The 72,089-nt window shown below is 35.4% G+C and overlaps 1 long non-coding RNA gene across 1 annotated transcript; it reads left to right on the forward strand.

Annotated features, from left to right (window-relative positions):
- Positions 1 to 31,519: 31,519 nt before the first annotated feature.
- Positions 31,520 to 46,991, forward strand: LOC145547141 (uncharacterized). The gene is made up of 3 exons (XR_014083572.1): positions 31,520 to 31,683; positions 46,381 to 46,638; positions 46,865 to 46,991. It is a non-coding gene; the product is annotated as an uncharacterized LOC145547141 (long non-coding RNA).
- Positions 46,992 to 72,089: the final 25,098 nt, after the last annotated feature.

Below are 72,089 nucleotides of genomic sequence, written 5' to 3' on the forward strand. Positions count from 1 at the left end.
ATTAAATTTATTATCATCATTATTAAGGCAAAGTCTATCTGACCTAATTAGAGTACTAGGACTTTGCAGTGAATTTTTGGACAATGATATCAGGAAACATACTGATTTTCAATGTTTCAATAAAGTGTTATAAATCAAAATTTTCACAACACCAAGGAAAAGCTTGTATATAACTTGTCCTGGAAATATTCTTTCACATATTGTTCAAAATCACTGCACAATCAATTTGTAGCTTGGGGATATGGTCAGCACAAAGACTTAGTTTGAGTAAGTCTTTGTGCTGACCATGAGTTCATGAGACTTGTGAACAGCATTATGCTTTGCAAGCAACTGAAGCAAAAAACATTCATTTATTGGATCAGTATAGTAAGTAACGAAATAACTGATTTGTAAAATAGTTTGGAGAAAAAGCAATCAAAAAGTTATCTCTAAATCATAACAGGCTACTAAATAAGCACAATTAGTTCTATAACTCAAAATTCAGAGTGTTATAGTCTTGGGACTTCATGTTTGAAAAGCAAACAAACAAAAATCTATCTCATTTATAAAAATTTGTCACTCAGAGAAAGCCTCCATTGCAATACCAATATTTCTACATAAGTCACAATGCCCGCTTTCATTTTGTTGTACCCTAAACTTTTACCTTAAAATGTATCTAAAGGCCTATGTCTCAAAGCAATGATATAGCAATTTATTATTACTTATTGAAATAGAAATAAAATATACCTAGAGTAAAATTAAATATAAATATAACAATGCATTATTATGCATTAAATTCAAATTTTGAATGAATGATTCTAAATGTTGGTGACTTTGTATTCAACAATATGTTTATTATTTTTATGCTTATACATTACTTAGTATGAGAAATATTTTAAACAAAAAGATATTAAAAAATACACAGGATTGCCTGTGGAATCCATCAATTACTCCATCATCGTGAGTTCATCAAGCAAAAATATTATAGCCATATATGAACATGCTTTAAGTACTATATCATAAGATAAGGATATGGAAAAGAATAAAATTGAGTTACAAGCCCCCATTATCCATACTTCCTAATAGAATAGACCAAGATAGAAACAAGAAATTATAATGACTGGTATAGGTTCAATGACACAAGACTATACAGTGATACAGGGTAATACCAGAGCCCCTCATAGAAATAGGTCAAACAAGACAGGGTCTTGGGAGAGAAAATCAGAGTATATATATATATATATTTGTATATATATATTCCAATATCGTTAATACAGAACTGGTTACTGAAGTTGTTGGAACTGGTATTCTATGCCAAAGAAAATGGGCAAGGAGAAAAGAGATCAGAAGACAATATTCATGAGAACACAGCCACCCGAAGGATGGGGAATGAGTAAGAAGTCCACAAAAGAGACTGAGGGAAAAAGACTGGAAATCAAACATGAGAGGATTTAAAGAGAGTGGTCAGCAGATCAGCAGTGTCAAATGCAGAAAGTGAAAGGAAGTTACGTATGAAAATGTTTTCATTCTTTTTAGTAACAAAGAAGTCACTGTAGTGAGTAAATAGGAGCACAGATTTCAGAAGTCTAGCAGTGTGAGGGGGAAAAATGTGAAAACCACATATTTTAGGTAACTTAGTCACGAAGAGGAAGAGTGAGATAGGAAGCAACATCAGATGGAAGGAGGTTATTTGGTGATGGGATATGTTCATGACTATTAAAGGCTGAATGGAAACAATAGACAAGAAAATATAGATAATATGTAGAAGTAAGGATATACTTAGTAGACACAGAAACAGGAGTGACATCCAAGGCATAGATGGAGCTGATGGCCTTGAACTTGAAAAAAGAAATCTATTCATCATGACAAAATGTTAGGAAAGAAGGACAGAGGGGCCATAATTTGAGGAAAAGTTTACTGAGGGCACTCATTCCACTTAGAAGGTGAAATCTTCTGCTGAGTATGAGAGGAAAGACGTTGTTAACAGACTGGATCAAAGAAGTTGAAAACATTTTGGGGTGAAAAAGAGCTCATTAAAAAAGTAAAATAATTTCACAGCTGAAACTTATAAATAGAAACAATACATCAAGGATAGAGACAGGTAGAAAAAGGTAGAGATAGCATCAATCTGGGTGAACACATAAGTCCCTTCAAGACAACATGTAAATGTAGGAGAGAAAATAGTTGATCTTATTAGCCACCTTCACCACAAGAAGAAAAGAAAGGCAAAGACAGGAGGGTGAGAAAATGTAAGTTATCAGCAGGAGCACAGTTAAACATTGGGCTCCAAACTGCATAACAAATGACTTAAGTAGGTGAGAAGAAGGTGATGAACCTGAAGAATGAAAGATATCAAGGGAGTCAACTTTCAATCAAGCTGACTGGACAGAACCTGAGATATTACACAGTATGACAGCAATTTTTTTTTTCAGCCTAAAATTTAGCCAGCATTATTCAACAAGATATAACTGTGGGGTTGGGGATAGGGGCAATAATTTGATGGGGTAATTATGGGTTATTACCATCCCATAACTTGACTCCTGCAGACTGTGAGACTTTTCTTTACCTCAATGTCAGAATTGTTGGTTTTGTGGTATGCCTATTATGCTATGAAAGTAAAACTGAAAGTGTTAGTCACTCTGTCGTGTCCAACTTTTTGCAACCCTATGGACTATAGCCTGCCAGGCTCCTCTGTCCATGGGGTTCTCCAGGTAAGAATACTGGTGTGGTTAGCCATTCCCTTCTATAGGGGATCTTCCAGATCCAGGGATCGAACCCAGATCTCTTGCATGGCAGGCAGATTCTTTACTGTCTGAGCCACCAGGGAAGCCCAATTATGCTATACCTTACTTGAGACTAATAAGTAGCTGAAAATAACTGTAACTCTTTTTAGCATTATATACGCTTTCTTAATCAAGCTAATTCCTAGGATCTAAAGTGCTGAAAACAACCCAAAATTGTTTAGGCATTGTCAAACTCATAGAAAAATATTTTGTATACTGGTATTTCCACTTTGGCATTGTTCCCGATCTGTATATCTGCTTTTACTCTAGCAAAGTCTGTTTCCAACTGGGAGTCTCAGAGTTCTGACACACAATGCCCTTGCTATGTCAGGGAAAATGAAAAAGAATTGCCTTATTTAGAAAAGAAAAATGCTATCTTGGTTATCGATATAAGAAAAGCACACATCATTTATAATATGAATCACAGATTTGAATTAGTTGATGCTCTTTAGTCCCCGTATTGTACTCAGCCTAAATGAACCTTGGAAAGAAAGAGGGAAAAGAAGGAAATTTAGTATAGAAATAAAATACTTTATCTTAAAAAATAAAAAGGCACATGAATTCTCTTTCTAAACCAGTGACCATTAGGAGGTGGCCAAGATGGCAGTATAGGAAGATTCAGAGCTCACCTCCTCCCATAGGCACAACAAAATTACAACTATACATAGAGTAACTATTAATGAGAAAGACCTGAAGCCTAGCAGAAAAGATCTTCAATATCAAGCATCATTTTCTGCCACAAAATTATGATAATATGCATGAGGAAAAACCTGCAAAAAATATAAACACACGGAATCTAGCCAATATGCTACTAAACAGCCAATGGTTACAGAAAAAAAATCAAAGAAGAATTTTTTTCAAATACTGGAGACATTAAAAACAAACGCATGATGATCCAACATAGCAAAACACTTCTGCGAGGGAAGTTTACACCAATACAAGGCAAAATCTTAAATGAACAACCTATCCTCGCACCTAAATGAACTAGAAAAAGAGCAAACAAATCCCAGATTTAATAGAAAGAAGTAAATAATAAAGATCAGAGATAAAATAAATAGAAACTTTAAAAATAAAGATAATATCAATGAAATTAAAATCTGATTTGTTGAAAAGATAAGCAAAATTGATAATCCATTAGCCAGATCCAAAAAAAAAAGAAATAGAGCACCCAAAACAATAAGAAATATAAAAGAAGATATTACAAAAACACAACAGAAATGCAAAAGATCGTAAAATGTTATTATAAGTAATTATATGCCAGTGAAATGGACAACCTAGAAAAAATGGACAAATTCTTGGAAAGGTACAATCTCTCCTAAGATTGAAACAAGAAGAAATAAAACTATAAATATAACAGACCAACTACAGTAATGAAATTTTATCAGCAATAAAGAAAAAAAAACCACCCAACAGAACAAGTCTGCAACCTGATGGCTTTATAGGTGAATCCTACCAACATTTAGAGAAGAGTTAACACCCATCCTTCTCAAACTAGTCCAAAATTTACAGAAGAAGAAACATTCCCAAACTCATTCTACAATGCCAGTACCACGTTAAGACCATAGGTCAGACAATGGCATGTCGCATACACAAAAAGAAAATTACAGGCAAATATCACTGATGAATATAGATAGAAATTTCTTCAACAAAATACTAGTAAACTGAATTCAATAATGCGTTAAAAGAATTATATACTATAATCAAGTGATATCTATTCCAGGGATGGAAGAATGGCTCAATATCCTCAAATCAGTCAATGTTATAAAACAAATTGAAAAATAAAAATTATATGATCATCTCAATAGATGCAGAAAACATTTTGACAAAATTCAACATCTATATATAATAAAAACTCTTAGAAAAGTAGGTATAGAGGGAATGTTTCCACACCATAACAGCATATATGACAAGCTCACAGCTACATCATACTCAGTAGTGAAAAGCTGAAATCATTTTTTTTAAGATAAGGAACAATTATATAAGTCCAAAATAATTCTATTTTTCTAAGTGTTTCACAGATTTTGACTATTTGTGGTCCTAAAAATAGCCTAATTATTTAAAAAATATATATATTTTCTGTAACTCTTTAACAGCAGTCAAACTTCAATCATTTTACATGAGATAGAAACACAGACAACTCTGAAAAATTAAAAAAGACCAAATGAACAACAACAACAAAAAGCTAATATGAATGGACAAAAGATTTGATAAGACACTTCATCAAAGAAGATAGATGGGTGGCAAATTAGCATATGAAAATATACTAAATACCATTCATAGTCATTAATCTTATACTACTCTGTGAAATAATATGGTTAGATTATCTAGAACATCATTAAACAGAACCAATTCAGTGGAAAGAGAAGCTTAGAATCATCAGTGACTGAAAATATCCAGAAATCATGAGAAGGACTTTGAATTTTCAGAGCGTAAAGAAAGAGGGGACTTGAACCAATCCTACCTAATCTTTCTGATGTCATGAAGTCAGGGAAATCCATCTTTGAATTAGATTATATGTATATAGGCACAGGGAAAAAAATGTGTAAAAATGATTAGCTGTAATACGATCTATGGGGTATGATTATGGTTGCTTTGTACTACCTTTACGACCCCATGAATCACAGCACCCCAGGCCTCCCTGTCCATCACTAACTTCCTAAGTCCACCCAAACCCATGTCCATCGAGTCAGTGATGCCATCCAGGTATCTCTTCTGTCGTCCCCTTCTCCTCCGGCCCTCAATCTTTCCCAGCATCAGGATCTTTTCAAATGAATCAGGTCTTCACATCAGGTGGCCAAAGTATTGGAGTTTCAGCTTCAACATCAGTCCTTCCAATGAACAACCAGGACTCATCTCCCTTAGGAAGGACTGGTAGGATCTCCTTGCAGTCCAAGGGACTCTCAAGAGTCTTCTCCAACACCACAGTTCAAAAGCATCAATTCTTCGGCACTCAGCTTTCTTCACCGTCCAACTCTCACATCCATACATGACCACTGGAAAAACCATAGCCCCGACTAGACGGACCTTTGTTGGCAAAGTAATGTCTCTGCTTTTAAATATGCTATCTAGGCTGGTCATAACCTTCCTCCCAAGGAGCAAGCGTCTTTTAATTTCATGGCTGCAATCACCATCAGCAGTGATTTTGGAGTCCAAAAAAATAAAGTCTGACACTGTTTCCACTGTTTCCCCATCTATTTGCCATGAAGTGATGGGACCAGATGCTATGGTCTTAGTTTTCTGAATGTTGAGCTTTAAGCCAACTTTTTCACTCTCCTCTCTCACTTTCATCAAGAGGCTCTTTAGTTCTTCTTCACTTTATGCCATAATGGTGGTGTCATCTGCATATCTGAGGTTATTGATATTTCTCCCGGCAATCTTCATTCCAGCTTGCGCTTCACCCAGACCCACCAACTATATAAACTCTCCCTACTCCCATTTGCCTATCAAAGTAATAAAGTCACTCTTTTCTTCTCCTCTGTAACTCTGTCTCCATATTTCTGGTTGGCATTGGTGCACAGAGTGATAAGATTTTGGTAACAAATTTGGAGTTCATCTGGGATTTGAGGAACTTCTCCCAAAAAGTTTCAAAATAAAAAGATAAGGAGATAAAAAAGGGAAAAGACAGATCTTGTACAGGTAACACATGTAGGTAGGGTTGGTGAATTGTTCCTTTTTTATTTCTTCACCTTTGCCTCTGTCAAGCTGAAGCTGAGGGCATCTCAAGTGACTGAGAAGTAATTTTGAGAAGAAATTGATATACTACTCCCCCCGACCCCGAGTTTGAGAAAATACATGAACTATTTGATGCAGTTTTCTCTTCTAGGAAAAAAAAAATGAATAGAGGAAGTTCCTTTAACACTCAGGTACATACTGAGACAGGAAGTGGGCAGATCATAACATTTAAAAGAATGACACAGCCTCATGGCAACCCACTCCAGTGTTCTTGCCCGGAGAATCCCAGGGATGGCGGAACCTGGCGGGCTGCCGTCTATGGGGTTGCACAGAGTCGGACACGACTGAAGTGACTTAGCAGCAGCAGCAGCAGGACACAACATAAAATGATTAGAACCAACTAGGTCCAAGATTTTGAACTGTGGTCCTGGAGAAGGCTCTTGAGAGTCCTTTTACAGTAAGGAGATCAAACTAGTCAAACCTAAAGGAAATCAATCCTGAATATTCACTGGAAGGACTGATGCTGAAGCTTAATTGTCAATATTTTTGGCCACCTGATGTGAAAAGCCAACTCATTGGAAAAGACTCTGATGCTGGGAAAGATTGAGGGCAAGAGGAGAAGAGTATGACAGAAGATGAGATGGTTGGATGGCATTACTGATTCAATGGACATGAGTTTGAGGAAACTCTGGGAGATGGTGATGGACCAGGAAGCCTGACATGCTGCAGTTTATGGGTTGCAAAGAGTTGGACACCACTTAGCAACTAAACAACAACAGATCCAAGATGGCAGACAAGTTGACTTCCACTAGACCTTGAGCATCAGTATATGCTCACTGTAATACATCAGCATGGTAAATGACATATCCACAGGCACCATGACAGTCATAAGGCCAGCGCTGATGTTCAAAAACAGCAGTGGCCCAATTTCTGGAAATTTCCAATCCTTCCTTAAACTGGTGAGAATAATCCTCCCATTCATTAGAGTATTAAATTACCTATCTCTATAAAAGCTGACAACTCATAGCCTGGTGCCTCTGTTGCCTTCCAAGATGTCCCACATTCTATGGAGAATGTTTCTCTCTAAATAAATCTACTTCTTACCTATCACTGTGTCTCTCATTGAATTTTTTTTTTTTTTTGGTGGCATGATGTTAAGAACCTGATTTTCATTAAATCCTGAGACCAGACGTGTGATCTCAGTTAAAAGATAGTGGGTTCAAGTCCCATTCTCAGTGCATGGTTTCAATAACAGCAAATGTGAATCCCTGAAAAATGTTTCAGGCATCAGAGGGAGATTTTAGGGAAAGAAAAGGACAGTGTATTCAATGAGCTTACTAGAAATGGCAGCCTCAAATTTTCTGAACTGGCAAATTTAGTGCAAAATTTAGGCCTACAGGAGCCCAGTCTGCTGCTTTCTGACCCTTCCTAAATCAGCTGGGACATGAGCCAGCCCAAGAACCTTGAAAGCATTCCTAGAGACAGAGAAGACTGACGATGGCTGTGCGACTCAATATCTACCAAATCTTACCCTGTTAAGGAGTGAGAACAGGGAGAGGATTATGAGAACAATTTAGCCTAGAGAGCATCCTCTGGGTCAGAAGGGAAAACTGACTTTGAAAATCTGGGGTAAGAGTAGCTACTATCTTTGCACATAAACAGTTCCAAACATGCACTGGTATCAGCCCCTCACACCAAGAATTTTAAGAAGGTATGTATAATTATTAAACTAGATCCTAAAAAGAAGGTTCAAGTATGGATAATTTTTCCAGGAACATATTTAAATTCTTTTTACATTTTGTGGGTTAAATTTTGTCCCTTCAAAATTATATGATGAAGTCCTATCTCCTGGTCCCTATGAAGATAACCTTGTTTGGAAATAGGGCCTTGTAGATGTGATCAACTTAAAATGAGGTCAAACTGAATTAGGGTGGGTTTCTAATGAATGACAGATGGTTATTCTGATTAGAATTAGGTTCCTACCCTCTCACAGGAACTGGAAGATAAAGGTGCTAACTTTCTTGATCAGTACATTTTGAAGGGGTAGTCCTTGAGAAAGATATTACTGGGTTGTAAAACTGACAATAAGCTTTTTTAAAAATTTGTTTATCAAAGAGGTAAAGAAAGAATTCATCAGTTCTTAAAAATGAATGCTCTAAGACAAAGGAAAAGTGAAAGTGAAAGTCACTCAAGTAGTGTCCAAATCTTTGTTACCCCATGGACTGTAGTCCATGGAATTCTCCAAGCCAGAATAGTGGAATGGGTAGCCTTTCCCTTCTCCAGGGGATCTTCCCAACCCAGTGATTGAACCCAGGTCTCCTGCACCACAGGTGGATTCTTTACCAGCTGAGCCACAGGGGAAGCCCAGGAATACTGGAGTGGGTAGCCTAGCCCTTCTCCAGCAAATCTTCCTGACTCAGGAATAGAACCAGGATCTCTTGAATTGCAGGCAGATTCTTTACCAACTGAGCTATCAAGAAAAAGGAAGCTATGGGCCAAAAGTGTTACTTACTCAGTCGTTTTCAACTCTTTGTGACCCCATGGACTGTAGCCTGCCAGGCTTCTCCGTCCATGGGATTTCCCAGGCAACAATACTGGAGTGGGTTGCCATTTCCTCTTCCAGGGGATCTTCCTGACCCAGGGACTGAACCCAGGTCTTCTGCATTGCAGGCAAACTCTTTACTCTCTGAGCCACCAGGGAAGCTCTTAGGGGCCAAAAGGTAGGAAGATAATCTCTTGGTTAGCTTCCAAAAGGAACTTCCCTGCCACACCTTGTTATCAGATTTCTAGCCTCCCAAACTCTAAGAGAACACATCCCTGTTGTTTTAAGATACCTAGTTTATGGTAATCTGTTACCGCAGCCCTAGTCATTTAATAAAGTAAATGTACCCTGCAAATGAAGAAACCTCCAGGATGGTGATGGTGGTCACCGTAAGTTCCAAGAAGAAACACAAAATCTGAGGAATAAGAACATCCTTCCAAGAAAAAGCAGAGTTACAAAGGGATAAAATGAGACATTATTTCGGGGATTAAAATCATCTCTAAGTTTAAACATGCTGAATAGTTAGTTATGTATGAATTCTGTTACAATTTTAAGCATCCCTCTTCCTTATAATATTTATGTGTCAATTCTTCTCTACAAGGCATGAGGAAATTAAATTTTATGTAACTCTTTCCCAAGATATTACTTAACAAATATTTAGTGAACAAATTAATGTGAAAATTAAGCTAGTCAGTCACCAGAGCCCAAGGCTAGCCTCTCTTCATCTTCCAAAACTCAAACATCTAATCAGTAACTCAGGTTTGCTGTTTTTTCTATGTATCTGGTAAATTCCAATCTGCCTTCTCCATCTGCTCAGTTCAGTCACTCAGTCATGTCTGACTCTTTGGGACCCCATGGACTGCAGCATGCCAGGCCTCCCTGTACATCACCAACTCCCAGAGTTTACTCAAACTCATGTTCGTTGAGTCAGTGATGCCATCCAACCATCTCATCCTCTGTTGTCCCCTTTTCCTCCGGCCTTCAATCTTTCCCAGGATCAGGGTCATTTCCAATGAGTTGCTTCTTCACATCAGGTGGCCAAAGTATTGGAGTTTCAGCTTCAGCATCAGTCCTTACAATGAATATTCAGGACTGATTTCCTTTAAGATGGACTAGTTGGATCTCCTTGCAGTCCAAGGGACTCTCAAGAGTCTTCTCCAACACCACAGTTCAAAAGTATCAATTCTTTAGCGCTCAACTTTCTTTATAGTTCAACTCTCACACCCACACATGACTACTGTAAAAATCATAGCTTTGACTAGACAGACCTTTGCTGGCAAAGTAATGTCTCTGCTTTTTAATACGCTGTCTCCATTTGCTAGACCATCTCATCCTGCTTCCGTACTGTTTGTACAGTGTTCTTGCTTCTAGTTTTTATTTCTTCAATTCATCATTAGAGTGCTTCCAGTTATTCATCTAAATAAAAGTATGATTATTTTATTCTCTTAATAATTCCTTTCATCCCTTCTTCCTATCGTCTAGAGTACAGGTCCAGAAGGTCATCTCTTACATGCCATATATACTCCATAATGCTGGGAAGTCTCAGTGCATTCACATTCCATTCTCTTTACCTGGATTGCCCAACTTCACTTTCTCTACCAAATGAACGTATATTTATTATCTGAAAGTCTAAGTTTAAACATGTGCTGGGAAGCTTGCCTGACATCACCTCACTAATATGTCTTAGGCATCTATCATATTCTAATCTTGCCGCGTTTTAATTATTTTGTCAAAAGAATGTCTCCCCTTCTTGGGTGATGTTTCCTTATCTCTATAAAACTCCCAACTCCTCAGGCCCTGGCCTGAAGTAGTCATTTAAATGCGTGCTGACATAATAATTAACAAGTTAATTTACTTAATTTATTAAAAATGCAGATAGATCTACTAAGGCTAATAATAGCTAATACAATATTAAATATGAAGAATTATAAGTCTATGACAAAGTGACTGTAGAACATGGAGTTCTATGAAAGTTTTAAACAAATCTGATGTGCATTTACCAGGCTATGCAAGATCTTAGTGTTGTAAGTATAGAGAAGGATATAGCATGGTTTTAAACAATAAATCATCCAGAGAGATACTGAAACAGGAGGGAAGGGGACAGGGCACAACTTTTGAAAGAATGACATAGTCCAGTCCAAGGACACAACATAAACTGATTTGAATCGGATGGGTACAAGATGGCAGACAAGTCAACTTCTACTAGACCTTGATCCTCAATAAGCAAGCTAAATGACACACTCAGAGGCACCATGACAATTCCAAGGTCTACTGTCAAAGGACCATTTCCTGGAAATCTCCACCCTTTCCCAAAATACTTGGAATAATCCTCCCACCCATTAGCCTATGAAATTACCTAGTCTAATGTGAAGAACTGATTCATTGGAAAAGACCCTGATGCTGAGAAAGATTGAGGGCAGGAGGAGAAGGGGATGACAGAGGATGAGATGGTTGGATGGCATCACCGACTCAATGGACATGAGTTTGAGCAAGCTCGGGGAGTAGGTGATGGACAGGAAAGCCTGGCATGCTGCAGTCCATGGGGTCACAAAGAGTCTGACACAACTGAGTGACTGAATTGAACTGATAAAAGCTAATAACACCTCATTTCAAGTCCACTGCAATGACCCACACTCTGTCTGTGGAGTGTGTTTCTCTCTAAATAAATCCACTTCTTACTTATCATTCTCTCACTGAATTCTTTCTGTGATGAAAAACCAATAACCTAAGCTTCATTAGGTCCTGAAACTAATTACTGTGAGTTTTGGCTGGGTTCGAGTCTCAACCACATGGGTTAGAGTCCCAAACTGGGTTTTGACCAGATTTGAGATCCAGCCACATGGGTTCAAGTCCCAATCTGAGGTAAACATTTTCAATATCATATAGTACTCAAAAGCCAATTCTCATCAACTTTTAGACTTTAGACTCTTTCTCTCTTATTTTCAGTTACCTAGAAGTCAATGCATTCTTTGCATTCTTAAATATTCAGCTACATTTTATATTGTTTAAGAAGTCTCAAATGTTTCTAATGATAAATAAATTAATATTTTTTAAAAATTTCCAGTTTAAGTTAAATATATACAGAAAAAATAAAGATAAAATTTAAAAAATAAAGTTGGATATATTGATTTTGTGACATGTTGACAATACAAAATCCCTGGAGAATGAAAGTTTAGTAAGAATTATTATTTTTTTTTTAAAATCACTACTTGAGAATTCATACACTACCCAGATGACTATGGCCACTTAGGGCTTCTCAAACAATGCAAAGTTTTTTAGCTGCAAATGTAAAATATCACTAATGTATATGTAATGTAATACATTACATTGTAAATGTAAAATTCACTAAGTTATAAGTCAAAAGTTAAACTTTGAAACACTTCACTTGAAAAAGCCCAAAGTGTAAAATAATTGTGCTAGTGTGATTTGACAGTTATAAAATACTTAGGACAATAATTTAAATAACTTTGATAGCTACCATTCACTAACTACAACTAATTAGCTTAGTGATTGTAAATTATTTTCATCCATACATTAAAGTTAGTCTTCTGCATAAGAATCACATTCATTGATCATTTTTTGGATGTAGACTTCATTTCCTTACCCCTCCTGGAGTATAATAGAGTGTTGACTACAGCATCAGACAAAACAGGATGTGACTCCTTTCTGCATCATGTAAAATCAGTGTACCTTGAGACCATGGTGCTTATATTTTCTGAGGTTCATAGATTTTCCAATATGTCCTATCAAAAGAACATTTGAATCTGATTAAATAAAATGCCATTATTTAATATGTAAACTCCATCCCCTCAAAAATAATACTAAATGTTGATTGTTTACAGAACTACCATTTGTGCACTAAAATTACATATGTGGACACATAAAATTAAACACATTAATTTTAGTGATTAATATTGTGCACCATAAATGGGATATGTGAGACCACATTTAAGTGAATGTGGGTGTATAAGAATGTGCATGCATGTGTGTATGTGTACTAAAATCCAGAGTGAGAAAATGTACTTAGCATCAAAAATTGTAACATTCCTTTAGTTTAAAAAATATTTTAGTGTTGCTTAAATTTATCATCACCTAAATGATGCTCTCCTAATGGATGATGTTTTTGTTTAATTGATTTCAACTAAATCTTGTCTTATGCCATGGTAGTGGAGAACAACTCTATTTCTTCTGTCCCTCTTGCACAGAGAAGGCCCTTTTTCCAGACATTCTAAGATATAGGGGGTCAATATATAGAACCAAGGCCTAGATGGCTTTGCTATGCATTTGACTGAGATACAATGCAAAGCAATTAAAATTATTGCCTGTGCAGCACAATAACCTGCTTTCTATGTTTTGAAATTAAATCAGCTTCTAAACTACCATTCAAATAGTGACATGTCTGCTTTCTGAGTTATTTCTGAGATTAAAGAGGAAAAATATTGGCTTCAGGATGTGCAATGTCCTTGTGAATAGCTGGCCTTTCTTTTATGGATGACTGAGACATACTGAGGTCATATACTGTGTCTCTAATATTGGACATTATGCTTTGGGGAAATGTTTTGTGAGCATAAATTAATCATCCCATAATAGAGAAGAGAAAATAGAAGGATAATTGTTCAATAAACATGGTTGACATGAGCTTGCATCATTGAATGCTTATTAAAATATATGCAACTTTACTAAAAGGATAGCAGCGAAAAACTGCTTTATCCTTTCATGAATGCCACACTTCAAAAAAAAAGAATTTTAGATGCTAATTTCTCTTAGAGACTTTCTCAGGTCAAGTTAGTCCCTATTTTCTTTTTGTGATCCCATCCCATTTTGCATAGCACCTTCTTCCATTCTAGCCCTAACCTTCTCCCTGCATGCCTCCAATATTCACTCTTCAAAGACAAGGATTAAATACAATTTGTTTTAGTATATTTGGCACCTCATAAAAAACCAGACATTAAATTCTCAGCAAAAAAACCCAAAGTGTAATGAATAAATGAACGAAGCACTACATAAGCCCACAAAGTGTGTGTGGTCAAAGAGTGAGAAAGGGTCATAGCTAAAAGTGACAGAAACATATTTCAAGTTAGCCTAAACAGAAAGATATATGTTAGTTCATATAACCAGGGTGTGCAAGGACAAAGCAGAATTTACTTAAATCATAGCAAGTAGATGAGAAATTACTTTCTTAGCTCTGAATGAAAAATCCTGATCAGAACTCCAATAATCAGCTTAATCTTCCTCTGATTAACCTCCATAGGATATTTATCTACTTCTGTAGCCACCCAGAGACAGTACTTTGCTGACAAAAGGGTTCATATAGTCAAAGCTATGGTTTTTCCAGTAGTCAGGCACTGATGTGAAAATTGGACTATAAATAAGGCTGAGTGCCAAAGAATTGATGCTTTTGAACTGTGGTGTTGGAGAAGACTCTTGAGAGTCTCTTGCACAGCAAGGAGATCAAACCAGTCAATCTTAAAGGAAATCAATCCTGAATATTGGAAGGATTGGTGCTGGAGCTGAAACTCCAATACTTTGGCTACCTGATACGAAGAGCTGACTCATTGGAAAAGACCTTGATGCTGAGAAAGATTGAGGGCAGGAGGAGAAGGGGGTGACAGAGGATGAGATAGTTAGATGGCATCACTGACTTGATGGACATGAGTTTGAGCAAACTCCGGGAGACAGTGAAGGACATGAGGTCGCAATGAGTCAGACACGACTTAGCCACTGAACAACAACAAATAGCCACCTGGTGTTGGGGTAGATTAAACCTCATTTAAAATGTATGTAATGGGTTTCTCATAGGAGAAAAACTGTCTCTAAATACAGAAGGAAGTAGTTGCTCAACAAGGCAAAACATCAGATATACATTTAAGGGAAAATCATCAAGAAGAGTGAATTATTAGAAGCATTTGGATAAGCAAGAAATACCCAAACAAGAAGTTATCTAAACCATCTCTACTTTGACTCCAAAACATGAATATCTCTAAGCTATCTGCTGCTGCTGCTAAGTCGCTTCAGTCATGTCCAACTCTGTGTGACCACATAGACGGCAGCCCACCAGGCTCCCCCTTCCCTGGGGTTCTCCAGGCAAGAACACTGGAGTGGGTTGCCATTCCCTTCTCCAATGCATGAAAATGAAAAGTGAAAGTGAAGTCGTTCAGTCGTGTCCAACTCTTAGCGACTCCATGGACTACAGCCTAACAGGCTCCTCCATCCATGGGATTTTCCAGGCAAGAGTACTGGAGTGGGGTGCTATTGCCTTCTCTGCTCTAAGCTATCAAGGACACTCATTTACCCACTTATGCTTTTTTATTCACTTATTTATGAACAATATATTGAGACTGCACTATGTATCATATACTGTGCCCAGGTACTAGCCTAGTTAGGGTGGGGTTCAGGGGTAGGGGATACAAATAAATAATGATTACAAGGAGATCATAAGTTCCATTTAATTTTATGGAATATCCGATTAAACAGTTAGCCTAAATTAATTGCATGATGAAGTAATGACTAATTCATTTAAATGACACATTATACTTTATGCCAATACTGATTTTTTATAATTAGACTTAATGTCTAATCATATTAAGACAGAGTAAATTGAGCACAAACCAATATGTTTGCTTGATTTTCCCTATGAAAATTCTAGAAATCAATTTTTTAATATTTGGAGGATATCTTTGTGATATTTCTGTTTCTTCTTTAGTTATTGTAATGGTGGAAGGAAATCTTTATTTATTTGCCTTAAAAATACTTTTAAGTTTAAAATTTAATAATTTTAGACTCGTCCTTAACATGAGGAGTTTTATCTAACTTAAAATGGGCACTGAAAGTAGATTTCTTATCATAAGTTATTCTGTTTTTCACTTTATTCTCTAAATTGGAATTCAGTATTAGATAATTGTACAGTAACTCACTTTTGGTATTCAATTGAAATTACACTGTGAATGGTTTAAGAAAATAAAACTGAAAACTTACATATATTTAAAGGAGAAGAACATTTTCACATTGTATGAGGCAATATAGCAAACAAACAAAAGTGAAAAGAAAATCAGCTGCATACAAAAGAATCTAAGTTTTCAAAGAGTATAAGAAATACAACTCTCTATTTTTCTATACAAGGGATTATTTTTTAACAATTGAAGAGTATGTATTTATTTCATAAAATAATTTTACAGCTTTTCCTCCCACTCAATATTATTTCATCAAAGTTAATTGGTCTCATAAGATAAGCCAGTGCAGCTGGTGACTGGTCTATCTGTATTTTCATTTCCTTCGTTTTTACTGTCCATGGACCAGCTCTGATATATGATTCTAATTTGTTTCTCATAACTGAAGGGTCACAAGGACTTTACATACCTCAAACACATGTAGATTTTCTCTCCCTCAACAATTTGTTTACTTTCCTGTATGTTATCATTAGTGCTATTGTGGAAGCCTGTTTGTTTATATAAATTATTTTTTCCCAATTAAGGAAAACATTCATGAAAAACATACACACACATTAAAATTGGAATGAGAAAGAGAATGCTAAATTTTTATGTTTAACAATGCTTTTGTTCCTTAAAATCTGGCACTCCACAGATACTCTAAAAGCAATGTCCAAGGTAGATCTACAGTGAAAATAATTGCAAAGAATCATAATTTAAAATTTCGAGATTGTCCAAAGATCTAAGGATTATTAGGATCACAAAAGCACCTTAAATTTGTTGAAGAAAAAATTGCTGACTACCTGAACTACATATTAAAGCAATAAAAAGGTTATTGCTGTCCAATGAAATATAAGTCCATATTTATTAATAATTAATTTTCTAGTAGCTATATTGTAAATTTAAAATTAACAGACAATTAAATGTATAAAACATTTTTTTTAAATAAATTTATTTATTTTAGTTGGGGGCTAATTACTTTACAATATTGTAATAGTTTTTGCCATACATTGACATGAATCAGCCATGGGTCTACATGTGTTCCCCTTCCTGGACCCCCCACCCACCTCCCTCTCCATCCCATCCCTCTGGGCCATCCCATTGCCCCGGCCCTGAGCCCTTGTCTCATGCATCGAACATGGAATGGTGTTCTGTTTCACATATGATAATATACATGTTTCAATGCTATTCTCCCAGAACGTCCCACCCTCACCTTCCCCCTCAGAGTCCATAAAATTGTTCCATGCATCTGTGTCTCTTATTCTGTCTCGCATATAGGGTTATCGTTACCATCTTTCAAATTCCATATATATGCATTAGTATACTGTATTGGTGTTTTTCTTTCTGGCTTACTTCACTCTGTATAATGGGCTCCAGTTTCATCCATCTCAGTAGAACCAATTCAAATGTATTTTTTTTTTACTGGCTGAGTAATATTCCATTGTGTATATGTACCACAGCTTCCTTATCCATTCGTCTGCTGATGGACATCTAGGTTGCTTCCATGTCCTGGCTATTGTAAACAGTGCTGCGATGAACAGTGGGGTACACGCGTCTCTTTCAATTCTGGTTTCCTCGGTGTGTATGCCCAGCAGTGGGATTGCTGGGTCATATGGCAGTTCTATTCCCAGTTTTTTAAGGAATCTCCACACTGTTCTCCATAGTGGCTGTACTAGTTTGCATTCCCACCAACAGTGTAACAGGGTTCCCTTTTCTCCACACCCTCTCCAGCATTTATTGCTTGTAGACTTTTGGATAGCAGCCATTCTGACTGGTGTGAAATGATACCTCATTGTGGTTTTGATTTGCATTTCTCTAATAATGAGTGATGTTGAGCATCTTTTCATGTGTTTGTTAGCCATCTGTATGTCTTCTTTGGAGAAATGTCTGTTTAGTTCTTTGGCCCATTTTTTGATTGGGTCGTTTATTTTTCTGGAATTCAGCTGCAGGAGTTGCTTGTATATTTTTGAGATTAATTGTTTGTCTGTTGCTTCGTTTGCTATTATTTTCTCCCATTCTGAAGGCTGTCTTTTCACCTTGCTTATAGTTTCCTTTGTTGTCCAAAAGCTTTTAATTTTAATTAGGTCCCATTTGTTTATTTTTGCTTTTATTTCCAATATTCTGGGAGGTGGGTCATGGAGGATCCTGCTGTGATTTATGTCGGAGAGTGTTTTGCCTATGTTTTCCTCTAGGAGTTTTATAGTTTCTGGTCTTACATTTAGATCTTTAATCCATTTTGAGTTTATTTTTGTGTATGGTGTTAGGAAGTGTTCTAGTTTCATTCTTTTACAAGTGGTTGACCAGTTTTCCCAGCACCACTTGTTAAAGAGATTGTCTTTTCTCCATTGTATATTCTTGCCTCCTTTGTCGAAGATAAGGTGTCCATATGTGCGTGGGTTTATCTCTGGGCTTTCTATTTTGTTCCATTGATCTATATTTCTATCTTTGTGCCAGTACCATACTGTCTTGATGACTGTGGCTTTGTAGTAGAGCCTGAAGTCAGGCAGGTTGATTCCTCCAGTTCCATTCTTCTTCCTCAAGATTGCTTTGGCTATTCGAGGTTTCTTATATTTCCATACAAATTGTGAGATGATTTGTTCTAGTTCTGTGAAAAATACCATTGGTAGCTTGATAGGGATTGCATTGAATCTATAGATTGCTTTGGGTAGTATACTCATTTTCACTATATTAATTCTTCCAATCCATGAACACGGTATATTTCTCCATCTGTTTGTGTCCTCTTTGATTTCTTTCATCAGTGTTTTATAGTTTTCTATATATAAGTCTTTTGTTTCTTTAGGTAGATATATTCCTAAGTATTTTATTCTTTTTGATGCAATGGTGAATGGTATTGTTTCCTTAATTTCTCTTTCTGTTTTCTCATTATTGGAGTATAGGAATGCAAGGGATTTCTGTGTGTTAATTTTATATCCTGCAACTTTATAAAACATTTTTTTATCCAAGATATCCCAAACGGTATTTGACCACTTAATCCATGTTAAAAATACTTACATTTTACTTTTTAAAAAACTGTCATTAAAATACAATATACATATCTATTTACCGATAAAGCACATCTCTATTTGGATCAATTACATTTCAAATGCCCAATACCTACCATATTGGACAGCACAGCTCTAGAACATTATGTAACATGAGAGAAACACAAAATCTCAAGTAAAAAAACACAAGTAAAAATGAAAAATCCAGAAAATATAATTTCCTAGCAAATAGATCTATTAATAGTTTAAATGCATTTTATAAACCATTAGGCATGTGTCTGAGCTTCCCTGGTGGCTCAAATGGTAAAGAATCTGCCTACAATGCAGGAGACCTTGGTTCAGTCCTTGGGTTGGGAAATATCCCCTGGAAGAGGGCATGACAACCCACTCCAATATTTTTGCCCAGAGAATCCTATGGACAGAGGAGTCTGGTCAGCTACAGTCAGTGGGGTCACAAAGAGTTGGACATGACTGAACAACTAACACATTCACATGCACAGGCGCATGATCACTGATTTATGTGTTTTCAAAATTAATGGCAAATTTCAGGAACACAATTAGCTGACGGAATACAAAAGTATATCTTAGACACATACTATATGTACTAGTCAGGCTGTATTTGAGGATCATTTGTATCAGAATCACTAGGATATATTGAATTCTTGGCTAAAACCTGATTTTTTTTTTTTTTTCAGAATTTCTGGACATGGAGTCTAAGAACTTACATATAAAACTGTTTTTAATATAATCTCTATGAATGTGAATATTTAAAATTTGAAATATGTGACCATATGTTGTATGCGATAGAGCTTAATAATATCCTCAAATACAGTAAGCAAGATTGCTTTACTTAGCTAAAAAAATCATAACTCATACGTGACACAGTTACATAAAGTGTTGTTATGTAGCAGATCATTTTGATTTTCATAGTCATGTAGGAATTTGGGATTTTATTCTCTATGGGATAAAAAGCATGCACAAATTTTAGCATGGGAAAGGGTCATAATTTATGTTGTTAAAAACCACTCTGACTGCTATGAAAGGGCAAAGTAGAAGCAAAGATATCAGTTAGAAGAACAGGTGTTCAGGTAACATATTCTAAGACTTCAACTAGGTGAGAGGGAGGCCATAGGCAAGGAGGGTTATAAAAAGTGGCTTATTTTGGTTATACTTCGAGAATTCATAAGTCTAGTTGATCAAATCACACATAGATTGTGAGAGAGAAAAGCAAGTCTGACACCAAGACTGTTGGCCTAGGTTTTGGAGAAGTGGATGTTTGGTTTTTCTACTAAGTACGATTAGGAGCTTAAGACAAGACCAGTTCCCCGGTGGCTCAGACAGTAAAGAATCTGCCTGCATTGCAGGAGATCTGGGTTCAATCTCTGGATCAGGAAGATCCACTGGAGAAGGGCATGGCTACCCACTCTTGTATTCTTGCCTGAGGAACCCGGCAGGGGTTGCAAAGAGTCAGACACAATAGAGCTGCTAACAAACACACATACTTACTGACCTTATCTTGATTATACATAAAAAGATCCTATTTCCAAATAAAGTCACATTCATAGGTACACACATTAGGGCTTGAAAATACCTTTGTGTGGAACACAGTCCAACCCATATGAAACACCAAACCAACATGTACCTCTTTTCAAAAATCAGCACCAAAGGTAAACCATATGCACAGTGTTGAACATACCTTCAAGTATGCTGAATGTAATGGCAGGGAATGTGTCTATTTTGTTTCCCAGATCATTTCATTAGACAAGAGTAATAAGTGTTTCTTTGTTCAGTTTTGGTTTGATTTGCTATGATTCATGATAAATCTCTATTTTCCCAAGTCAGAACACTATGAAAGCCCTCCCTTTGTTCTCTAATATAGGAGATAGTGTTTCAGAAAAACTTCCTAGCGTCATTTTTCCTCCTCTTGTATAAATATATTAAATTTAATAAAAAGAGTATTAAAAAATAAAAAAAAACAATGAAAGGATGGCAGTGTTTGTCACTCAGGAAGAAAATTACAAACACAATAGCTTGGTAATGTTTTAGAAAATATTTGGATGTTACAATTTAATAAAAGATATAAATATGTCAATGCAAACTATAAGTATGCTATACAATAATATTTCATAAGAAAATGAAACCTAATCTGTGTTTGTTTCATCATACTAAATATGCAGCTATACTCTGCTTAAGTAGTTGCTTTCATACCTGCTTTAGCTTCTTGTGTGTGACATATTATAGCATTGTTGTAGCAATAGTTGGGTTTTACGTGGAGAATCAAAGATATTAGCAGATAGTTAGAAATAAGCATGCTCTTATAAAGTCTAAACCCATGCTAGTAGCAGATAAATAAATAGGCTAAAACTATACATTCTATTTATAAATATAATTTGGACTTGAAAACCTGAAAATTGCCCTATTTTCTGTCTTTTGGTGATATGATCCAAGATTTTATACTCTGTCATTCTGTACTGACATTTAGACCACTGGATTCCAATGCACAGAATGACAAAGCTATTTTTCTTTGTTCTTAAAATTTGAGATATGATCGTTCCACTGAACTTTACATTTGTGATTCAAGTTAAAACCTTTCATCAACTCTTATTACAGAAAAAAACTTGATGGCTTAATAGATAAAAGTTCTGACCTTTTCAAGTCCAGAATTTAAGCACTAACCTCTAGTGAAGAATAATCCACATCTCAAATACAAACACACAGCTACACTCAGTCAGCTTGGTAGTAGAGAAACTAAGAAACAGAGTGGATCTAAGTTTTCCAGCTCTTTACCTATGTACTTTTATTCCTTAGACTGAAAAAAGATCAACTGAAATATTAAACCATACAAACTTTTGCTAAGTAGAAATACTCTGCTCTTGGGAAAGAATTGTTTCTCATAGGAATGCAGTCTTTATTTTCAAAATTCCCACCCCAATTTTAATAATGAGATAAAACAAATTCTAAGTAACTTAATACATAAACTATCATTTTTAATTGTAATGATATATCAATATTATAGTTGAGATAAACCATTCAAATCAAAACTCTCAAGTAAGAATTCCCTTGTCCTCTACCCACTTGGCTACTTTCTGTGGTAAATTCTGCTATATTAAGACATCTAAAACTCTAAAATCGAAATCTGTACGTATGAGACAATTTCAAACCAAATATCTCACTTCATATTTGTAGAAATCACACCTGGATGACACATAGAATTCTGAATTCATTACCTCTAGACAAAACCCACTATTTCTCTGACTCTCTTTTCCCTCTATTTCATAGGCCAGCTTTCTAAAAAAATACAAGCCAGGAATTTGATGCTTAGTTCCAACTTATCTCTATATACATACATCTGACAGGAAACCAAAACCTTTCTATTCTTCTTCAATTAAAACAATTTTATAGAGCACTTTTAGTCTCACAGTAAAATTGACGGGAAGATAAAGATTCCCTGTGCACTATCTGCCCCTAAACTATTTTATCTTCTAGGAGTTTTATAGTTTTGCATTTTAGAGTTGTGATCCATTTTGCATTATTTTGTGTGCCAGTGTTTAAGGTCTGTGTCTAGATTCTTCTTTTTTCCCCTTTGGAAGTAGATGTCTATTTTAGCACTATTGCTCCATTGTATTGCCTTTGCTCCTTTGTCAAAGATCAGTTGACTGTATTTATGGGGATCTATATCTGGCCTCTCTATTTTGTTCCATTGATCTATTTGTCTCTTATTTTGCCAATACCACGCTGTCTTGTTATATGTAGTTTATAGTAAGCCTTGAAGTCAGGTAGTGTCAGCCTTGCAACTCTATCTCCTTCAACATTTTGTTGGCCATTCTGGATCTCTTGCTTCTTTATATAAACTTTAGAATCAGCTTGTCAATATCTGCAAGATAATTTGCTGGGAATTTGATCAATGCGTTCCCTATATGTCATTAGTCCACCTTCTCACTGAGGAAGGGAGGGGGTCAACATCACTCTCATGATGCTATCTTACTTCATATCACCCTTACTGCTTTCTTCTTGGGACAAAGGACTCTCCTACCTATTGAAGAGAAAGAATGGTGATGGGAATAAGTAAGACCCAGCCTCACCACTTCCAGTGCAATTTCTCAATCAGTCACAAACATGCAGCCTCTTAACTGCTTCTGGTTTCCATTTTTCTGATTTTTGGTCACCACAAAAGCACTCCAGTCTTTAGCAGCAATTCCTCTTCTACAACCTTCTCTTCCTTATTTTAAGCTTCTTTCTTTCATGGAAGAGATCCCCAGATATTTTGCTCCTGATGTCACTTTTGGGGGACAAAGTTCCAGTATATTATTTTTTACTCCTTGTTTTCTTCTTTCTTCCTTTTTTATTTTTATTGTCTTTTCTATCACTTCTAGGTATTTAGGAAATTAGGTAAACTACATTCATATGCATAGTTTGCAAATTTGTGTCCAACTTTCCAACACTCTCTTTAGTTATTAAAAACAAAACTAATTCTTGTTGCCAAACTCCAGATGCACAAGTTGTATTGAAAGAAGAATTATGCCAAAAGCTTGGTAACATAATGTTCCCAGGACCTTCATGGTTTACTCTCTTAACCTTACACAGTGACTCATGCACAGAGAATTTGAAATAATTTTTCATTCCCAAACTATTGATATTCTCACTATTCAATTTTTCATCAATCATTCTACTGTTGGCAACTCTCAGTCTTGTACAAATCTTGTTTTTGTGCCTCTCATCACCCAGGTAAGGAAAACATCTCCCTTTAGTGGTTTCCTAAACAGTACAAATGCAAGGCAACTTTGTGTAAAAGATCATTACTGAAAATGTGGAAACAATAGAGGGTATTATGCCGCATCAAGCAGAGCTAAAATCCTATTAAGTATTATAACTCTGTCTTTATAAATTGTCCTTCTCTGCATGGAGCACTGGTTATGAGCTGGATTCCTTCTGTGTGCCCTTCTCACTTCATGTCTCCATCCTCCCAACTTACCTGACATCCTAGTACTTTCTTAAATCAACTACTTACTCTTTTCATTTAAAAACAAATCCCTACTGTAAGTGAACTTTCATTACTTCCATTTCAGTGGCTAATGATTTCTTGTCTTTCATTGCATTCAGCTACATTTTCCACCTGGTCGGTTAAGATAACTGTTGACTTCTCTTGACTTCTGGCTCTGATCTTGCTTTTCAGGGTGAGTGTTGGTGACTTGACATAAGGTGTAGAGGTCAGCCAAGATAGCTGTGAATGAGTAACCTTGAAGTAAAGGCAAAATCTAAGGGGAAAACCTGAGAATTCTTCTAAAAGTAAACACCTTACTTTGAAAGAGAAAACCAAAATAAAAATCTCAAGAACTAGCAAGAACTATCACAGAGGCGCAAAAACACACCATAATAGTAGAAAGTTATCTGCTTAGGAAAGAAAAGTTTGAAAACAAAAGGTCAAAGGTGCACAGAAGCTTGAGGCAGGTCTGTTTTCAGAGGTTTGTTTTATGCAAAAGGCTAAAGGAGAAAAATTCATTCTCATCGACATTTATGTTTATACATTTATGTTTATATGTCCATATACAACTGTATACAAAGTATGTATTCAGGAAGTTACAAAGGGGTTAAAAAAAATTGACAAACTATAATCCGCCACTTTCCTAGATTCCTTTCCGCTGAGATATTCTCCTCAGGTATCTGTGTTTTAATAATGCCCTCATTTCTCATATGTCTCTAGTATTAAAAGCTGATTACTAATGATACTAAGGTTTATAAGATATAATTTTTGAAACTATGTGAATAGTAACACATAACTGTTATTTTCAAATAAGCAGAGACTAAATCCATGTCTTAAGGTTATATACTTACCCCATACTTGAGGGGAAGTGATTATTTTCACTTTTAAAGATATAGGTTTCTATGATGCTAATGGTCACTCTTTTCCCTTGCCATAAAAATAATTCACTAGTTTTCATCTCTTTATAATCTTAAAATTCATATTTCCACCTAAGTTAGAGTACATTTACCAAGAAATCTGTGTCCAAGTATTTCATAATTCTATCGTTTAGGGCTTTAAAATGTTTTTAACATAAAAATTGTATATATTTAAGGTGTATAACATGATGATTTGATACACACATACATAGTGAAATGATTTCTGTAGTTAAGCTAATTACCATATCTCTTCACATAGTTACCACTTTATTTATTTTGTGTGTGTGTGTGATAAGAGCACCTGAAATCTGCTCTTTCTGTAAAGTTCTAGTACTTAAAACTATTAATATTAATAACTTTATGGTATTAATAACTATATTCACCTATGTGAACTCAACTATATTCAACTATGTGAATAACTATATTCACATAACTATAGTCACCATACTGTACATTAGCTCTCTAGACTTATTTCTCCAACATAACAGCAACTTTCTACCTTTTAACTGAAACCTCCCCATACGTTGTTTAGAACTTTTAAGAAAAGTTTTACATTCAGAGGGTCAATTCTGTGCTTTGGTTTCTCACTTAGATTGGATGTTCATGCCAGAGAAATTATATACTATTTGAAGGTTTAGAAAGGCAGAACAAAATTGGAAATGTGTTCTTATTCCATTTACCCCAGGAATGAGGAGAAAGTAGGTAATGAATGAGATATGTTTCTCAAGAAAACAGCCTAGAAATGGCATGTTCCAGCTGAGAGGGTATCTTTGGTCAGCCTCTCTGAATAATAGCCCTATCCTGGGGAATCACTGGAGGACAGAAACTGGTGTCTAATCAAATCCCCTAAAAGTAAGATATCAGCAACCTAAAAATAATTTTGAAGTATAGTTCTGTGACAGCAATCATGCCATTAAATTATACAAAATTATATCCTAAAGATGAACTGCAGGAATTAAGACTTTCTATCAGGTTACCATTTCAACATAAGATCCAGCACCTCCCATTTGGGATAGGGAGGTTAGAAAGACCATGGCTCAGGGTCTACGGGGAGAAGGAAATGGAAACCCACTCCAGTGTTTTTGCCTGGAGAATCCCAGGGACAGAGGAGCCTGGTGGGCTGCTATCTGTGGGGTTACATGCATGCATGCAGGGTCTATGGAATACAGGGTTGGGGGTGAGGACTTGGCAGAGTCTCCACTTTCCAGACAGTCAGTGGCCAAAAAGCCTCTGACTTTTTGGAATTCTCACTTATTGACACCATGGTGTTAAATCTGTTTCTTTCATCAACATGTGTGTGCTCAGTCACTTTAGTTGTATCTGACTCTTTGCGACCCCATAGACCATAGCCTGCCAGGTTCCTCTGTCCATGGAATTCTCCAAGCAAGAATACTGGAGTGGGTTACCACTTCCTTCTCCAGGGCATCTTCCTGACCAAGGGATCGAACCCGTGTCTCCTGCATTGAAGGTGGATTTTTTTTTTTTTTTTTTACCACTGAGCTACTGGGGAAGCCCTATACATCAGCTTGGTTCTTGAGATAAAAAGTTCTTTTGTCATCACATTTGGATGGTTCTGACCAGTCCCTCCACTTCCACATCTATGGTTCAAGTCAGTCTTTTGCCTCTCACCTTTGTTATTTCTCATGTTATTTTCATTTGGATATCAGCAGAATACTGCAATGTTTTATGAACCACTGACTAAATTTAGATATTGGATTGGCTAAAGGCTCATTTGGATTTTTCCACAACATGTTGAACTCATTCAAATATATAGCTAACTAAAAACTAATACCAGATCTTTTCCAAATTTACAGAAATCACCCCAAAATTGAAAGAATATAATGCTGCTGAACTTGAGCTATTCTTCAGTTTTACTTTTCTACTCTAAGATTATTGGTTCTGGGTAAATCGACTATGGAAATATCCATTTCATCACTGCATATGTTATATATCTGTGGAGTTCCTGCTTTTCAGTAACAAACCAAGTCTAAGAAAACCCCTGATTCCCGTGCAGTTATAAGGAATAAGGTTTTCAGACTCAGAATGAGCTCCTTACACACTTGAAATGTTCTTTGCTGGCTCTCCCTTATATTTTTAGCCATGGTATTTTCTCTCCCTTTTTCTCTGTTGTACTATAATTCAGTCTCCAGTCTCCAGAGGGGGTCTTACATTTGTATTGGATGGGGAAGGATTGTAGGGAAGAGTTTAGTTCTGTCTAGTTTCACTGAAATTAGCATTGGATTTCTGTTTCTTCTGGGGTTATCAGGCTGGGAGTCTGATTTCATGATTTTAAAAACACTCCTTTTATATAAGTTTGAAGTGAAAGTGAATTCCCTCTTGGGATGAAGAACTTTACTTCAGCTTATAATACAACTGTATTTTCTACTTTTCTGAATGTCTATTACTGAAAACTGGAATTCTTTTTTGTTTTGTGTGAGCCCCAAAGCCCATCCAAGATTCCTACTAAGCAGATTATTCACACTTTTAAAAAGGATCTTTTAAGTTTACTCTGCAGACAAAATATTACTTTTGATGATTCAGTATAAGCAAAGGAATGGGAGGTTTCAACTAACCCCAAACTCTTAAAGTATTCATTCTTTATTCATAAAAATAAATTTTTCATTCACGAAAATAACTTATTGGTTCCTTACCATGGGTCAGGTTTTATTTCAAAGGATCGTGCTATATCAGTAAATATAAAATATAATTCAGTGTAACAATCCCTCCCTTCAGAAATAGTAAATTCTAGTGAGAAGACATAGGCACTAAACAAGACAAGTAAGATAAACACCTGGTACGTCAAATGGTGGTAAATATTAAGAAAATGAATTGGGCAAGGGGACAGGGAGAGTTGGGGGAGAGTGTTAAAGGAGTGACGAAAGGCCTTACAGAGAAAGAGACCTTTCAGGACATACCTGAAGGAAGTGAGAGAAGAAACCATGTGGCTTCCTGCAGGGTTAGCATCCCAGGCATGTAAAGAGCTGTCGTTGCACAGGCTCAATCTGGGAGTGCCTCGGCATATTCAGGTAACAGTAGGGAGGCTGCAGTGACTCGGGGAAAGTAGTAGGAAACAACGTTAGAGGAAGAATGGAAAGTTAAAATCACCAGGGCCTGGTGGGCCACTGGGAGAACACTGGTTCTCATCCTGAAAATAAGACGCAAAGCCATTGAAGTATTTTGAGCAGATGACAGACAGACATATCTGCTTCTATTGCACTTGGCAGATATTGCATTTTTTACAAATTGAAGGTTTGTGGCAACCCAGCATCAGACAAATCTATCAGTGCCATTTTTCCAACAGCATTTGCTTACTTGGTATTTGTGTGTCACACTGGTAATTCTGCCGATACTTCAAACTTGTTCACTATTACTTCTTCGTTATGGTGATCTGTGATTAGTGATCTTTGGTGTTTCTATTACAACTCCCTGAAAGCTCAGATTATTGGTGGTGGTGGTGTTTAGTCGCTAAGTCATGTCTGACTCTTTTGCAGCCCCGTAGACTGTAGCCTGCCAGGCCCCACTGTCAAATGGGATTTCCCAGGAAGGAATACTGGAGTGGGTTACCATTTCTTTCTTCAGGGGTTCTTCCCCTCCCAGGGATTGAACCTACATCTCCTGCATTGGCAAGCGTGTTCGTTAGCTCTGATCCACCGGGGAAGCCCCATGCCCCCTTTTTTCAAATATTTTTAAATTAATGCTTGAAGTTTCTTTACAGCACAATGCTATTGCATGCTAATAGATTACAGATAGTGTAACATAACTTTTATATGCCCTGGGAAACCAAAGAAAATTGTGATTTGATTTATTGCAATATTGGTTTTATTGTCGTGGTCTGGAATGGAGCCCACAATTTCTCAGACGGATGTCTGTGTACTGACCCAGATGAGATGATGATAGCAGCAGTAATGTGGTGACAGTTGATTGTAACTTGTACTTAACTGGCAGCTAGAGCAGCAAGTTTTACTGAAAGATTAGATGTGTAGTAAGCGAAAACTCTGGATTAAGGTTCTGATAGCCCTAAAGATTGCACAATGGTCCCTTTCTGTAGTTGATCTCAAGTTCTCAGTTCCTTTAGGGGCTCACTGAGGAAAGCTAGTGCCACCTCTGCAATAGTTTCTCATGAATGTTTGGGGTTGTCATTTTACTTGTCCAATTTCTCAGTCAATTATATTCAATCTATTTGTTTTCTTCCTGAAATTCCATACAAATGTCTGCTCCATTCATAAGTTTCTTTCTTGCTTTCAGTACAGTTATCTCTCTCTCTCTATATATATATATCTTTAAACATATGTGCTCAGTAAATCATACTTTTCTCTTCCTTTTAATAAAAAAAAAAAAAAACAATGTTGAAAATAAAGAGTAAAAATTCATCTGAGCATAGCATCTGTATCAGGACTTGGATTCATCTTTCAGTAGCAGAACCTTACAATAGTAATAGTTTAAATAAGAAGGTGATTTATTTTTCTCTCATGTAAACAAAGTGTGGGGTTGGTATAGCTAACCCATGATCAGCAGCGCTCTGGCATTTTTTGGTACTTTGTCATTTTTAGTAAGTGATGTTCTTTGTAATTGTTGCCCTATTGTCCAGATATAAAGCTGACAGTCCAAGCAGAAGATAGGAGCAACGGGTGTAGGCACCAGAGCCTGTGCTGGCTGACTGCCCCTTTTTTAAGAGTCACTAACATTAAATTTGTATTATTTCATTAAATAATAATGGGAAGGTAGGTATTAGGCAGCTATATCTGCAAGTATCCATTTACTGGCTCTACTCTTCATTTGTGAATTGATAGGGAATTCCTACCACATATTTTATAAAGAAGCATGGAAATCTCCTGAAGCTTCACACACACACAAAAATTACTCAGGAACCAGATAAAATTTTGCACAGAAAATATATCACAGTGATTAGGAATAAAACCTCAGGGACTAGATGACTGAATTTGAGTTCAAGTTCTAACCTGCATCACGGTTCAGAGAGACTGTGATCCAGTTATTTAACCTCAGTGTGCTGCTGTATTCTCATATATCCAATAGATATAATACTAATGTTATCCATCTCATATATGAGAATTATAAAATAAATCATGTAAAATACTCAGACTGGCTCCTGAAACTCATAATCCCTTAATAAGTGCCACATAAATTAGAACTATTTAAATATATCTCTTTGCTTCTGATTTTTAGAGTTTTGAGGAAAATTTAAGAACTCTTTTGAAGTGTTTGCAGTTATAGCTGATGTGAAGCTCAACTTGAAAACATGTTTACTTCTCCTCAAAGAAATAAAATAAATTATTCAAAACGTAGATACAAATACCACACAAAAAAATGAAAAATAGAAACTTCTTATCTCTGAACAGCAAAGAACCCTGATGGTTAAGGCATGACATTTCCTATATAAATTAGAGTTCAGAAGAACACACCATATTTCTGTGCAAATCCTCTCTATGAGGCAAAGTCTGACATGAAAGCTATCGTTTCAGAGTTTCACTTTTCCTCGAGTAAAATCATTTAATACATTTTTGCTCACAGCTATCCAATGAAGAAAGCATTATTTATCTAGATAAAATATTCTTCATTCTGTATCAGAAAAATGAGTTTACTTGGAAATAGGTGAAGACATTTGTTTTCCCTAGGGAATTATTCATATACATATCTAAAATTGGGTAGCATCTTGTTATGCATCATTTTCTACTTTTTCTACTACTGACATTTATATTTGTGTCTCTATGTTGTTTTTACTCTGTTATTCTTAGCTTTAATTCCTACTCTCTCTCTCATTCTCATTATCTCAGTCATTCTGTAATTATTAGGATTTTAAACCTTTAAAGTTTCTTCACTGATGTATTATTGGCATTCTGTTGCAGATAATTTTTTTGCTGTGAAGTTTGGCTTGGATATTTTAGGTATTTAGGAACATTCCTAAAATCTACTCACTAGAATCCTGTCGTATCCCTACTCTTGAAATTGTGACTATCAAAATAAGGCCTCCAGGAATCACCAAGTATCCCCTAGGGGCAAAATCACCCCTGGTTGAGAACCACTGATTTACCAACATTTCAATTTTTATTCTTATCTGTTTCCTGATTTATTTGGCTTTTGTCCTATTTTACTTTGTGCTCTGCATTTTTTGTTCTTGGGCTTTGCACTGCAATGCAGGGCTGTGGGTATGGTGGAGAACATGGAAATGGCCTTCAGGACACCTAGATTTGGGTTTCTATACTTGACTTCGGAAATCAGACCTTGGACAATGCACGCATCCAGCTTCTTCCTACATTTTGTTGTGTAGTGATTTGATATGAGCCCGAATCTGCTTGGTTACGACATAAATAAACTTGTTTTTATAGGTAAAGTTGTTTTTGTTATAAAAGTGAAATTGTTGTATCAAGATGTCTACATTAACATCTGTGATTGCTGATAAGCATTCAGTAGCTAGGAGGCTGAGAGGTGCCACTGGGGGTTTGTCAATAAGAACACATGGAGAAGCAACTATGGGGAGGAGACATTTAGACTATAAAATCCAAGTTTGTGAAGACTATCTTGAAGTGCTGGATCTGAGCAAGGTGACTCTTTACTAATCTAAATAGCTCTACAAAGCTTTGGGGCAATAGTTCCTGCTCTGCAGTGGTAACAAACCATGCAGCAACCCCAAAGAGATCATTTTATTGGTCAACACTAGTGTCCTTGTCTCCTAGCAACATGCTCTAGCAACAAGGAACTTTCTCCTTTGCTCCAGCAATCGGACTGTCAGCTCTTGATTGGCTAAGCTGACTCTCCCAAGAACCAACTGATAAAGCCATACACCACAACTACATTTGGACTTCATTCCTTTTATTTGCCCTTTCCTTGAACAACAGTGTAACTGATGTATCAATTGGATTGAGGTATGTTATTTTGTATTAGCCTATTAAAAAAGACATTATTCTGTACGCTATTGTCTTATGAAATTATTATAATTCCTGCAGTGAACCTGTTTTAAATAAAATATTGGCGAAAATAATCTCATTCTCTGAGCATAATTTGCCCCCAAAGAAAACAAATTTCCTCAACCATAAAATAGAAATGTTGGACTAGCTGATGTCTCAGATGTCTCAGACTTTAGAAAACTTAAATGGATGCAAATGATTTCTAAGGAAAGACTTTAATACTATTCATTTTTTTCTTTCTTTTTTTTGTTGTCTGTTTAATTTTACTACAGCTCTGTCTTGTTCCTTTCCTTTTACTTTAACATTTTATTCATGGCTTTGTCACACTTCTTTTTTTTTTCTATAAGGAACATAAGCTTATATTATGTTATAATATAATATAGATTATATATAATATATATATTTTTGTATATATAGTTTTAGATTGCTCTTTTTGTAGGTCACTCCATTCTTTTCTAATACTTCTAGCTTATTATAAGAATGCAGTTTTTAGAATAAACTTTCAAAATATAAAAATGAGTCACAATCAGATAATTATTTTCTATTGTTAAGGGAAGAATTAATTGGTCAAATTGAGATAAAGTTCGATATGTAACTATAGGATTATTCCTCTACATTATTTTGCATTTTAAATAAAATAAGATACTGTCACTGTTCTGGAAACTTTGTAAACTTAAAAGTGAAATAAAGAAAATATTTTAAAAAGTGTTCTACAATGTTTAAAAATGACAGCAATATAATCAAAATTATCTATGACTATTTGAAATGCAGATTATGTCAACTATGCTTAACTTCACTCAAAGAATATATTGTGAGCAAAATTACTAATTAATGATAGCAGTACATATTTAATAGTAAATAGAAACATACGCATATTGGAGAGTAAGGGGCTATGTTTTTCTTTTGCTAAGAGTGCCTAGTAAACATTTTAAAGACTGTTAGTCTAAAATATTTGTTGAATGAGATGAATCAATGAAGTTAAAACACATCCTCACACCATACACAAAAATAAATTCAAAATAATTTAAAGACTTAAATGTTATATGACACTATAAAACTCTTTGAAGAGAACATGAGTAAAACATTCTCTGACATAAATTGTATAATATTTTCTTTAGGTCAGTCTCTCAAAGCAATAGAGGTAAAAGCAAAAAGAAACAGTTGGGACCTAATCAAACTTACAAGCTTCTGTACAGCAAAGGAAACCATAAACTAATGAAAAGACAACCTATAAACTGGGAGAATATACTTGCAAATGATATGACAGACCAACACTTAATTTACAAAATATACAAACAGCTCATACAACTTAATAGCAAAAAAAAAAAAAAAATCCAATTGAAAAATGAGCAAAAGACCTAAACAGACATTTCTCCTAAAAGGGAACCCTCCTATTTTGTTGGAATATAAGTTGTAAGCTGGTACAGCCACTATGGAAAACAGTATTGAGGTTCCTAAAAAACTAAAACTAGAGCTGCCATATGATCCTTCAATCTCACTCCTACACATATATTCATAGAAAACTCTAATTCAAAAAGATACATGTACCCCAATATTCATAAAAGCACTATTTATAACAGTCAAGACATGGAAACAACCTAGATTACCATCAACAGATGAATGGATAAAGAAGATGTTAAACATATATACATAATGGAATGTATATATGTTTATATGTATATTTTTGTATACATGTATGTATATATGTATATGTAAATATATGTATATTTTTCAGGTATGAAAAATAATACAATAATGCCATTTGCAAAAAACATGGATGGACTTAGAGACCATCATGTTAAGTGAAGTAAGTCAGGAAGAGAAAGACATATCCCATATATCACTTATATTTGCAATCTAAAATATGACACAGATGAACTTACATATGAAACAGAAATAGACTTACAGACATAGAGGACAGATCTGTGGTTGCCATGGGGGAGGGGAGAGAGGGAGGCATGGGGAGGGGAGAGAGGGAGGCATGGATTGGGAGCTTGAGATTAATAGATGCCAACTGTCATATATAGAATGCATAAACACAAGGTCCTGCTGTATAGCACAGGGAACTATATTAGATATCCTATGATAAACCATAATGGAAAAGAATATGGAAAAGAATATGAATCATTCTGCTGTACAGTAGAAAATAACACAACACTGTAAATCAACTATACTTCAATAAAATAAATTTAAATAATTTAAAAATATTTGTTAAACTGATAAGTAGTAGAGCTGAAAAAATCGGTACAGTCCAAGCATAGAACAGTAAGAAATGTTGAACCACTAAAGCTTTTTTGGAGCAGGAATATGACATGCTTAGAAAAAGAATTTAGGAATCATATTCAGTATGAATTTGTGCAGGAAAATGCTGATTGGTGAGAAGTCCATTTATCCTGGCTCAACTTTTATATCTAAATTTTATGGTGCCAAGTTACCTTTGCTTTGTATTATGGTATTTTGTATGCTTGTCATGATTAAATTCAATGTGTCCTTGAAGTCTTCCTCTCTGAATTTTCAATATCTTAGGAAATGAAAGATGTAAAGTATTTGCTGGATGAGCAAAGGGCCAAATGATTGCAACAATCTAGGTATTTTGAAGGCAATCAACTTGATACTGTGATATGCCAGGATTTAGTCCAACAAAATTTGTTTCAACCCATTTTAACATTTTATTTTTTCATTTAAAACAATTAAGATAACAGAAACAATAATAATTGCTTGATCATATGATCACATGTAAAACAAATCGAATATCTATTAGCAATAATAGGGATAAACCCATGGCTGATTCATGTCAATGTATGGCAAAAACTATTACAATATTGTAAAGTAATTAGCCCCCAACTAAAGTAAATAAATTTATAAAAAAAAAAAAAGTTTAGTGGAATACTCCTGGATCTACTGCCTTTCCAGGGAATAAATCTTCCCCTACAGTAAAAAAAAAAAAAAACAAATAGAATATCTATTAGCAATAATAGGGATAATAGAAAATAATTGCTTTATCATAGAGGTATCTTATTGATTCAGTGCTATGGCATATGTAAAACAACTAGAATAGTACTTATCAGAATGCATCTTCAATTTTTTGGTCTCTGTTACTTAACCTAACATCTAAAGATCTTTGTGAATTTTCCTTATGTACACAGGTATGGGAGAAATATAGAAGTGGGTGAAGTATAATTTGTTTTCCAAAAATGTTCATTGTGTGATGAGGAAGAGTATTATACCTGATTTGTGTACCAGTCAAATTCTAGAATAGTGATGAAAGTTCCATAGAATATTCTAAACTGTAATCAGTTTTGGAGGGGAAGAGAAACTATCCACAGGAAAAGCAGAATTCACTACCACTCCAGATATCAGACCCCTTTAGGGAACACAAAACCTGAGAGGTTGTGATGGCAATTCCAAACCACAGGCTGCAAAATCACATAGTTACTAATGCATATAAAATCGAAGAGAAAAAAGTCAACATGTAACATATAAATAGTAAAACAGCTTTACCATTTGGATAGAGAAATGTTTAATTTTTTGGGTAAGCTGCTATTTAATTTACTCGAGTTTAAAATTAGGCAGAATCTCTGAAGTGAGACAAATGCATCTATATTAAAATAGAGTGTTTTAACAAATGTACACAGCTCCTCAACCATGTTCTCCTGAGATGTATATACATCCAATCCATTTGTCTGTCCTAGGTGTAATAGGTAAGGTAGGTTCTAAGTTAAAAGGAGGAGGAGAAGGAAAGGGAGAAGAACGGAGAAACTGAGGAAGAGGATGAGAAGGAAAGAGGAAAATACAGATGATAAGATTTTTATAATTCATTTTCTTTTCTCATACAAGATAACTGTGTTTATATAGGCCTGTAAAAATATCACTTTTTTCTTTCTTTCTTGTCACTCTTTTCCCCCTTAAGTACCATTATCCTTTGTTTCTGATTTATAGAGAAATCAGTTGACTCTGGCCTGCTGTTTTACACAAAGAATTTGAGAGAGTCTTACAGGTGTTATTTGACAAAAGATATGCTAGAATTTCTCCACAAGTGGTTATCTTTTTTGCTCATTTGTTCTTCCCGTCTACGAATTTAACAAGACTTGATGATAAAAATCTCACCATCTTAAGATTAGATAGAAATCTGAGTACAAAGAGAGTTCAATACAAAGGTCAAAGAAAGAATAAATTAAAGCTATTCATTTTTAAAATGCTAAATCAAATATTCAACAGGAACATCTTATACCTGTATACAAAGTGAAGAAGTCTACTAAATCATGATTTTTTCTGAAATTACAACATTATGACATTTGTCTTGGAAGGCTGTTTTTCTCCATTTATAAAGTGGAATAAAGCAATCTAGGTTACATAAATAAGAAAATAAATTATTCTGATTATGAACCCTGGAGCCTTTTTGATTGAGGTTAAAAATGTCTGATCAGTATTGTATGGTAATTTTAGCTGATAAGTTTTCAGAGACAACACTGAATTTACTTACCTGAAATATAGTGTAGAGTTTGCTATAAAATAATTGGACCATTCTGGACAGCATTTCAGGATAATCTGCTTGACTGATTTTAAGTTACTTTTGAAAAGAAATCAGATGTTAATCATAATAGAAAAATGTATAAAAGAAATGTATAAATATGTTAACTCCACTTTTAGACAACTTTTAACTTTATTACTCTTTATCTTAAATAGTGATATATTCTGGTGTAAAACAAGTGTTTTCAGAACAAAATATTTCAGTCAACTGATTTAAACTTGAAAGTAGGAAAAGTTAGATTAAAAGTTAGATTCCAAATATGTTTAAAATTCAATCTAATTATATTTGGTAAATATGTAAATTTTGACTAATTCCTTTAACACGCTAATTTATTCACAATATTTACTGAGCAAATACTATTTCCAGACACTGTTCTTGTCAAAAGAGTATAGCAGTATGTGAAACAGACATACAACATGTTCTCATGTACTTATGAGACAGTAATCCAATATGTATGCTCTTTGTTGGTTATAAGAACAATACAAATAAATGAAGAGGGATTTGAGTTGCAAAAAGTCACAAATGACTGAGCACATGTTTGATTTTGATGGGGAGCAGGAAATGATGAGGCAATGCTGGTTTTTACCCATCTAGGTGAACTGGTTAAGCCTGATTATGGTCTAATAAAGTCATTAGGGAGAAATCTAATGCATGTGAGGCAGGGAGCCATATGGAGGTTGAAGGAACAGCAAGAGCAAAGACGCCGTATGATGTGTTACAAAATGCTGGAGGCCAGTTCCATTGTGGCACACTGACTGAGGGAAAATTTTTTAGGAGACAATATTGCAGAGGGCTGGGATGAATGCTTGGAACTATGTAGGAGTTTTAGCTTTTACTCTGAGAGATATGGAAGTGCTTTAGAAGGTCTTGGCAGACCTACAACCTGATCTGACTTCATAACAAAGTGATAGCTCTACCTTTGTGTAGAGAATACCTGATAAGATGCCTCAGGTGAAAGAAGGGAGGCCAGTCAGAAGCTGTTGCAACAATCCACTGAGAAGTATTATTTGCATAAACTAGGGTGATAGTGCAAAGTGGTGAGAAGTCTAACTAGATGTGCAGGGAAGAGATTATACAGTTTGCTGATGGATGTGAGGAAGTTCTGAGGGAAAGGGAGTTTAATAATGACCTCACAACTTTTCTTTTCTGACCAATAGGAAAAACAAAATCTCCTGTCATCGAGTTGAGGAAGACTGGAAAAGGATCAGGAAAGAGAGAAGGAGTACTCTGAAGCTATGTTTTTTTGTTCACTAAAAGTTGGAGATGCTTGTTGTTGTTATTCAGTCACTAAGTAGTGTCTGACTTTTTTGTGACTCCATGGACTGCAGCATGCCAGGCTTCCCTGTCCTTCACTATCTCCTGAAGTTTGCTCAAACCCATGTCCATTGATTTGGTGATGCCATCTAACCATCTTGTTCTCTCTAACTGTTGCCCCCTTCTCTTCCTACCCTCAATCTTTCCCAGCATCAAGGTCTCTTCCAATGAGTCAGCTCTTTGCAGCAAGTGGCCAAAGTATTGGAGCTTCAGTTTCAGCATCAGTCTTTCCAATGAATATTCAGGGTTGATTTCCTTTAGTTAGCCAATGTGTAAATGGAAAGGTGAATGCACATTTGAGTAATTCAGGGAAGAAATCTCTAACAGAAGTCTGAAACTCCAATACTTTGGCCACCTCATGCGAAGAGTTGACTCATTGGAAAAGACCCTAATGCTGGGGGGCAGGAGAAGGGGACGACAGAGGATAAGATGGCTGGATGGCCTCACCGACTCGATGGACATGGGTTTGAGTAGACTCCAGGAGTTGGTGATGGACAGGGAGGCCTGGTGTGCTGTGATTCATGGGGTCGCAAAGAGTCGGACATGACTGAGCGACTGAACTAAACTGAAGTGAACTTAGAGGCATGATCTTTGAATCTCAAAATGAGAAGAATATCTTACCTACTATGATCCTGTCTTCATTTAAAATTTTGACAATTTTTATGCCATGGAATTTTCTGCAATAATTTTGCTATTTTAACATGCAAAAATAAAAAAAATTACATGCAGTTGACCCTTGAATAACTTAGGGGTTATATATGCCAATCCTTCTCACAGTCAAAAATCCACTTATAACTTTACAGTCTGTTCTCCATATCACCAGTTCCACATCCAGAGACAACCAGTCTCTGAATGCATAGTACCGAAGTACATATTTACCGAAAACAGTTGAATATAAGTAGACCCATGCAGTTCGAACCCATGTTGTTCAAGGGTCAACTGTATAGCATGAAAGTATTATTCATCGTGTTAACTGGGCTTTTGGTGCCCCTTTAAATTTGGTACTTGAGGTGAGTGTCTCATCAGTCTCACCCTAGTTCAGCCCATCTTACTCTCTTTTCTATAAACTTCCACATCATTGCTGTTGTTCAGTCACTAAGTCATGTTGGACTCTTTGCGACCCTGTGGACTGCAGCACACCAGGCTCCTCTGTCCTCCACTATCTCCAGGAATTTGCTCATATTCATGTCCATCGGGTCGGTGATGCTATCTCACCATCTCATCCTTGGCAGCCCCCTTCACCTTTTGCCTTCAATCTTTCTCAGCATCAGCCTTTTCCTCAGTCTTTGAAGAATGTAGTACCTGACTGGTCATTTCTTTCATCATTAATTTTGTCATAATCCTCAGAGATTTATCTTCATAAATGATTTGTTTACTATTCTGGCATCTCAATGTCTTGATCTTTTCTCCTCCGATGATCTTTTCCTCCACTCTGACTCAGTTGCATTTCTATTATCATCGTCTAGTATGATAATGATATATTTCTATCATACTCTAGACTTTATCATTGTGGATCATTTTGACACTTTCATAAACTCAATTTTAAGCATCTCTATCTCTGATCTATATTTTTTACACAATACTATTGACTCAAACACTACAATTTTAACTCAGTCAAGACATGATATATTCATCTTACCATCTTTTCACCATCCTACCCCACTCTCACATACCTTATGGCCCTCTTTATCCCGCATAAATTCCTCAAACTTACTTCTTCTTCTACCTGAAGTCTCTCTCATTTCTTTTTTCAGGTCTTCGCTAACATGTACTCGTCTTCATGAAACTTTCCTTTGTTATCCAAATAAAATTACCACACCTCCTTCACAGCATTTCCTTTTCCAATTTCAATTTCTCATAGCACTATTCTTCATATGATATTCTATATGTTTTAGTTGTTTATTTAATAATCTATTAAATACATTTCTTATACATAGCATATATTCAGGAAGTGGAGGACTTTGTGCATTTGTAGCAATATTGTTGCATAGAAAAAGTGCTCAATGTACATTTATTGAAATAATGAATGAACAGATGAACAGGTGTTATCCCCATCCCCCTCAAGGATGAGAAAAAAAGTACAGACAATACAAAAGAACCAGTGAAAGTACAGGAAGAGGGTTGAGAAAAGAGAGGCAAAGGATCCCTTCACTCTCCAGATCATGAAGATGGGGAGAAATCATCAAAGGAGATGAAGAAGGAGCACAATAAACTGAGCATGAAGTAAACTGCATTTCACTGAATACAGTGAAAGAAGAAGAAATTCCAGTAGCATGTTCAAGAAGGAACACCGGATCAGATGCTGCTGAAAGGTCTCCTCAATAAACATGTAAAGATTTGGAGGGGAGAATGTATAGACAGTTATTATTAGGCATTTTTTTTTTTTAGAGTCTAGCTATAAAGAGAAAAGAGTCAGAGCTGATATGGATAAAAGATTCAGAGAAGATTTTTAACTGTATTTAAACTTTAATAGTAAACTAACACATACATAGATTCCATTGCTTAAACATATGACTAAAATTCATAACATCTCAAAAAGTGTGCTTTAAAACTGTAGATCATTTTCAATAAATCTTTCCTCTTACAGCAGGAGTAAACTGACAATTATCACTCTAACCTAAAATGATAAAATGATGGGATAACCATTTTTACCTGTTTGTCTAGCTTCTCATAATTTTTCAGTGATGGATATGAAACTGGAATATTGTATGAACTAATTCTCCACTGACTTACTTAAAATATTCAGTTGGCTTTTTATCTTTTAGAATCAAGTCCAAACTTGAAATATGATGTGTATATATATATGTGTATATATATACATATATACATATATATATATACACACACACACAGCATACTAAAACACACACACACACACTCATATATTCCTTTAAAAGATATGACCACCAATCAAAGGTTTGATCCCATTGTTAGAGTCCCTCTGACTTAAGCTATATCTATTTTAAGCTTTCTTTCATTAAAAAATAATATATCTTTATAGGTGATATGTGTTCTGCTGTCCTTGAATCCCTAAGGTATAGAATATCCTCTGGCATATGGTAGACAACAGATAATGTTTGATAGATGAATACATATATTAATATATGAGTAGATTTACTCATTACTTTCTACCAGGGTTTGGAATAGTTCCACTCATCCTTTAGGAACCAAGTTAGTTATATCTCACAGTATTACAGTAAGACCTCTACATTACCACAGAATATTATATTTTTGCTGGAGTGAGAGTATGGTAAGTTGGTATTGCACGGACTGAGAGGATGTTTATTATATAATTGCAAGAAAAATTTTGAGTGATTTCTAAATATGGGCTTCAAAGTCATTCAGACATTGCAAATCCTAGCTAAGTAACTTAAAATAGCAACCTTAATCTTGTGTAAATGTCCTCACCTGTGAAATGGGGACATGGTCTATAGCCGAAAAAAGTTTTTCAAGGACAAAATAAGACATGTTAAATCCATATACAGTCTGTGAACTGTAAGTGAGTGGGGCATCTGTTTATCTTTATAGTCCTAGTGTTCACTTAACACTGGACTCAGAATATTTATTTTTTAATATGCTGAGTTGCAATGGTGTTTATAGTTGCAAAATCCTGCAGACAGTATATCACTGTCTTCAGGCTCACCTCCAAAAAAGCTGAATTTGTATTATAATAATATGAAAAATAGTTCAAATGCAGAAATAGCAAAATTATCACAACTTATGGCAGCTTTAATAGCAATGGTTTTCTGAGTCTCTGTGTTGGGAAGGCATTGAGGTTAATTTTGACTTCTTCATGGAAGCATGGTATGTTAAAGAACTTGTATTTTCCCAACACACAGAAGAGCACCATTTTGAGGTAGACCTTTCATGGTGTAACTTCTAATTGGTTTTCTTTTTTGGAGATCACTGGTTTAATTTTTTCAAAAGTCTTAGCATAGCAATCTAGAATCTAAGCTTCCAAAATATGTGAATAGCATAGTGAACAAAGAAATTGGAAAAAATGAGAAATAAAGCTGTAAAGAGCAGAGGATCTCACAAAGTAGATTCAAATTCACTGTGAAAAAGGATATGGAAAAAATTCCTTATAACTTTTAATATTTAATATCATAAAATATGCTAAAACAATATTTCACATTTAATTATTCTTAGATCTAAAGAGACATGAAATGATTTAGTCTAACTGCCACAAAAAGTGACTATTTCACTTGGATAGTAACGCTGAAGATTGTAGACAATTATACTAGAGGTTTACAAATCTCAAAGAGGACATATAATTAATTCAACTCTGTGTCAGTCATAAAATTCACAGGAGTTCTCCACAATGTCTATAAGGTTATTTTTTCAATCATTCAATATGTTTGGAAGAGCAAATTATAACAATATTTCTGAGGGACAGCTATTTATCATTAAACATATATACAAGTTAAATTCTTCTCTAAACTTCTTCTGAATAAAATGGGTCAATGAGAATATTAATATACTCCAAATGACAATATTTTAGGATAGATTTCCACATATTTTTATTTTAAATGTTGGGACATAGTCATAGAATTGAGATGTAATTTATAAAATATAGTCATATGTGCTTGGGTGCGGTGAGACAAATTCTAGATTGACACTATTTGCATGATTTTTAATAAGTGCTATATTGAAAAATAAGAAGACTTAGGTAGTTAAATTAATTGATTTGTAAGACCCTGATTAGTTCTAAAATTGTATTATTTTAAGCAGTTAATTTTGTTTTATATGAATCTTAAAGAATTTTATAATTAAGGCCAATAAATCATTCACTTCTGAGCACTGATAAATATAAATGTTCTGAATATCTACTTCCTTTTGTTTATTTATTTTCCTGGAATTAGTTTAAACCTCAGTGAATGATTTATTAATTCTGGGCAGCACAGTTGTTCAGAAACTTTCATCAAAATGAAAACAGATATACTGTCTCTTGATTTCATCAGAAAATTATTGCTTTCTTCCTCCATAAATATCTACCAATCCCAGTAGTTTTGAGACAATCCGTTTTGTAGAGCAAAAATAGAAAATAAGTGACTTGCGAGAATTGATTTTTTTTTTTAGAGCAAGCATAATATTTTCCCAGGTCATTACTACACTTTATAGTATTGTGAAAAACTATTGTTATTACATGCAAATTATCATGAATTGAGCTTATCACATGCAGTGGCCATAAGCACATCATTACATTTAATATTGGCAAGTGCCTTAAGCAAATAGGTACTATTATTACCCAAATTTTAGAGATGAAAATCACACAGCAATTAGGTTGCAAAGCTGAGATTTAAATTTAGTTCTCTCTGACCCCAAAGCTAGAACTCTAAGCAATTACATCTTTTTTAAAGTTATTTATTTTTAAATAATTTTAGATTCATACAAGAGTTTGAAAGAATACCAAATATTCCTGTATACCCTTCACCCAGATTCTTCTAATGGTAACATCTTATATAATCCTGATACAAATTAAAGAAACTAATATTGATATACTACTATTAACTAAACCAGAAGTTAAGTCAACATTGCTGTAAACAGACACTTAGTCTTTATTTTAGGTTTGTGGGCCCTATGGTCTTGGCCCCAAGTCATCAATTCTGCCCTTAAAGTGTGAAAGCAGCCTTTATGAAAACATTACATAAAGAAATAGATATGGTTGAACCTCACTAAAACTTTAACAACAAGCAACTCGACTGATCTGGTCCATGGGCTATAGACTGCAGAATCCTAAACTAAACTATAGATTTTATTCAGGTTCCCCAGTTTTTCTACCAGCATTCTTTTTCTGTTCCAGGATCCAATTCAGGATCAAAATCCATTGCATTTGGAGGTCGTATGTCTTTAGTTTTTTCCATCTGTAACATTTTGGACTTCCCTTTCTTTCATAAACCTGACACCTGAATATTAATGGCCAGGATTTTAAAAAATGTCCATCAAATTTGATCTAATGTTTTCTCATGATATGACTGGGGTTGTGGATTTGGGTGAAGAACATCACAAGGGTGATTTTGCTCTTCTTTCATCATACTATATCATTTTTTAAAGGGAATTTAAGTCATTAGTTTTTAGAATTTCCTAAATCCTTACATTTATGACTTCAATTTCCTCTAATTCAAGTTTTAGCATTATGCAGGTCATGAAAAACTTTGGGGCTTGTGATGCAAATATTACTATTTATGCTTTATTGTCAACTATAAAATAATATTTAGGAGCTACCAATATTATTAGCACTTAGGATGGGAACATTGTGACTTATTAGAGTTGTACTATACTACTAATACAGTTTAATAGTCTGTATTTGACATTTGTAAACATTTAACAATAGCCACCAAAAATATACTCATGGAAAAATAGCAGGTCTTAATAACTAGTTAAAAATCAGTTAGTTTAAATATGTTAGAAAAAAGAACCAAAATACCTAAACTTACTATGTGACTTACCAAAATTTCTTTCTAATTAGTCTAAAGAGTTTGATATCTCCAATAAGTCAATCCAAAATATATTTTGCTCATCTCCATCTTACTCAAATTTATGAAAGTAGAAATGTACGTTCTTGGTGAATCTCAAAACTAACTTTAAAAATATATTTCTTCAATAATTTTTTACCTTATGATGTTATTCTATTTTTTTTCCTTTTTTAAAAATTTAATTTTAATTGGAGGATAATTGCTTTAACAATGTTATGTTTGTTTCTGCCATACATCAACATGAATCAGCCATAGGTATACATATATCCCCTTCCTCTTAAACCTTCCTCCCACCTCCCACTCAATCCTACCCCTTGAGATTGTCACAGAGCACCAAGTTGAGCTCTCTGAATCATACAGAAAATTCTCACTGGCTATGTATTTTACATATGATAATACTAGGTACTACTGAATGACAAGACATTCAAAACTTTTTTATAATTTACATCTAAAACCTTGTCACCAGAAAATGACAAATATTTATTGTTTTTCATGTGTCTTCTCATATAATAAAATATGATAGTTTTTGCATTAGAGTCATCAAAAATATTAGTAGAATTTTAAAGCCTAATTTTTTTCACTGATTATTTCAGATATAAGTTGACATATATTAACTTGCTCCATATTTCTGTGAACCCATATGTCTTTATTCTTCTAGACAAAGTTATCTAAAGTTCAATGAGTCTAAAACTAATCAAATTATGAAAAACCCTATATGAGCATGGTCTTTTGTGTATGCAAATGGAGTGGACCATTTGTCCATGCCCATACATTAAAATCTTCTAAATAAATTCAACTATCTAACAAAATGTCCATTTCCCTTCCACGTGTAGTCAATCCTGATCAGAAATTTCTCATAAATATGATTTCTACCCTTAATCCTCATTACCACTGCCATAGTATGTCAACAACTTATTCATTATTTTCTTTTGGACCTTAACTCATCCTGATGGTTCCTTGGTGGCTCAGTGGTAAAGCATCCACCTGCAATGCAGAAGACTTGCAGGAGACACGGGTTCCATCCCTGGGTTGGGAAGATCCCCTGGAGAAGGAAATGGCTCCCATTCCAGTATTCTTGTCTGGGAAATCCCATGGACAGAGGATCCTGACAGTCTATGGGGTCTCAAAGAGTTGAACATGACTGAGAACACATGCTTCACCTTGATACTGTCTTCTACCTGTGGTCCATTCTTCATAATGTTAGCATACTTATCTTTCTGCGAAATATATCTTATCATGTCTCTCTACTGATTAGAAAACTCAAATACTCTCTACCTAAGACAAAGGATAAATCCTGAACTTCTAGTTACTGCATACAAACTCAATGTGCTTGCAACCTCACTCTTCATACTCAGAACCCATTGCTACCTACCCTCACCTCATCAACTTGCTCTGAGTAAATTGGAGTTTCATCTGATACTCTCCTTGTTGTGCTTCTCTTTTCTATGTCTCCTTGATTCTTTATATATTGCCCTGTCATACAGTTCTTAAAACTGTGCTTAAGACGTTTTCAAATATTTAACATAATTTTTTATATATTTCAAATAGTAATGTGTATTATTTAACACATTAATAATGTAATTAATAATACACTTAGTTCACATGTAAAATGTAAACATGTATGATTATATTTTTAATAATGGAAATATATGATATGTGTGATTGATTTTAAGAAAGCTTATCGCCTCTTTCATACATGCCTCAGGGAATGGATTGGGAAATACTGTTTTTCTTTATAGATAATCAATATACCAAAGATAGAAAGTTTTTATAAGCTTTAAAATTTAATCTAAAATCAGTTCATTCTGTATTTGATAAGAATAGCACTTTGGCAATGTGATCAACTTCTTCTATAGTTACTGGACTAGTCTGTTCATGTTTTCCATATGATACTGCTTTGTATATTTTTTGAGGAAAATCATTCAACTTAATTAAAATTCTAAATTACTATGTAACAGCTTAGCATTTTCTATTATCTTGAAAGTTTTGCTTTATGTATTTTATCATTTTTATATTGATTTATATATGCACTGTTTCAATTTTCTATTTATATTCTATTATTGTGCATCAAAATGCCACAAATTTTGCAGTTTAAAACAACATTGATTTATTAACTCAGTTGTTGTAGGTCAGAAGTCTAGCATGATATAACAAGGTTCTCTACTAAAAGAGTACCACAAAGAGTATCACAAAGCTGGTATTAAGATGTTGGATGGGCTGATTTCTCTGAAGGCTCTGGGGAAAAAATTTGTTTCCAAGCACATTCTTATTATTAGAAAATTTCAGTTCCTTGCAGTTATGTGACTGAATTCCCCTTTCCCTTGCTGTTTACAGGGGCCACCTATAGCTTCTGGAGCCCATCTACAACTTTGTCACAAGGCATCTCCATCTAGAAGCCAACAATGGCTCATTGAATCTCTCACTTCCTCTGCTGTGACCAACCAGAAAAAGCTCTCTGCTTTTAAAGGGCTCGTATACTTAGATTAGATCGACCTGGATAATCCCTCTATGTCAAGGTCAACTGTGCCATTTATTGTAACCTAGTTACAGGAATAAAATTCATCCTATTCATTGTGCCTTGGAATATGCAGGGTATGTATAATAGGGATGAGAAATCTTGGAAGCTATCTTAGATTCTGCTTACCAAGTTTCTTCTAAAATAAACATATTCTTATATATTCCAAGTAAATGAGGTTCCAATTCATCCATATATCCAAGTTAGATAGTTCAGGTTTGTCCAATCCCTACACTACGTCATACAAGAAGAACGTTTTAGTAACCTCTGGAGAATAATCTTTACTTTTATCCCCATTGACAGAGTGCCACTTCAGACCTTAACAACTTTGGTCAGACTGTACCTGCTTCTCCCTATTTACACCACCAGCCTCTTCTTACTTTAAACTACTTTTCAGTCTGTCATTAAATTCAGCTTGCTAAAAACCAAATCTGGTATGTTTTTATTTCTGTTATTAAGACTCTATTTTGGTTCTCTCCCTTTTTTATGGTAAATTTCAAAGTCCTTGACATCTCAATATAAATCTGTGAGGGCAGCAAGCAGTGTGAAGGAAATGGCTGCTTTATAACATGTATTTGATAACTTTTTAAACTGAATTATAGACAAAAGTTAAGTTTAAAAATCATCCTATTTCATTTGCTCAACTTCAACTTCTGCCACTTTACCTCACTCTGTGTTCCAATGACATTAAACATCTCACCTTTCACAGACTACACAGCCATTTCACACATTTCTTTTTGTCTTGACACATGCTCTTAGCTATTCCTGTAAAACCTTTTCTCACATTCTCTGCCTTCTCATTTTTCAAGATCCACCCCAAATGTTTCCTCCAGTGTGAACTCTTCTATAAACCCCTATTATTTGAGTTTCCTCCCTTTTCTATCACATTAATGATGTTGTGAAGTTATACGTGGTACAATCAGGTTAAAGAAAGTCCTGTAATGTGACTGTGCTTGATATGTGGTAAGATTATAATTCACTTTTGTGAAACATGGTGGGCTGAAAGTATTCCCTTTCTTATAGCAAATCAGAAAAAGTTGCATGTTAAAAGATAAATGCAATTGCAATCTTGACTAATAATGAATTTAATTTTTGGACTCACTAAACAGAACAAGTATATGATACCTACCTAAAGGAATAAGTTGGAATTGCAGCCCAGGATATGCATAGAAGGCCACTACTGCAGAAGAATGGAATCAACACCAACAGTGGTCCACACCGGGGAGGTATGGGGACTAGAAGTGAGAGTAAGTGGGCTCTGCAGCAGTTGGTGTGTTTTAACTTCCAACCCAAGGTCAGTTAGCAGTAACACCAGAATCAACTTTCAGGAAAGAACTGTGAATCTGGAATATACTAGGAGTTGCTGACATTTGGGATATCAAGGGGCACAATGCCAGAGGGTAAAAAATAAAACATTTTACAAAATTTCAGCAAAAAGAATTAATTGCTTATGAGTGTCAAATTTATCAATATGAATTGTCTTTCACAGTCCCAGATTTTTTCATGTAAAAACTTTTTACACTTTTTGAAAATCCACTCATCTTTAAAAAATTTTTTTCAATGATATTTGAGATATTAAAATTATAGGAAAAATATTTTAAATGAAAAAAAACCAAAATGCGTATATAGGACAAGGAATTAGAGACATACATACTGAATTACTAAATACAGTCTGATAAGCCAGAAAAATTCTCTCTCAAAGATACCCAAGTCTTAAAACCGGGAACCTATGGATATTACATGTCAAAAAAATAAGGGACTTTGCAAATGTAGTTAAATTAAAGATCTTGAGATGAGTAGATTACCCTAGGTTTTCTGGTTGGGCCTTACATGCAATTAAATATATCCTTACGAGAGAGGAATATTGAATACACTCAGAGAAGAAGGTGAAATGAGGATGAAGCAGAGAGAGACTTGAAGATGCTGTCCTTGATGATTGGAAAAATGTGGCTAGAATTCAAGGAAAGCTGGCAGCCACCAAAATTTGGAAGAGGTGAGGTTGGATTCTTTCCTAGAAACTTTGGAGAGAATGTGAACCTGCTGACATGTTCATTCCAGCCCAGTAATAAAATTTTGGATGTCTAGCCTTTAGAACTGTGAGCAAATTAATTTGTTTTTTTAAAAATATCATTTGTTAGAGCAGCTACAGGACACTGGTACATACAGAAAGATGAAAGAAATTGACAAATTAGGTAAGTCAGGAAAAAAATAGCTTTATATGTGTTAAGATAGATATATGACACAGAATGATGAAAGAAATAGACAAATTAGGTAAGTCAGGAAAAAAATAGCTTTATATGTTTTAAGATAGATATATGAGACTGGTAGTGATACAAGAGAAATTTTGGTTTTCTAACCAGTCTTAACAATTAAGGCTTTCCAATTATGTTTATTTCATTTTTTACTTTAGCCAATTTTCAAATAACTAGAATAATTGAGTGAGGGAGAATAAAGAGATACACAGGTGAACGCAGAGAGTTTTAAAAGGTAAAAACAAGCAATTCAAAAATCTGCATGGAAAACAAAACTGTATGAAGTAATTCATGTATAATATAAAATTGCATCAGTATTCAGGAATTTATTTCCATTCAAAAGGCATCATCCAAAAGTATTAATATATATGAAATATTTTATTAGTGAAAAAAATTACTTAAATAAATCTGGCTAAAACATGACAATACCCTCATAGCAGTTCAAATGTAATTTAAAAAAGACATCATGTCAGTCATCTGTTTAAAATCTTCCAATGACACTTGACATAAAGCAAACTTTATTCCTATGACCAGCAAGGGACTTATATAGGCCATATCTTATTTATCTATTCAGTCTCCTCATGGTGAGTCTCTTCTCCTTTTTATACCTCCAGCAGCCTGTGACTCGACCCTGTCAGTCTGCATTTTGTTCTTGTACACACCAAGGTATTTCCAGTCTCAATGCCTTTGCTTATCTTGTTCCCTCTGCCTGGCAATCATTCCCCCAGGTTTTTTCATGATTGTTTATTTCAAGCATTCAGGAATCTGTCAAACTTATTCTATAGAAGTCTAGTTAATAACTAGAAAACTAGTTAGTTTCTTCCTATCACAATCTAAATTTTTTTCTTAAATTTATTCACTAGTTTATTTTTCTATTGCAACTAGAACTTTGAGCAAGAATTCTGACTTATCCAAAACTGCATAACACAGAGTTGTGCTGACAGGAGACAGGCATTGAAATATTAGTTGAGTGGATAAATACCTCTAGAGGGAATAGCTTGCCTTCACTTTTGAGTTATTAATTATTTCTGATTACTCTTTTTAGGTCTTATTGACTGTGCCTTGGTGCCAGTCCTTTCCTCTCAACACAATATTCTTAATTTTTTTTTCTTTCAAGATACCATGAAATACCATCATTGTTCATTTTCCAAACCCAGGTACTACCAATCTAAGCCAAATTATTGTCAGTTAAGAATTTAAAGATGCAAAGTCTTAATATTAATTTCCTCAAATTCATTTCTTTTTACTGAGAGCAACTTGTTTGGATTAGCAAGATAAGTTAGTGACAAAATAAATTCAAATTTGAAAGATTTTAGGAAAAAGCTTTAGCATCTAGATTCTTACATCTTTGTTCAAGAATTTGATCTCCAGTATCTCCCCTAGAGAGGAGACTTTCCATCACTCAAAGTAGTCACTTCTTCAGTTATTTATTAAGTGTCAACTACATGCTTGGATCTTTGAGAATAGAAGTGGATAAAAACAAAGCCTGGCCTTTAGAGCTTACATTCTAGTGGGGAAGACATCCAATTACAAAATAAATGAGTAAATATATATTATGTTAGATGGAGATAGATGTAATAGAGGAAAAAAATCTAAGTGGCAATAGAAGTAATAAATTCAATGGTTGTGAATTTGTTACTCAATATCACCATCTCTCAATATTGAGAGAAATACTTGCCCTCATGATAAGCAGAGTCCTAGAGGAACTAAGGATGTAAATTATTTTTATATGTGAAGAAAGGACATTCTAGGTAGAAAAAATTAGCAGTGAAAAATCCCTGAGTGAAAGAAAGAAAGAAGGAGACAGCAAGATAGTCTTGTCTGGAAAATTGCATGGACAGTGGAGCCTGGTGGGCTATAGTCTATGGTGTTGCTAAGAGTCAGACACAAATGAACATGCATGCATGCACACACACACACACACGCGCACACACACACACACACACAGTGTGGAGAGCAATGTGAGTAAAAGAAAGAGTGGTTGCAGATGAAGTCTGAATGGTCAAAAGAGTGCAGGGGACAGGTCATAAGGGGTCTTCTAGACCATTTTAATAGAAAATGTCTAATATTCAAGAGATTTTGGTTTACAAAAAGATGTAGTTCCATATGTTTAGTAATTATTCTATAATACTAAAAAACAGAGATGCTTTTATATATATAGTTTTTTGCTGATTTTAAGTATTTTCCCCAAATATTCTGACAATTATTCTTCTTTACTGTGGTTAACCTTCAAATCCTTGTATCTGCACCTGTATAACTATCTTGAGTTATATAGTTAACTGTTAATAACTTTTCAGAATTTAAGTGACTGTTCTTACTTTGTTTACTCTTTGAGTCTATGATTACTAAATTTTGGTGAGAAATGTAAGAATTTAAGTGTAGGATGCAATTTATAACTGGGTAAGTCTTTGCCCAATTTTGTGGGATAGTATTGTCCCCCCAAAACAAAGATGAACAGAAATACTTTTGTGAGAACTTCTATTTCTAGGTTCAGTTTAGCTTACACTGAATTTTTAGATTTATACCTTCATTGGCACTTATAAAATGTGATAAATACACCTTCCTCCCATATCTCAATGATTAGTAAAAAAAGATACTGTTTAAGTTTTAATTATTGGATAAGAATTACTAAAATAAATGGAGTAATATAAAAATCATAGTCATACAAATTGACCATTTCAGAAGAAAATGGTGCATGAGAAAACTGTTTATGGACATTCAAAATTGTATTCATATGTCCTTTCTCTTTAACTAATTTTTATTTTCTCAAGAATATAGTCTATTGTGGAATAAATTATGAAAAATACAGCACATTAGCACAAAATTAGTAATATGGATAAAATTATAGAAAAGAATTATAGCCTGACTTCAACTTAGTAAAGAGAAATATACTCCAAAATTATACGTTCCCTCAAGAGAGCTTGGTTAAAGTGTAGTTTATGCTCCTAAATTATCAAGAGTATTTGAAAGAATAAGTTCCAAAGGAGAATTTTACTCAATGAGTTAAAATTACATACCATGTGATAAGATAGCTGAATACAAGAAAGACAAATAGATTTTGCAATATTATCTATGGGTTAGCAATACACAATCCTAAAATACAATATTCTAGGTCATACATATCAACAAAATGAATATTAATGGCAAAATGTCACTGGGAATTTTTATTGTCTCTAATCTAAGCTTTATTTTTCTTTAAATAAAATTAATTAAGTTCCCTGACAAGTTTTTTCACAAGGCATGCACCCAAACTAATTAAGCTTGTTTTCCTAAGGATTTGTGGCTTATGGTTGATTGACTTTGTAACTGAATTATATACTAATCTTCTTGCTTTATAACCCCTGACATTTTTGGCTTTACAATATTCCTCTTACCAGATAATATCTTTAGGAATGTGTTCACAGAAACAATTGTTACTCTAGAGTACAATTTAAAATAGCCTCAGTGTTGCCACAGTGCTCAATATTAGAGCAATAGAAATGCTCATAGGTAAAAGAAGCCATATCAGAGCAATGATATAATACATCCCAGACACAGCCATCATGAGACGGTCAGTCATACAAAAAGCAGGTAATATAGTACATATAATCAAGTATCAGAGGAATAACCACAGTGAAATGAATGTGTAAGTGGTAATACAAACCTTTCTGGACCTAATACGGTGGTTTGAAAGTGGTTGTGATAATTGAGAGGGGCAAAGTACCTAGTGTTTCTAGCTATGAAAAATACTGTAAATATTTTATACAATATCATTTTGAACCTCCATATGCAAAATCATTTCGGACTGTGACTGCAGCCATGAAATTAAAAGACACTTTTTCCATGGAAGAAAAGCTTTGGCAAACCTAGACAGCGTATTACAAAGCAGAGACATCACTCTGTGACAAAGGTCCACATAGTCAAATCTATGGCTTTTCCAGTAGTTATGTATGGAAGTGAGAGTTGGACCATAAAGAAATTTGAGCACAAAAGAATTCATGCTTCTGAACTGTGGTGCTGGAGAAGACTCTTGAGAGTCCCTTGGACTGCAAGGAGATCAAACCAGTCAATTCCAAAGGAAATCAACTCTGAATATTCATTGGACAGACTGATGCTAAAGCCGAAGCTCCAATACTTGGACCACCTGATATGAAGAACTGAGTCATTGGAAAAGACCCTGGTGCTGACAAAAATTAAGGCCAGGAGGATAAGGGGGTGATAGAGGATGAGATGCTTATATGGCATCAATGACTCAACGGACATGAGTTTGAACAAAATCCAGGAGACAGTGAAGGACAGGGAAACCTGATGTTCTGCAGCCACAAACAGTCAAACATGACTGAGAAACTGAACCACAAAAACAACATACAAAAGCTATAGAAATCTGTTATACTATACCAAGAATTTAACAGTGATGATGCTCTCATTTTAAAAATATGTGATCAGGATTTTCCTTTCCATTTACATTGTAAAAGGGAATTTATTCTAAGATCATCTGAAATATTATAATACATTTTAAGTTATATTATGCATACTAGTTCACTCTAGTAGTCATTTGTTCTTTAAAATTTGCTTATGTCCTCTCCCGTGAAATATCAGAACTATCTTATTTGGACCACCAGTTATAAAATCTAGAGAGAGTAAGTGGGTTATATTCATGCAGTTCTTCAGTTCAGTTCAGTTGCTCAGTTGTGTCTGACTCTTTGCGACCCCACGGACTGCAGCATGTCAGGCTTCCCTGTCCATCACCAACTCCCAGAGCTTGCTCAAACTCATGTCCATAGCGTAGGTGATGCCATCCAAACATTTTATCCTCTGTTGTCCCCTTCTCCTTCAGCCTTCAATTTTTCCCAGCATCAGGATCATTTCCAATGAATTGATTCTTCACATCAGGCGGCCAAAGTATTGGAGTTTCAGCTTCAGTATCAGTCATTCCAATGAATATTCAGGACTGATTTCATTTAGGATAGACTGGTTGGATCTCCTTGCAGTCCAAGGGACTCTCAAGAGCCTTCTCCAACACCACAATTCAAAAGCATCAATTTTTCACTGCTCAGCTTTCTTTATAGTCCAACTTTCACATCCATACATGATTACTGGAAAAACTATAGCTTTAACTAGACAGAACTTTGTTGGCAAGTAATGTCTCTACTTTTTAATATCTGTCTAGGTTAGTCATTGCTTTTCTTCCAAGGAGCAAGTGTCTTTTAATTTCATGGCTGCAGTCACCATTTGCAGTGATTTTGGAGCCCTCGCCCCCAAAATAAAGTCTGCCACTGTTTCCATTGTTTCCCCATCTATTTGCCATGAAGAGAGGGACCGGATGCCATGATCTTAGTTTTTTGAATGTTGAGTTTAAAGCCAATTTTTTCACTCTTCTCTTTCACTTTCATCAAGAGGCTCTTTAGTTCTTCTTTGCTTTCTGCCATAAGGGTGGTGTCATCTGCATATCTGAGGTTATTGATATTTCTCCCAGCAATCTTGATTCCATCTTGAGCTTCATTCAGGCAACCATTTCTCATGATGTACTCTGCATCTAAGTTAAATAAGCTGGGTGACAATATACAGCCTTGATGTACTCCTTTCCCAATTTGGAACCAGTCTGTTGTTCCATGTCCAGTTCTAATTGTTACTTCTTGACCTGCATACAGATTTCTCAGGAGGCAGGTCAGGTAGTCTGGTATTCCCATCTCTTTAAGAATTTTCCACACTTTGCTGTGATCCACACAGTCAAAGGCTTTGGCATAGTCAATAAAGCAAAAATAGATGTTTTTTCTGGAACTCTCTTGCTTTTTCAATGATCCGGCGGTTGTTAGCAATTTGATCTCTAGTTCCTCTGCCTTTTCAAGATGGCGGAGGAATAGGATGGGGAGATCACTTTCTCCCCTACAAATTCATCAAAAGATCATTTGAATGTAGTTCTTAAATATGTGCTATTTATTTGGTCTAGCTAATTGAATAAGTTGTTACTCAAACTTAGCTCTCTGTTGTCTAGGCCTGCTTTTGTCTTTATTTTCAGCACTGAATGGTTCTTATGTTCTTATTTCCAGTTTCACCATCACTCCTATTCCCAGGATCCAACTTTAGTTGATATTTACCATTTTATTTATGATATTACTACCAAATTTTAGTTGATATTACTATCATTCTCACCTCAGGGAAGGACAAATAAGGTCTGTTATCTGTCTACAAGGATATTAAGCCAGTCAGTTCTAAAGGAAATCAACCCTGAATATTCATTGGAAGGACTGGTACTGAAGCTTTAATAATTTGGCCACCTGATGCAAAGAGCTGATTCTTGGAATAGATCTTGATGCTGGAAAAGATTGAAGGCAGGAGGAGAAGGGAATGACAGGATGAGATGGTTTGATGGCATCACTGAATCAATGGCCATGAGTTTGAGCAAACTCCTAGAGATGGTGAAGGACAGGGAAACCTGGTGTGCTGCAATCTATGGGGTCCCAAAAAGTCAAACATGTTGGAGAGACTGAACACAACAATAAATCTATCTACGCACGTGAGTTTAAGGATAAGTTCCTTGTTCCTAGTTACAAAAAACATAACCTGTAAATCAAGTTTTTGAATTCACCTCAAAGTTCTGAAACCTAACATGTATTTTTGAATCCTTAACTGTGGGACAGAGAGAAAAATAATTTAGGCATCTGGAAAGTATATTTTCAAGGTTTTTTATATAGGTAGGAGATTAACTCTTGATTGCAGGAAAAAACATGCAAAACACAAAATTGCTTTCATTTTTTTCTTATTGTAATTTAAAGATCTGATAGATATTGGTGTACCTGTTAAACAGGAGAGTGTGTGAGCTCACTTCAAGTGAAGGGTAAACAGATTGAAGGCTCTTGTTTGTTTAGCTTCTAGACAGAAAAGAAGCTAGGTTTTTCAATAGTACATGAACTGAGAACCTCCAGATGTACAAGCTCGATTTAGAAAAGGCAGAGATCAAATTGCCAACATTCACTGGATCACAGAAAAAGCAAGGGAATTCCAAAAAACATCTACTTCTGCTTCCTTGACTATGCTAAAGCCTTTGACTGTGTGACTCACAACAAACTGTGGATAATTCTTAAAGAGATAGGAATATTAGATCATCTTACCTGCCTCCTGAGAAACCTGTATGCAGGTCAAGAAGTAACAGTGAGAACTAGACATGGAACAATGAACTAATTCATAATTCAGAAAGAAGTACATCAAGGCTATACACTGTCACCCTGCTAATTTAATTTATATGCAGAGTACATCAAGCAAAATGATGGGCTGGATGAAGCACAAGCTAGAATCAAGATTGTCGGGAGAAATATCAATAACCTCAGATACGCAGATAACACCACCCTAATGGCAGAAAGAGGAAAGGACCTCTTGATGAAAGTGAAAGAAGAGAGTGAAAAAGCTGGCTTAAAACTCAACATTCAAAAAATGAATATCCCATCACTTCATGGTAAATAGATGGGGAAACAATGGAAACAGTTACAGACTTTATTTTCTTGAGTTCCAAAATCACTGCAGATGTTGACTGCAGTATGAAATTAAAACATACCTGCTCCTTGGAAGAAAACCTATAACAAACCTAGACAGCATATTACAAACCAGAGACATCACTTTGCAACAAAGGTCAATATAGCCAAACCTATGGTTTTTCTAGTAGTCATGTATAGATGTGCAAGTTGGACCATAAAGAAGGTTGAGCACTGAAGAATTGATGCTTTTGAACTGTGGTGTTTTGAGAAGACTCTTGAGAGTCTTTTGGACAGCAAAGAGATCAAACCAGTCAGTCCTAAGGAAATCAACCCTGAATATTCATTGGAAGGACTGATGCTGAAGCTCCAATACTTTGGACACCTGAGGTGAAGAGCCAACTCATTGGAAAAGACCCTGATGATGGGAAAGATTGAGGGCAGGAGAAGAAGGGGGCAACAGAGGATGAGATGGTTGTATGGTATCATCAACTCAATGGACATGAGTTTGAGCAAACTCTAGGAGATACTAAAGGATAGGGAAGCCTGGTGTGCTGCAGTTCATGGGGTCACAAAGAGTTGGACAGGACTGAGCAGTTGAACAACAACAACAAAAAAAAGAAGACAGCATCCACCAAGAAGCCTAGACTACCACCATCAATAGTTTCGTAGTACAAACCATTTGCTATTAGCTTTTTTTTTTTTTGGTATTATTTTAACTGTGGTAAAAGACATATAAAATTACCAATTTAACCATTTTTAGTGTAAGCATGTGCTTTTTTTATAAATTTATTTTTAATTGGAGGATAATTGCTTTACAACATTGTATTGGCTTCTGCCATACAACTGTATTTGCTTGTAGGGTGGTACTAGAGATGCTGACATAGAGAACAGACTTTGGACACAGCGGGGGTGGAGGGGGAGAGGGAGAAGGTGGGACAAATTGAAAGAGTAGCATTGAAACAAATATATTACCATATGTAAAATGATAGCTAATGTGAAGTTGCTGTGTAACACAGGGAGCTCAACACGGTACTCTGTGACAAGCATTTGCTTTGACAGACTTTTTTTCTGTATGAGTCAGATTAGGGGGCTCACAGTTTTTTACATTTCTGTCTCATAAACAGCAAAGTAATCATATAAATTCTCTTAACTGAATGATAGGCTTGTTTTCCTTTCTGACTTATGCTGTAAACCTGCATGCAGAAGGCACTGAATGGTCAAAGCAAACACACAGGCATGATCTTAACCAGAACAAAAATTCACTAATGATTAGAAAAGGATACAAACAAACAGCAGGCCAAGATGAGGCATCAAAGCACTGGTTTCTTGCAGGGATCTAAACCATCAAACACAGCTTAAAATAAAAAGTTCCCTTTTTCTGCCTTGAGACACTTCTGTCATCTCAAAGTAACAGATGAGATCTAATGATGTGTGCAGTATGATTTAAAGACAAGAAGTCTTCTCAGATTTGGGCTTCTTGTTATTTACACTTTATTACTCATTCAGATTGAGATCCCACAGGACTAACTTTTGTTCTTCAACCAACTGCATTCTATGGGTCCATAACTCCAGGTGTGTTTATAAAAAGCAATCAAGACAGACCAGATAAAGACAGCTAAAAACATTCTTAGATAATCACTTCCTTGATTATCTCTATGCTAGCAAATGGAACATTGTGTTGGTGAGGTCTAGTCAAAGTCAAAAATTGCCTTTCACATCCCTGAGGAGTAGAGGGCAGGTTATAGTGATAAAAGGTATTTTCATATGCTTAAGAATTTATCTGATACCACTTATCCCCTGAATCAGAGACTACTGTATAATATAAGAATGCTAGCCTAAGAAAGCTACACAGCATTTCTTAAAAATACCATTTAACTATTTGTTTCACACTATGCTTTAAGATACATAGACAAGACAAAAAAATCTTATTGGTTGAAAATGTTACAATTATTCAAAAGTTAAAATGAGAAGAGAGAGACCCAAGTGATTATGATTCACTTGAATAACTGATATAAAGCCTGATATCAGCCTGATATAAATTTCAGTGAATCCTAAGTCTGAAAATCACCTGGTTGCTGGTGGAAATTTTAGTCTCTGATACATACTAGAAATTATATTTTAACAGCCCTCTTAGATAACTCCAATGCAGGTGGCATCCGAGCACATTTTGAGAAATATGTGAAATGATCCAGATGCATCAGTTCACGGATACTGAAGGCCACATATAAGTATGGCTCTTTGTTATAGAAATTACTACCCAGTTTCCTAGTACTGAAATTACTACATTAAAAGTACTTGGAAGAATCATAATGATGAACATGATGGTTGCAGCAAACATTATGTTTATGTTTAATATATTCTGTGTGAATTACACAATGGCTCATTTCTTAAATTGGCAATCTAGGTGTCAATGCTCTTTTTAACCATCATTCTCAGTTGAAAAGAATACCTCAACGCTCAAATGCTTTGAAACAATAGAAGGTAATTTTTTTAAAAAACAAAATGACTGTGAGGAAAGTCAGGTAGATATTCTAACTACTTTAAGTGTGTTTGTGTGTGTGTGTGCAGTGATTATCTTTGCTCTATTAAAACTGTTTAAATTATGGCAGTTGCTACTATTAAGCAGTAAATCTGTATATTTGTGCTTATAATACGTAGAGGTCAAACATGGGAAGTTTCCTAAGTCCTAAGGAAGAAAGAATGATGCTCTATCATAATCCTGCTTTTTCTGCTTCTTTTGAAGACACAGGATGAGTGTCAGTTAGGCAAATAAATAACAATTCTATTCTAGGCTACTGTTTTCTATGTGGGCCAGAATCATGCATCATACTTTCAATTCTTTATATATACATAAATACACACATACATACATGATATATATAGCTTACGGTGAACAATGTCAGATTTGTGATCTCTGAAGACCAGGGACCAGGCTTGATCACTCAAAGCTTCTGACATACACATCAGAAGGGGGACAGAGAGTGCCCCCCTCCCTAGTTTAGCAAGGGAGTTATATACTTTTTGAATTGATTATTACAGTAAATCATAAGAAAGTTTCAAGGCTGTAAAAGTCTTACCACACCCACTCCCACAATATACATTTTAAGATAACAGGATTAGAACAATAGAAAGATCTTACCAGACCCACTCCTATAATATACATTTTAAGATGATGGGATTAGTCAGAAGGTTATTGTTAAGGAGAAACATGCCCTCAAGCAAGATACATGGTTATATTGATTAAGACAAAGCAATGTAGAAAAAAAAAGGTTTTCCTGTTCTCCTTGAGACCCCAGACCCATCTCTCACCCCTGGGGGACCCCGGACTTCTTATCAACCTATGTAGGAATTGACTCTCTCATATATAGAGAGAGATAAAATATATAAAATGGCAATTATATATCATAATATATTAATATAATATCATAAACACACATACAAACAGCTTCCTGACTTATTATGGTTTAAGATTTTCTGACTTTATGATGGTGCAAAGAGCAAAAGCAGTATGCATTTAGTGAGAAGAGTATTTTGAATTTTGATTTTTTTCCCACATTAGAAATATGCAGAACAGTATTCTCCCCTGATTTTGGGCAGCAGTAGCAAGCAATAGCTCCCAGTCAGCTATGTGATCATGAGGGTAAACAATCAATATACTTATAATCGTTCTGTACCCATAAAAATATTGTTTTTCACTCTCAGAAAGATATTCAATGAATTACATGAGATATTCAACACTTTATTATCAGGCAGGCTTTCTCTCAGACAGCTTTGTCCAACTGTAGGTTAAGTGTTCTGAGCATCTTTAGGGTGAGCTAGCCTAAATTCTAATGTTCAGTAGATTAGGTGTATTAAATGCACTTTCAACTTAGAATATTTTCAGTTGATGATGGGTTATTGGGACATAACTCTATCATAAGTTGATGAAGATCGATCTATCAAGAGAGAATATAGATCCCAACTGGCAGTATTGTCACAGGAAACTGGAAGTGATTCATTTTATCTTTTGATTTGCAGTTACTGTCCTTTAATCACTTTATTAAAGGATGAAGGACATAAGAATACTGAGAACAATGTGTTTGCAAGATTGCATTTTTTCTTGAGCAGTCCTTGGTCAAACATGTTTTACATACTGCAATGTATTATTCACACACAAAATTATCTACAGAGCTAGAAACTACATAGCACAGGAGATGATCCCTTTAATTCCTTTCTCTACTTGCTGGATATAAGAAAAAAAAAAGGAGACACTTCTCAGCTATGCGCTCTCCAGTTTTAGATTGAGAGCAAGACTCTATAACCACTGATGGAATGGGGAAGAGGGAAAAGTTTTTCACACACTTCATGTGCTGGTCATGTAAAGAGGAATAAAATAATTATCCATTTAAAACCATGTCTAGCTAATGATCTTTTAAATAAGCTTCTTTTAATTACCCACTTATATATAGTTGAAGCTTTCAGAGGAAAGCACCCACACACACCAAATATAAGAGTGAGAGACACCTAGACAGTTGTCACATCTCAGGAGTAAATTCTTCTAATTAAAACATCCATGAAACTAAAATAAGAATATTAATTATGTCACATTGCTTGTAATATAAAAGAGAAACTGAGAGCTCCTAATAATATCTGGAAATAAAACTCATCAAGGGATAAGCATGGAATAAAAAATCCTTTCCCCCCAATTTCATCCACTTAATTCCAATGGAATGGCAATAAATCCATCTCATTCAGTCCCAACATGAAATTTGGCCTGATGAGAGAACATTTAGTCAGTTCATTGTCCTGACTGAACATTTTCTCTATAAGAGCAGATTTCAAGACTCCAGATGACTTTCAGATTACTGATTCTACCACCAGCTGCTGCAATACAATGCAAGTTTTTGGCTATGAAACACATTTTTATGTACTCCACTACTAATGCTTTGGCTCATTGTTTAACAGGTGCTAGGCTGCAAAGAGAGATGAAGCACTAGAAGACTAGAGATTTCTGAGACAAAACTAACCTCTTCCACTGGAATATACTTGCCTCTTGGCACTTATGACTCTTTAGCTATAGTTTGATAAATCTACACTTGAATCCTTGGTTGCTGCAGTAGTTGGTCTTGAGAGGCAGACTAGTTTCAGTTTTACTACAATGGAATGGAGAATGAAGACTATCTTATCAGAACAGCACTGGTTCTACCAATTCTAAAGCTAACTGAAAGCTTTATTTTAAAAAATCACATAAAATAATTTATGGGCAATTTGTTCAAAATAAAATAATTTCAAAGGAATTTATGGTAGAATGTTGAAATAATAATTTGGGTGAATTAGGTATTTTTAAAGAAAAATTTTGAAAGAATGTGTTGAGGCAGAAAATTACTGCATAGATTTTTTTATTGCCTCTTATCCAAATGCTGGATTTGTAGATTTTTTTTCCTAAGTTTTGAGTTTTCATAGCTCAAGGTCACTCCCCATTTAAAAACTCACTCCAGAATGAGCTAAAGGAAGCTCACAAAGACACCTGGCTTATTCAGAGACTTGAGTTATTTCAAAGGAGATTTCCAGATACAATCACTAGATTCATATATAAGGGACAGTCATGTTTGGCCATAAAGGCTAGATTTTATTACTAAAAAATTTCCTTCTTAAAATAATATTTGAAACATGTTTTGAAGCACAGTTGATTCAAAAACAACATCTATTTTATTTTTTGTTTTCTCTTAAAATGATTTGTTAAGTTCTAACAAAGGGAAATATTGAGAAAAAAAATGACTACTGAATCATTAACTTGCTTCAATATTATCACTAAATTTTATTAACTTTACTATAAAATACTCACAAGCAGAAAACACAGTTTTTATGACATCCTCTCACCTAGCCCTTTACCCCATTCTCTGGCCAAGCCTTTTCTTTCTTTCTTTTTTTTCTCTCCAAGTCTTTTCTTCTATCCTACACTCAAGCATTTTCTCCACAAATTTGTTCATCTTGCTTCCTAAGCCTGAAATCCTCTACCTGCCATTCCTTCGCCTTAATGACTTTAGCTCATTCTTTATGTATCATCTAGATATAACTTTTTTCTGCGTGGTGTCCCTAAAGATACCCTCTTCCCACTTTACTCTCACTCACCTCACTATCCTGTGTAGTTATATTCTGCCCAACATGTCTATCCAAGTTCCTGTCTCTTTCTGCTATGCATTGGTCTGAATCTATCCCTCCTCACCATGGGATGTTAACTGTAATTATTCTTTACTCTGTTTTCTCATTTTCTCATATGAATCCCTGAATTCTTTGGGGACAGAAAAGAAAAGAAAGAAAAGAATGTGAAGTCACTCAGTCGTGTCCTAGTCTGCATAGCCTACCAGGCTCCTCTGTTCATGGAATTTTCCAGGTAAGAGTCCTGGAGTGGGTTGTCATTTCCTTCTCCAGGGCATCTTCCTGATCATGGAATTTTCCAGGCAAGAGTACTGGAGTGGGTATCCATTTCCTTCTCCAGGGGATCTTCCTGACCCAGGAATCGAACCCGGGTCTTCTGCATTGTCGGCAGACGTTTTACCATCTGAGCCACCTGGGAAGCCCTTGGAGACAGAAGCTATAACTCATCAACTTTGAATACCAGAACCCATCTTTGTGACTGAACAAGGATCAATCCATTAATTGTCTGCTGAATAAACATATAAAAGAAGCACATACACTGCCCACAACCCCTGTTACATCAGGGTTGATTTATGAAGGGCAATAAATCCTTACATTGTCTATGTTCATACAAATTGATCTTCTCTAACATACTCTTGAAAAAGAATTTGGAAGCTTCTGACACTATAATAAAGTCATCAATAACTGCATGGATGGTTTCTGCATTTAGGCCTATGTTTGAGGAAGAAGTGAATTGATCTGCATTAAGTGCATATTTTTTTATGGCACACACACAAAAAAAATAAGAACTTAGGAGCTGAGTGGAGGCATATGGGTAATACAGAGAAAAGAGAAGACAAGAGGGATGAGAGAAGAGAAAGACCAGGCCAACTGGCATCAGATAAGAGCCTATGAGTAAAAGTGTCTCACAATACATGTTGATAGATTAAGCAAATGTTTAAAGATGGCAACGTCTGCCTTTAATTCTAACATGTTAACAGTGCTGTGAAGTAAACCCCTTTGTTAGTCTTAGGTTAAGACCATCATAAAATATAAATGTCTCCAGAATGCTTTTATGCTACTTTTGTGCAAACAAGGGAAACAGGGCTGAGTTTCAAGTTAAGGCAGAGAAAAGAAACAAGGACAGCCCCAGGAGATGAGACACAAGGGATTTTCAGCAGCATCAAAAACTTGGAAGCCAAATGTGCCATGAAATTTTAAGCCCCAGAGAATTCACTAAAATCTATTGAAGGTCATTGGACAGGGATTTGGTTTGCAGGCATGCTCAGTCACTTCAGTCATGTCCGAATCTTGGCGATCCCATGAACTGTAGCCTGCTATGTTCCTCTATCTGTGGAATGCTCCAGGCAAGAATACTGGAGTGGGTTGCTGAATAAACATATAAAAGAAGTATATACACTGAGTATATACACTGAAGTATATACCAGAGTGCCCTCCTCTAGGGATCTTCCCAACCCAGGGATCAAACCCGTGTCTCCTGCAGTTCTTGCACTGCAGGCAGATTCTTTACCACTGAGCCACCAAGGAAGTCCATGGAATTTAGTTTAGGATGCTACAATCTAATTCTGTGCCAGTGTTTATATGTGTGTGTATTAAGATTCACATAACTGATCCAACTGTATTAAATCACTAAATTAACATCAGGAATTGTCTATAACTTACACTGTCATATTATATTTTCAAAGATATCAAAATATTAGTAATATTAGTACCAAAAATTACTTACTTATAAAATAGTAATTAGAAAAATACCCCAGAAGATTTGGTAAATACTACAAAGATGAAGCTTTGGCTTTAAGAAATAATTTGAAAAGCTAAAAGCAGAATGATTTTTCCCTTTTGATTGAAAGAGAAAAAAAAATTTATTCCACTATGTGAAGTTTAAAAGGGTAATAAAGAATATTAGTTTTCAATTGTACCCAACATTTTGTAGTAATTTGCACCAATATATATATTGCATTTCCAACATTATTTAACAACTTCTAAATATGTTAATGGAGTTTTAATATTGACATACTATATTTTATTTTATAAACACATTAAAATAAACATCTATGCCTTGTGGCAGATGAGGTTTATGAAGACAAATTTTATATGAAGCTAATCTATGAAATAAGTATGGTCCAATTTTCATATGGTTTTATAACAGATCAGTCAAATTTTATATAAAAAGAACTATATTTTGAAATCAATATAATAAAGTACAGAATTCAGAGGAAACATAGCCACAGTAGTTTTTACATACTACAAAGATCCTCTTCACAGTAAATGATGGGATAAGTGCCCACCACAATAGGCACTATGTTGTACATTACTTTTCTTGTAACTCTTTCTGTTTGGTACATTTTGAGTGGTTCATGATGTGTCAAGATGAATTATGTTATGCTAGTACTCTTGTGAGAATGCATAAATTCTAGGACATTTGTCATTTAACATTAGCTCAAAGCTCAAGAATTTTCACATTATATTTTACAGGATCTGGGCTTTCTCCAGATCTCTTGAACTCTCTCATTATAATGAGATCGCATTTTGTCAAGTAACCTTGAGTCATATACAATCATAAGCCATTAAGCCTGCTTAAGCCTGCTTAATGGCTTAATACATCTACATATTTATGTGTGTGTGTATGTATAAAACACCAAGTGTTACCTTGGAACAATTTATATACCAACTTCTTCAGTAGTAGCCTATCTCATTTCTTCACTTTAATCAATGGTACACCAGTGAAGTTAACAGTCCATTGACATATTAATCACTGAGAGGTCTTGCAGCTTTTGTTGATATACATAATTATGTAATCAGTTTTAAGAATATTTGTATCACTCTCAAAAAGAAATGGATTTTAACTTATATTCAGTGAAAAAAATTGGAGAAGGAAATGGCAACCCACTCCAGTATTCTTGCCTGGAGAATTCCATGGACAGAGGAGCCTGGTAGACTATAGTCCATGGAGTCACAGTCAGATACAACTGAGTGACTAACACTTACTTCAGAGAAAATAGGCTGACAATAATAGCTATCTCTGACATTGTGAAAATTCCCGTTAAACATCCATATACTAAGGTATTTCAATCAAGCATTTAATTAACAAGGAAGTTAGAGATTTTCCTTCTTTCTCCCTCAACATGTTCTGTTCCACTTTTGTTAGGGCTCTATAACAAGATATAGTTTGCTGCTGCTGCTGCTAAGTCGCTTCAGTCGTGTCCGACTCTGTGCAACCCCATAGACAGCAGCCCACCAGGCTTCCCCATCCCTAGGATTCTCCAGGCAAGAACACTGGAGTGTGTTGCCATTTCCTTCTTCAATACATGAAAGTGAAAAGTGAAAGTGAAGTCGCTCAGTCGTGCCCGACTCTTCACTACCCCATGGACTGCAGCCCTTCAGGCTCCTCTGTCCATGGGATTTTCCAGGCAAGAGTACTGGGGTGGGGTGCCATTGCCTTCTCCAAAGATATAGTTTATTTAAATAAACTGAGGGTCACGAAACAATCATTTTATATACAGGTTATCTGAGCTGATTGTATACCATCTGATTAACATACTCATGATTCTTACAGTGAGATTGAGTAGAGAATTTAGCTAGCAGAAAATTACACTCATCAGATCATGTGCTACTACTCACAGTGCCCGCAGTATGGGCTAGACTCTAAAGAGCTACTGGAGACTCTAGGTAGGAATCAACATGGATGCTGACTTGAGAGCTATCTGGTAATGGAAAGAAGAGATGATGCATATCGTTAACCATTACAAGAGTTTTCAGAGAGTGGGCTGGGGAGAATCAGTGCAGTTCCAGAGAAGACAGGAGACAGCCTCAACCTAGTAGGACCTGATAAGGAGGGCATAAATAACTCTGACCTATCAAATGTTGTTTCACATGGAAGAGTTTTAAATTTCAAAGATGAAAATCATTACCACATCCTTCTTATAATCATTTAAGCACTTGCAAATGTTAAGGTACGCTAACAAAGAGGGTCGGACTTTGCTAACATATGCAAATTCTGTTTTTTTTTCTCTATCATTTATGTAGTTTGTTTTAAAAATCCTATTTGACATTTATGTTTAATTCAGAGCTAAGAAAGATTTTTAAAGTTTCTGAAAAACAGATTTTATAAAACATTATGACTATTAGGGCATTCTCACTGTTTTGACATGCTCTGGTATATCAGGAAATGTGCCAGGTTGTGCTGTTCCTGGTTTTGTACTGTGTACTTCACCTTGCTAAGTAAACTGCTATCACTTTTGCCAAACACCTGTGAGTAGTTCACTAAGCTGCATATTTTAATTCTGATATGTTTATGAAGGTAAAAAATTAAAGCCACCTGGACCTTCTTTTTTTTTTAACGTAACACAGAATATAATTTAGTTTATTGTGTGCAAATTAGTAAAACTTTCAGCATCACTAGGCTTCCCAGGTGGTACTAATGGAAAAGAACCTGTGTGCCAATGCAGGAGATGTAAGAGATGCAGTTTCGATTCCTGGGTTGGCAAGAGCCCTTGGAGGAGGAAATGGCAACCTACTCTAGTATTCTTGCCTAGAGAATCCCATGGAGAGAGGACCCTGGCAGACTAGAGTCCATAGGGTCACAAAGAGATAGAACTGAAGCGACTTAGCATGCATGCATGCAAGGTTTTGTCTAGGCTTCCCAGGTGGCACAGTGGTAAAGAATCTGCCTGACATTGAGGTGACTCAGAAGACTCAGGTTCAATTCCTAGGTCAAGATTCCCTGGAGGAGGAAATGGCAATTGTTCCAGTATTCTTGCCTCTAAAATCCCATGGATTTTACTGTAGCCTTGTGGGCTACAGTCCATGGGGTCATAAAGAGACAGACATGAGTGAGCAACTGAGCACACACCCACAAGAGGCTTTGTCTGCTACAAATTAGAAGCAATAGCCTAGGCAATTAGAGCAACGAAATTGTATCATATGTAAAAGGAAGTTTTTTTCTTAAGTTATGTTTTGTTTGGGGTTTCAGTTGTAATCGCGCTAATTGAGTCGCTAGATGACATCTAACATATCTGAAGGGCATTAGATTATAATAAAACTCCTTAACTAGAACTTAATATCATGTCTTAAAATTTTTTGTTTGTTTTTTTGGTTTTGTTTTGCAGAAATCAGTCTTATTCCAAAAAGCACAAGGGAGGGTTTTTGTAAAGATTTAATTAAGTTACTAAGGAGACAGCAAGGTCAAGGAAATGCTAGAACTGAAGGGCATAGAGAATTGAACCGCAGGTAAATTTTGGTTTCAAGATGTATTAGTAAGCTTGGGATTGCCAGACAAAATATGTATGGTAGAATGAATGGCTTAAGCAATTTAAATTTATTTTTCACAGTTTTGGAGCCTGAAGTCCAAGATCAAGGTGCCAGTAGATAAGGTTCAGTATGAGAACCCTCTGCCTGGCTTGCAAACCACCACACTCTCACTGTGCATTCCCAGGAAGAAAGCTAATGAGCTTTGATTTCTCCCTCTTATAGGAACACTAATGCTGTGCTAAAAGTTTGACTGTGTGGATCACAACAAACTGAAGAAAATTCTTAAAGAGATGGAAATACCAGACCACCTGACCCGCCTCCTGAGAAATCTGTATGCAGGTCAAGAAGCAACAGTTAAAATCGGACATGGAACAACAGAATAGTTCCAAATTTGGAAAGGAGTACGTCAAGGCTGTATATTGTCACCTGCTTATTTAACTTATATGCAGAGTACATCATGAGGATAGGCCGGGCTGGATGAAGCACAAGCTGGAATCAAGATTGCTGGGAAAAATAGCAATAACATCAGACATGCTATGACACCACCCTTATGGCAGAAAAGGAAGAACTAAAGAGCCTCTTGATGAAAGTGAAAGAGGAGAGTGAAAAAGTTGGCTTAAAGCTCAGCATTCAGAAAACTAAGATCATGGCATCCAGTTCCATCACTTCATGGCAAATAGATGGGGAAACAATGGAAACAGTGATAGACTATTTTGGGGGGCTCCAAAACCACTGGTGATGGTGACTTCAGCCATGAAATTAAAAGACATTTGCTCCTTGGAAGAAAAGCAGTGACAAATCTTGACAGATACTAAAAAGCAGAGACATTACTTGCCGACAAAGGTACATCTAGTCAAAGCTATGGTTTTTCCAGTAGTCATGTATGGATGTGAGAGTTGGACTGTAAAGAAAGCTGAGGGCCGCAGAATTGATGCTTTTAAACTGTGGTGTTGGAGAAGACTCTTGAGAGTCCCTTGGACTGCAAGGAGATCCAACCAGTCCATCCTAAAGGAAATCAGTCCTGAATATTCATTGGAAGGACTAATGCTGAAATTGAAGCTCAATACTTTGGCCACCTGATGAGAAGAGCTCACTCATTAGAGAAGACCCTGATGCTGGGAAAGATTGAAGGCAGGAGGAGAAGGGGATGACAGAGAACGAGATGGTTGGATGGCCTCACCAACTCTATGGAAATGAGTTTGAGCAAGCTCCGGGTGTTGGTAATGGACAGGGAAGCCTGGCATGCTGCAGTCCATGGGGTCACAAAGAGTCAGACAGGACTGAGTGACTGAACTGAACTGAACTGAACTGATATTCACTATAATCTCCCTCAGATATTTCTCTCCTCCTACCACTTCTTTCCCCTCTGGCAACCACCCATTTGTTCTCTGTGTCTATAACTCTTCCTGTTTTGTTTGTTTCATTTTTTTAGATTCCCTATAAAAGTGAAATCATACAGTATTTGTCTTTCTCTGTCTGACTTACTTCACTTAGCATGTAAACAAGATAATTTTGGAATCTAAGGAATTCTAAGATAAAAATGAAACAAAGTCGAGTAAATAGAGTTGAGGTGGGAGACAGATGGGAATGTTTTCAGTAGCACTTCAGGAACAACTTCCTGTTTAAACTCAGAGCTGAAAGAAGTAAGGAAAAGTGCAATTGGACTTTGGAAAAAAATATTCCAGGCGCAGGTTACAGCAAGAATATCTGGTGGAAATGAGCTTTGGCGGGATCTATATAGTTCAGCTTCCCCTACTCACAGTATACCACCCTTGATAAAGAAATCAGCCACTGTAACAATGAAAGTCACAAACTCTTCAGTAGAAAAATAAATGTTTATATCTTCAAGAAATTTATACACATCTTATGCTTTATTGGATGACACTATGGTAGCTTTGAAATATATTAATTAATATATAAATAGTACTCTTTAGGGAAAACATTTTGAAGCTGACATTTTATCTTATGTCTGGAATATCAGCCTTTTCTAAAGCTAACCAGTACCCCCCTGCCCCCCTCCAGCCATCCCTAAATATCACAAGACAATTTTTAAACAGAGTCCTGAGGTGTGAATTTTACGGGTTTTCTATTTTTATAATAGAAAACTTTAAACATGATTAAGAGATAGGTGTGTGAGTGCTACCTTCATCCTTATGTGCCAGTTTTAATAAGTTATGAGATACTATTTAAAATTTTAAGTGTATAACCTTATTTTTTGTACCACCTGCATCATTGGAATGGGAATATATCTCTATATTGTAAAATTCCTGAGGACAAGAAACGTTTCATCTATTTTGGTACCTGCTTACCAACTACACATTTTCTTGCACAATAGTTATTCTTAATACCTCTTTGTTGAATAAATGAAATATATATATGTAACTTCCATCAGGAAAGACTTTGCAACATTACAAATTGTAAATTTCTCATTTTTTAAAAAGATAATTAACAGTAAATAGCATTGTGAAGACTATTATTTATTACCATTGACTCAGAATCTAGCACTCTAAGCCCGTTGTATGGTAGCAAGTACATTTTGAATATTAACATGGAACTTCTCTGACTATATTCAACCAAATGAATATTGATCTTCAAAGTAATCAACTCATCTCCTTTCTCCAAAGACTCAACCCTTGCTCAAATATTACTGGAAAAGAAAAAACTAATTGACTTCTGAATAAGATTACAGGCTTCACAAAAGTCAGATGGGCTTTCTCATACATCTGGTCATACACCAGTCAGAGCCACTAACTCTAAATTCCAAACAATAAATATTTTCTGTTTCAGCAGAATTTCTATAATAAAGTAATAACTGAAGAAGTGTTCAGACTTAAATTAAAATGCACTCTTTTGATGTGAAAACTCAGGTTTTAGAAAAAAATTAAAACATTAATGAGGAAATCAGTTCCTCTGTAACACATGGATGTTGTCAGTGGAAAGAAAAAGTCCCAACATAGTAATTGAGCCTACACATTTGATTAAACTATGTAACTGTTTTCAAGTGTATTTTTAGTTTAAGTTTCTAACAGTCTTTCTGACCTTTACTAACTCAAGATTCACTTCCCTTTAGCTGAGGAGTATCACAAGCTGTCTCCTCTGCCTGAGAATCACAAAGCCTTGTCTACAGATCAGAGGGTAGCTCTTGGGAAAGCCCTCTGGTTGTATTCAAGTATAAATTTAAGTTTTTTCCTTTTTAATTAATTTTTTTATTGAAGGACAATTGCTTTACAGAATTTTGTTGTTTTTTGCAATTCATGGGGTCGCAAAGAGTCGGATATGACTGAGCGACTGAACTGTCAAACCTCAACATGAAACAGCCATATGTATGCATATATCCCCTCCCTTTTGAACTTCCCTCTCATATCACTCCCCATCCCACCCCTCTAGGTTGATACAGAGCCCCTGTTTGAGTTTCCTGAGCCATACAGCAAATTCCCCGTTGGCTATCTATTTTACATGTGATAATGTAAGTTTAAAAGCCTGTAATCTGAATCACAGAATGAGGGTGTGGTGGTGGCTACTGCATATTTATCATATGCACTTCTTAATCATGGCAAAGTATTGCGGGGGGGGGCGGTCTTTACAGTTCTGCATCTCTGGCCTTTATTTCTGCCATGAAAATATAAGCTCTAACAGTCATGTTATCAACATGTAGCATATTCTAAAGTTTATGTGAGATCCCACTGCCTTTAGCATCTCAAGGGTCATTGTCAATTCTCAATCATCAAATTTATGTGCAACAGTCAACCATGCCCACAAGTGCCTTTTCCCTCCACTAGACATTTTTTAATCAGATAGCAAATCAGGGTGAGTAGAGTCAGGGGACTCATTTTCCTCCGGCAGTGATTCCATTAGCTGTCATAACTGGAGCTAAAGTCATGTACTTGGGGTCACATTTTCCTTGATCCAGTTCTGTTCCTGCCTTTGGCAATATCAGCAGCTGTGATTATTATAACTACCCCCAGGTGACAGAACTTAGCATGTCATTTTGCAGGGGAAAAAGGCAGTGAAAACGGATGGAAGGCTTAGTATCTGTATAACGTTTATGACATTCTCAAGTACCATACAGCTAACAGAACAAACACCATGTAATCATGCCTGCCTGGGCTAGAGCAGAGGGCACCATACATGGACCATTGCTCTGGCAATAATGCATTAATGATTCCTTTTTGTCCCCTAGTAATTGGAGCCACAGTGAAAAAAACAATGGTAGCAGTTATTTTAAATCTTTTTTTCCTAAATGCTGGATGCTATATTGGTATGCTTTTCCTGATTCTCTTTGTTCCTTATTCCTTCTCAGATCAAGGAGAAATCAATGCTTAAAAATGGTCTTTTTAAATATTGACATTTATTCTGTCATCCAAAATAAAATTACTTAAAAATTTTGACATATCACCTAAGATGAGAAAAGGTAATTTCTCTGAAAACTTATATTAT

This window comes from Giraffa tippelskirchi, chromosome 4 (genome assembly GCF_054371585.1).
Source record: "Giraffa tippelskirchi isolate mGirTip1 chromosome 4, T2T-mGirTip1v1.2.pri, whole genome shotgun sequence".
NCBI classification, from domain to species: Eukaryota; Metazoa; Chordata; class Mammalia; order Artiodactyla; family Giraffidae; genus Giraffa; species Giraffa tippelskirchi.